We start from the raw sequence: 72,089 nt of genomic DNA on the forward strand, positions 1-72,089 counted from the left end.
TGTGCCTTAATTTCTCATCAGTGTGGTATCAGAGCTTTTAGTTAAGGGCTATTTTACTTGTTTGAATGATGGAGTTCAAATACAAAGATAAATATGGTATTGTTGAATGGATCTAATTATCATTTATGGAGTGGTAAGATGAAATACTTTTGTGAAGAAATTGCATTTACCAGTTTTTAGTTCCTTAAATCCGGATTATGTGTCTGATGAAGAATGAGAGTTTGAACATCAACAGGTATATGATTTTATTCGACAATATGTAGAAGATAATGTTTGTAATCATATTGCTAATGAGACACATGCAAAAACTTTGTGGGAGAAGATATAGTCCTTGTAAGCCTCTAAATCAGGAATAATAAATTGTTCTTGTCGAATAGTTTTATAAATTTGAAGTATAAGGAGGAGACTTCTATTTCAGATCATTTAAGTGAATTTCAAGGGATCCTTGATCAGATGTCAATAATGGGCATTAAATTTGATGATTAACTTTTGGGACTATTTCTATTACTATCTTTACCAGAGTCTTGGGAGACGTTTTATGTTTCTATTACAAGTTCTGCTTCTAGAGATGTTGTTTCTTTAGAAACGGATAAGGGTGGTATTCTTATTGATGAGAAGGAAGGCACATGGTTCTTCATCCCAATCCGAGGTACTTTTCACTGAAAAATAGGGGGAAAAGTCAGAAAAAGGAACCGAAGGGTGGTAGGGAGAATAGCATAAGCAAGTCCAAGCCACGATACAAGAATATGGAGTGTCATTATTGTCACAAAACAAGACACGTATAAAAGTATTGTAATCACTGGAAAAGGGATAACAAAGGCAAGAAAGGTAAGTCCAAACAAAGAGATCGTGATGATCATGTTGATGACCGTGTTACTACGACTACTAGTGATGATCTTGTTATTCGTTGTGATCATGAGTTTGTTAATCTTGTATCAGATGAGAGCATGTGAATAATTGACAGTGGTGCTACATTGCATGTTACACCAAGGAAGAATTTCTTCACATCTTATACTTCTGGTGATTTTGGAAAGTGGAAACTCAACAAAGGTAACTTGGTTGTGGCTAAAAGGGAGAAGCTTTCTAAATTGTATTGGACATAATCTTTGGTTGCTAGGGACAATGTGAATGCTATTGACATGGAAGCATCTTTGTGGCACCGAAGACTTAGTCATATTAGTTAAAAGGGGCTGAGTGTTTTGGCCAAAAAAGATGTTCTTTCTGGATTAAAGAATGCATATTTGGAGAAGTGTTCTCATTGCATGACTGGTAAAAAGACTAGAGTATCTTTCAAGAGACATCCTCCCTCAAGGAAGTCAAAGTTGCTTCAATTGGTACATTATGATGTTTGTGGTCCATTAAAGGTAAAATCCTTTAGTAGTGCACTTTATTTTGTTACCTTTATTGATGACTGTTCCAGGAAACTATGGGTTTATGCCTTGAAGAAAAAAGACCAAGTGTTGGAGAAGTTCAAAGAATTCCATGCTTTGGTAGAGAGGGAGACACGCGAGAAGCTGAAATGTGCTCGTTCTGATAATGGTGGTGAGTATTGTGGACCAATTAATGCTTATTGCAAGCATCACAATATTGCACATGAAAAGACTCCTCCTAAAACTCCTCAATTGAATGGTTTAGCAGAGAGGATGAATCAAACACTAATTGAGAGATTAAGGTGTATGCTCTCTGAAGTTAATCAGCCTAATCATTATTGGGGTGAGGCACTTTACACGGCGGTGCATGTTCTTAATCTCACTCATACTGTTGCTTTGAACAATGAAGTTCTAGAAAAAAATTGGTTTGGAAAGAATGTCAAGTATGATCATTTGAGAGTATTTGGTTGTAAGACTTTTGTGCATATTCCAAAGGATGAAAGATCCAAGTTGGATGTAAAGTCAAAATAATGTATCTTCATCGGTTATGGGCAAGATGAGTTTGGTTACAAGTTGTATGCTTATGTAGGGAAGAAGCTTATTCGAAGCCATAATATAGTGTTCATGGAAGAGTAAAATATTGAAGACATTGATAAGGTAAAGAATACACGCAAGAAAGATATCAGTTTGTCTAATATTGTATTAAAGGCAAAGAATATCATGTGTGTATGTTGAGAAAGAGTTTATATGGGTAGAAGCAAACTCCAAGGTAGTGGTACAAGAAATTTGAGTCTGTTATGTGTGATAAAGGATATCATAAGACTACTTCAAATCATTGTGTATTTGTTAAAAAGATTTCTAGTGATGACTTCATTATCCTGTTGTTATATATTGATGATATGCTTATTGACAGGTTAAAGAAGCAGTTGGGTGAGTCATTTGCCCAGAAAGACAAGGGAGCAACTAAACAGATTCTTGGCATTAGAATCATGCGTGACAGAAAGAGAAGAAACTTTGGATGTCACAAGAACATTATATCGAAAGAGTACTACAGAGATTCAAAATGAAAAACTCTAAGGAGGTAAGCACTCCTCTTGCTACTCATTTTAAGTTGAGTTCTAATCAAAGTCCTTCAAGTGAAAATGAAGCGTTTGATATGAAACGTGTTCCTTATGCGTCTGCTATGGGTAGTTTGATGTATGCAATGGTGTGTACAAGATCATATATAGAACATGTTGTTGGTACAATCAGTAGATTTTTTTTTCAAATCCACGTAGAGAGCATTGGAATGCTGTAAAATGGATTTTAAGGTATCTTTGCGGTACTACTTGTATGAGACTTTGTTTTGGAGGAGATAAGCCTACTCTAGTGAGATACTCTAACTTTGATATGACTGGAGACATTGATTCCAGATATTCCACTTCAGACTATATGATTAAATTTGTAGGTGGAGCTGTGGCTTGGCAGTCCAGATTGCAAAAGTGTGTGGCATTGTCTACTACTGAGGCTGAGTTCATTGCCATTACTGAAGCATGCAAAGAGTTACTTTGGTTGAATTTTTTTTTTGCAGGGGCTTGGTTTTGTTCAAGAAAAATATGTGTTATTTATTGATGGTTAAAGTGCTATTCATCTTGGTAAGAGTTTAACTTTTCATAATAGATCCAAACACATTGATGTGAGATATCATTGGATACGTGATGTTTTTGATGCTAAGTTGTTGGAGTTAGCTAAAGTTCATACAATTGATAATGGTTCTGTTATGATGACTAAAGTATTACCAAGAGGGAAGTTTGAAGCTTGTTGTGATATCGTCGGTTTGGTGATTTCCTACACATAGTTGTGAGGGGGAGATTTGTTAGGCTTGGGTTCCCTTCTATGTGGAGAAAAACCCAAATATGAATAGCCCATTTGTCTCATTTATTTAAGTGGAGAGTGTCAATTTAGGGTGAAGAGAGATAGAGAGAAAATAATGATTCAAAAGAGAGAAAAGAGGAGATAAACTCATTCCTGTTTTTTCTGCATCAGCCTCACTAAATCGACGATTCCTGATTCATTCACTATCGGATCAAGCTGAAATTTTATGGGCATGTTCGAGACTCATGTATCTAAGTTTTGACCGTTCAGAATTTGAAAACAAGGTCTGAGCTGAGAGATATGTGCCTCGCATTGGAGCTGTAGATTTAAGTTATTTTTCAGCTTTTTGATTCTTATTTGTAAGTTAGTTTTGCTTTGTGATTTGTGGTTGTTAGCACTTGTTTGTGAATCACTTTAAGACTCTCTTAAGACCTCAATTGATTATAATAGAGTTATTTCTTTGGTCTGGACGACTCGTGGTTTTTACTCTCAAATTGAGAGGGTTTTCATGTTAAAAATATCAGTATTTTTGTGTGCGTTTATTTGCTGTCTTTTATTTGTTGTTGATCCTCAAGGTTCTTAAAAGTGTAAAAAAATTTATATCTGCTGCTGCATATTTGTTATCGTGTCTTAATACTTTGGTGGAGTGACATTTGAACTAATAAATGGACTCTTACCTGCCGGTTCTCAATAGTACTAAAATATTGAATTAATGACAACTAAAATTAGAAATACAAAAAATTAGCCAGAACTCTAAGTGTGACACAATTTTTGTCCATAGTTTATCTTTTTCTCATAATAATATATGAAACATATAAGTGTGAGTAAGGCGCCACATTTGTTAAGAATAAGTTAAATGAAGAGATTTCTTGTATATTTAGAATGTGGTTTAAATTCGACTAGACTCATTAACGTAAAAGCCCTCCATCAACAAAATGCACGCTTGCATATTTTTGTATTACAACAGGTTGTATGGGGAAGAGGTGAGGAATTTTAGGATTATTATACTTAAAACAAGTAATAAATGATTTGCGTTTTTATTTATTTATATATTATTCTACGAATATCAATGAAATCTTAATATTGCATGATCCGAGAAGCCCATGATCCAAGAAATAAGAGTCAACGAAAAGTTCCGTATCATCGAGTTGAGATGAAAGATGAAGAGACATTCTTTCTTCTAAAAATGCTTAGTACTTAGCTCCCATGTGCATCTTTCTTGCTCAAGAGACAAACTTGTGTTTAGAGAAGCGCAACATTAGTATCATCTCAACTTCAAGGTTTTTTCATAAAAAAAAAACTCCACTTCAAGGTTGAGACAAGTGTTTAGCACATTTGTTTCGAACTAGCCTTATGCCCAAAGTCGGAGAGACTCAATTATGAGAAGATCCAATCTAAATGCACGAGCTAGATTGTTAAAGTTCGAGTGATTATACAGTTAAAAGATCAACACTCGATTATTGCTCTCAGATGATTGTCCATTGTCAAATTAAATCGAAGGGTCCTCCGCTTCTCACGCCGGATGACTTGGGGTAGATCTAATCGTCTTCCACATATAAAGCTCTTCATGCATCGAGACCCATATATTCTATTTATTCTCATATTCAGACTGCTTCTCATTCATTCACAGACTTGAACGTTGGAATCCTAACCTTTTAGATCCACCTCGATCTATCGCATCGGAAGCTCGCTTTACCGTACTCGAGTCTTATTTCACCCCGTCTTTAACTGTTTCAGATTCTTGAACAACACAGTGATGCCATTAATGGGAATCAACTTCTGATTCACACAAATTTCCATGATCAGAGCCTTGTGATTCAAAAAGTCATGAATCGTTACAACAATCTCGTTTGAAAGAAGGCGATGAAGTCTGATCCATTTGTGGAAGTCACAACAAGCTCATCGACCTTAAACCACCCTCTTACCTCGCCATATCTTTGATCAAAGGTGGATCATCTGGCCAGGGGAAATTAAACAAAAAACATTCAACCTAAGATCTTCAAAATCATCTGCGACAACTAGAAAGCAAGAAGAAGACAAACCTATCTTAGGGTTCTAGAACAACGAGAAGGTTGACGAGGTTTCTGATGCGATGCTCGCATTGGTTGTAACTGCCCCAACAACAAACCATTTATTATCAAGGATCCTTGTTGTTAAAAAAGTTCTTGTGATGTCATGTACACCAATGATTCACGAATCTAAGCTTACAAGATCGACATCTTGAACCATAAGAAGGTAGGAACCTTATGGTGTTCAACGAGTCCACTATTCTCCCTAGCAGAGACGTGGAATTTTCATTTTTTGTTTGAGAAGGGAAGGACGAAAGGACTATGAACATGTATTTCTTGGCGATTCATTGCAGAGCGCTTACAATTGTATCGCAATGAAATCTTTCCTCGCAACGTTAGATGCATTGGCTTTTACAGTCCCCATGAAGATGAAGTATTACAACAACTTCGGGGAAACATCCTTACCTCTTCATGGGAAACATCCTTACCTCTGTCCCTCTTCGATGATCTAGTGTTAGACGACGAGACCTTATCTAGAGAGAGGGGGGGGGGGGGTTGAATAGATCCCCTATTTAAAAATTTAAGTTTTAAAGGTTTTGAAAAGAGTGTAAACTTTGAGGAGCGGAAGTTTCGTGTTTAGATCGAAAGTCGTCTAAATCGAACAAGTTATTAGAACTCAGATACGTGCAAATGTGTATGGTATGACAATGCGACAATCAACATTAACAATTGACTTCTCAAATTAACCGTTCAAGCAGACACAAGCCAACCAATTTCCAATTAATTAAAACACAAAATAATAAAGTGTCAAATTATCGAACACTTGGTGTGCGATTGATTTTTCATAAATTTCTTTCAAGTTTGTCGATATTCATATCCTATTACTATCAAAGTGATTGCAAGACTATCAACAACTCAACAATGATAAAAAAATTTTCCAAAAACTTATTACTAACCAATTGCTCAATCAATGTGCTTAACAAGTTGATAATGGAAATTTTATTGCAAGATATATATATATATATATATATATATATATATATATATATATATATATATATATATATATATATATATATATATATATATATATATATATATATATGTATATATATATATATAAAGAGGACACGAGGAGTTGTTTAGGCACTTCATTGATCGTCCTTACTGCGGCTACACCTGCCCCCAATTCCAATTTGGAATTGAGATAAATTCTTACTATGCAAATATATTATTTTTACAAGAGAATTGAAGAAACTCAACCATACAAATCCTAAGTTTGTTGTTGATCCTTCCAATGTCTCTCCCCTTGATCTTGACTCGATCAAGTCGCCCAACAATACCAATATGATTCACCGTCTCGCGCTACCCCTTTGCAAGAAACCAGTGTTCTTTAAAGTTTTCACTCGGTCGAATCCAAATTGCGAATTATTGTCACCCAATAATACCAATTGATTCACTGTCTCACGCTACTCCTTTGCAAGACACTGAAGGATAGAAAAACACTTAGAAAGGGGGGGGGGGGTTTGAATAAGTGTAGCTTTAAAAACTTGACAGATAAAAATAAATTGCACAGTTATTTTTATCCTGGTTCGTTGTTAACTAAACTACTCCAGTCCACCCCCGCAGAGATGATTTACCTCAACTGAGGATTTAATCCACTAATCGCACGGATTACAATGGTTTTCCACTTAGTCAGCAACTAAGTCTTCCAGAGTCTTCTGATCACACACTGATCACTCCAGGAACAACTGCTTAGATACCCTCTAAGACTTCCTAGAGTATTCTGATCCACACGATCACTCTAGTTCCTTACAACTTAATGTAATCAATTCTAAGAGTATTACAAATGCTTCTTGAAAGCTATAATCACAAACTGTGATATTTCTCTTAATCGTTTAAGCTTAATCTCACTAATATATTACAACAACAATGTAGTGAGCTTTGATGAAGATGAAGATTCTGAGCTTTGAATTTGAACAGCGTTTCAGCAAGTTAATAGGCGTTGTTTTGTTCAGGATCGTTAACCTTGCTTCTCATCAGAACTTCATATTTATAGGCGTTGGAGAAGATGACCGTTGAGTGCATTTAATGCTTTGCGTCTTCCGTACAGCATCGCATTTAATGTTATACGCTTTTGTCAACTACCTCGAGCCTTGTTCACGCTGTGTCTACTGACATAGCCTTTAGTAGCTTTTAACGTTCCTTTTGTCAGTCAGCGTAGCTTGCCACTTGTACTTCCTTCTGATCTGATGTTTGTGAATACAACGTTTGAATATCATCAGAGTCAAACAGCTTGGTGCAAAGCATCTTCTGATCTTCTGACCTTGAAGTGCTTCTGAGCGTGATACCATCAGAACTTCAGTGCTTCTGTTCTCTTGTTCTTCTGATGCTTCCATAGACCCATGTTCTGATTCTGCTTCGACCATCTTCTGATGTCTTGCCAGACCATGTTCTGATGTTGCATGCTGAACCCTTTGAGACAAAGCTTCTGAGCGCTGAATTATGCGTACTCTTTATATATATTTCCTGAAAAGGAAATTGCATTGGATTAGAGTACCATATTATCTTAAGCAAAATTCATATTTGTTGTTATCATCAAAACTAAGATAATTGATCAGAACAAATCTTGTTCTAACAATCTCCCCCTTTTTGATGATGACAAAAACATATATAAATGATATGAATTTGCGATCAGAAAGAACAGACGGCAAAAGACAAATTGCACAGCTATAGCATAAGCATATGAATATGTCTCCCCCTGAGATTAACAATCTCCCCCTGAGATAAATAATCTCCCCCTGAAATAAATACTCGAAGAACTTTAATAAAAGACTTCCCTGATTATTTCGGTAGAGACGATCATATAAGCTTCTGTCTTCAGAGAATTCATAGCTTCTGACTTCTGCTTCCATAGGACAACTTCAGAACTAGAATTTCCTTAGATCCCTAGAACACTCACAGCTTCTGATTCCTGCTTCCATCTAGGACAGCTTCAGAACTTGAATTTCTTTGATCTTCTGAACATTCACAGCTTCTGACTTCTGCTTCCATCTAGGACAGCTTCAGAACTTGAATTTCTTTGATCTTCTGAACATTCACAGCTTCTGATTTCTGCTTCCATTTAGGACAGCTTCAGAACTTGAGTTTTCTGGATCTTTAGAACATTCACAGCTTTGAATTTCTGCTTCCCTCGGATAGCTTCAGAGCTTGAATTTCTACCAACATCACTTCATGCTAGATTTGTATCAGAACATTGTTGAATGTACCAGAGCATTATCAGAGCATCTCTACATCCTGAAATGTTACAGAACAAAAACTAAACTACAAAAGTCAGCATGAACGAGTCAGAACATAAAATGTATATTCGAACACATTATATGTATCAGAGCCATATAGGCTAAAATAATGTATCAGAGCAAATAGAATTTTGTCAGAACAAATAGACAAATATGGATCAAATTCTATTATCAGTGCTTCTGATTCATTCTTCTTTCTTGCTTCTGATCTCTGAAGCTTGACAGCACTCGGCTTGCTTCAGTTTCCATGGTTTTGCTTCTTGTGTTTGCTTTGAAGATTCTCTTCACTTCTCTATACCTGCAAAACACTTAAACCATATAGAACTTGCAGTTCTTGTTAGTGAATGTGTGGGAGCTTTACCCAGCAACTGATAGATTAATCAAATCATTTATCATTTATCTTCTCCCCCTTTTTGTCATAACATCAAAAAGAATATTTCAAAAGATTCAGATGAATAAAACGACAAATAAAATCACTGGAATGTAAAAACAAAGAAACTTTTCATTGATAATCAAAAGATATTACATGAATATGTTTAACAAGCAGATGCAACAAGGAAAGAAAAACTACTAAGACCAAATCCTAAGACCCTAGCTAAGACAAAGTCTGTGCCAGCATGCCATGAAGGAGTGAAACGCCTCATTGACTGCTTCTTGGGCTTCCAGGCGAGGGGTCAGGGAGACTTGGTTCTGATGCAGATCTTCCACAATCTTTATCAGAGACAACATTCTCAGCGGGTGAAGATGAAGAGATTTCTTCGGAATGGGTTGAGGGAGAGGAAGGGTTAGATGAAGAGGAAGTTGAGTCTAGAAGGAAACAAGATGAGGAAGAAGATGGAGATGATGGAGGGCTTTCACCAGGGGGTTGAAACACACGTCTAGAATAGTTTCCAGATAACATTGCTTCGAATGGATTCACCTTGAGAGGGTCATAGGTGATCTTTATCTTTTTGGGTTTGGAAGGAGATGTTTCAACAGCTTTTCTCTTGTTGTTGTGATCATTTTCATGATTTCCTGGGCTTGATGAAGAGTTCATGATGGATTTGCAGATAATGAACAGCTAGGGTTTGATATGAATGCAAAAAGATAGAGTGAATAGAGAAAATATGAGAGGGAAGGAGAAGTGTTTGAAGAGTATTTAAAAAAAATAAAATGAAACGAATGATGAATAGCATTTAATGTTACGTGACATGAGGAGAGATAATAAAGACAAATGAGGTGACTAGCACAGTTACCTATGGTCGGCGTCCCTTCAACTGCACGCGCGCTTATCCATGAATAGTAACGACAGGTTTACCATCCCGAGATAAAACGTTACAGCTGTTTTGCTTTAAAAGAGGTTCTGAATCAACTTAGATAATGAAACGTTAGTAATAACCGAATCATAATTTCTAAAAGATTTCAATCAGAACTTCTGATTAAAAAAAAATTCACATTCATTTCAGAAGATACTCATACATAAGAACTTCTCATCTTCTCATTCTGGGCATAAATCCATACTGATGTTCTTCAGAATGAACTTAAACCTATCTTCAGCCAGGGGTTTTGTAAAGATATCAGCCCATTGATGGTCTGTATCCACAAAGTTTAAAGATATAACACCCTTCTGAACATAGTCCCTTATGAAATGATGTTTAATCTCAATATGTTTAGCTTTTGAATGAAGAATAGGATTCTTAGATAAACATATAGCAGAAGTATTATCACAGAATATAGGAATGTTACTCTCATATATCTGATAATCTTCTAACTGACTCTTCATCCAGAGCATCTGTGTACTACAACCAGCAGCAGCGACATATTCTGCTTCTGTTGTTGATAGAGCAATAGTTGCTTGCTTCTTGCTATACCAAGAGATCAAGTGACTTCCAAGAAATTGGCAACTTCCTGAAGTACTTTTTCTTTCAATTCTGTCTCCAGCATAATCAGCATCGCAGAATCCTACTAAGTTGTATTCTTTAGATTTTCTGTAAACTAAACCAACATTAGTAGTACCTTTCAGATACCTTAGAATTCTCTTAATAGCAGTTAAATGAGATTCTCTAGGATCTGATTGGAATCTAGCACACAAACAAACACTGAACAGAATGTCAGGTCTAGAAGCAGTCAGATATAGAAGAGATCCAATCATACCTCTGTATAACTTCTGATCTACCTTCTTACTTACCTCATCCTTACCTAGGATGCATGTTGGATGCATAGGAGTTTTGGCTTCTTTGCAGTCTAGAAGATTAAACTTCTTCAGAAGTTCCTTCACATACTTGGTTTGGTGAACATACGTTCCTTCTGATGTTTGATTTATTTGTATTCCAAGGAAATACTTGAGTTCTCCCATCATGCTCATTTCAAACTCAGCCTGCATAGACTCAGCAAACTCCTTTCCAAGTGTAGCATTAGATGTTCCAAAAATAATATCATCTACATAAATTTGACAAATTAAAATATCCCTTTTAAAGGTTTTACAAAAGAGAGTAGTGTCCACTTTTCCTCTAGTGAAACCATTATCCAGAAGGAAAGAACTTAAGCGTTCATACCAAGCTCTGGGAGCCTGTTTCAATCCATACAATGATTTCTTAAGTTTAAAAACATGATTAGGAGACATAGAGTCTTCAAAACCAGGGGGTTGATGGACATAAACTTCTTCATCTATATAACCATTTAAGAAGGCACTCTTAACATCCATTTGATAGAGAGTGATGTTATGTTGAGTGGCAAATGAAATTAATAGACGAATAGATTCTAACCTGGCCACTGGTGCAAAGGTTTCTGTATAATCAATCCCTTCTTGCTGACTATAACCCTGTGCCACCAGTCTGGCTTTGTTCCTTACCACTTCACCTTTCTCACTGAGCTTGTTTCTGAAGACCCATTTTGTGCCGATTATATTGAATCCATCTGGTCTAGGAACAAGATCCCAAACATCATTCCTTGTAAACTGATTCAGTTCTTCTTGCATAGCAATTATCCAGTCTGGATCTTCTAGAGCATGATCAACAGAAGTTGGCTCGATCAAAGATACAAGACCTAATTGACAATCTGCATTGTTCTTAAGGAATGCTCTTGTTCTGATTGGATCATCCTTCTTTCCAAGAATGACATCTTCTGAATGACCAGAGATGAGTCTGGATGATCTTCTGATAGATGGTTCTTCAGAAATGCTTAGATCCTCCAGAGAAGCTGATACTTGATCTTCAGATTCTTTGCTTCTGAGAAGCTCTGCTTCTGATGCGTTGCTTCTTGGCTCAACAACTTCTGATATATCAATATCACAATCTGCAAAATTATCAAACTGCTTTGGTTTTTCAGAACCAAGCTTATCATCAAACCTGATATTGATTGATTCTTCTACAATCAATGTTTCAGTATTGTATACTCTGTAGCCTTTTGAGCGTTCAGAATATCCAAGAAGGAAACATTTTTGTGCTTTGGAATCAAACTTACCAAGATGATCTTTAGTGTTCAGAATGAAGCATACACATCCAAAAGGATGGGAATATGAAATGTTGGGCTTTCTATTCTTCCACAATTCATAAGGAGTCTTATTTAGAATAGGTCTGATAGAGATTCTATTCTGAATATAGCATGCAGTGTTTATTGCTTCTGCCCAGAAATGCTTAGCCATATTGGTTTCATTGATCATGGTTCTGGCCATTTCTTGCAGAGTCCTATTCTTTCGTTCTACAACCCCATTTTGCTGTGGAGTTCTAGGACAAGAGAAATCATGGGCAATACCATTTTCTTTGAAGAATTCTTCAAAGGATCTGTTCTCAAATTCACCACCATGATCACTTCTAACCTTTATGATTTTACACTCTTTTTCAGATTGAATCTGAATGCAGAAATCAAAGAACACTGAATGAGTCTCATCCTTGTGTTTCAAGAATTTTACCCAAGTCCAGCGGCTATAATCATCTACGATGACTAATCCATATTTCTTCCCTCTGACAGATGCTGTTTTGACTGGGCCAAACAGATCAATGTGCAAGAGTTCTAATGGCCTTGAGGTAGAAACAACATTCTTGGACTTGAATGCAGGTTTGGAGAACTTGCCCTTCTGACATGCTTCACAAAGAGCATCTGATTTGAATTTCAGATTAGGGAGTCCTCTGACCAGATTCAGTTTGTTAATCTGAGAAATCTTTCTCAAACTAGCATGACCTAATCTTCTGTGCCAGACCCACTGCTCTTCAGAAACAGACATAAGACAAGTCACCTTCTGACTCATAAGATCTTGCAGATCTGTCTTATAAATGTTGTTCTTCCTCTTGCCTGTAAATAGGATTGAGCCATCCTTCTGATTTACAGCCTTGCAAGACTCTTGATTAAAGATTATATCATAACCATTGTCACTCAATTGACTGATAGATAAGAGGTTATGTGTTAATCCTTCTACAAGAAGTACATTAGAAATGGAAGGAGAGTTACCAGACTTTATAGTTCCAGAGCCAATTATCTTGCCCTTCTGATCTCCTCCAAACTTGACTTCTCCTCCGGACTTAAGCACCAGGTCTTGGAACATAGACCTTCTTCCTGTCATGTGTCGTGAGCATCCAGAGTCCAGGTACCATGACATGTTGTGCTTTGTCCTTTTTGCAGTCAAGGATATCTGCAATAGGAATAATCTTATCCTTAGGTACCCACATTTTCTTGGGTCCTTTCTTGTTAGATTTTCTCAAGTTCTGATTGAACTTGGGTTTAACATTGTAAGCATTAGGAGGAACAGCATGATAATTTTTAATGTGAGTTTCATGATATTTCCTAGGTTGTGTCACATGCTTTTTGGTGTGTGTTATGTGAAAACTTTGAGCATGTGAAGTGTGCCTAATATCATGGGAGTGGCCATACTTGAACTGATCATACAATGGCTTGTATGTGAATTTCATTTCATCAACAGGTTCAAGTTTGTATGGGGTTTCACCCTCAAAACCAATGCCGACTCTTTTGTTTCCAGACACAGCATATATCATAGAAGCTAGCTGACTTCTGCCAATACTTCTAGATAAGAACTTCCTGAAACTTAAATCATATTCTTTCAGAATATGGTTTAGACTAGGAGTGGATTGTTCTGAATCAGAAGGAGATCCAACATTATTGGATAATTTTAAAAGTTTTTCTTTTAATTCAGAATTCTCCAACTCAAGCTTCTTTGTTTCAAATTCAAATAGCTTTTTCAGCTTTTTGTATTTGAGACTAATCTGAGACTTGAGTTCCAGAAGTTCAGTTAGACCGGAAACTAACTCATCTCTAGTAAGTTCAGAAAATACCTCTTCAGAATCTGATTCTGATGTAGATTCTGATCCGTCATCTTCTGTCGCCATCAGCGCACAGTTGGCCTGCTCATCTTCAGAGTCTGAATCATCTTCTGACTCATCCCAGGTTGCCATAAGACCTTTCTTCTTATGAAACTTCTTCTTGGGATTTTCCTTCTGAAGATTTGGACATTCATTCTTGAAGTGTCCAGGCTCATTGCATTCATAGCACATGACCTTCTTCTTGTCAAATCTTCTGTCATCAGAAGATTCTCCACGTTCAAATTTCTTTGAACTTCTGAAGCCTCTGAACTTCCTTTGCTTGGTCTTCCAGAGTTGATTTAGCCTTCTGGAGATCAAAGACAATTCATCTTCTTCTTCAGATTCTGATTCTTCAGGATCTTCTTCTCTAGCCTGAAAAGCGTTAGTGCATTTCTTGATATTGGATTTTAATGCAATAGACTTACCTTTCTTTTGAGGCTCATTTGCGTCCAGCTCTATTTCATGACTTCTCAAGGCACTGATAAGCTCTTCCAGAGAAACTTCATTCAGATTCTTTGCAATCTTGAATGCAGTCACCATAGGACCCCATCTTCTGGGTAAGCTTCTGATGATCTTCTTTACGTGATCAGCCTTGGTGTATCCCTTGTCAAGAACTCTCAATCCAGCAGTAAGAGTTTGAAATCTTGAAAACATCTTTTCAATGTCTTCATCATCCTCCATCTTGAAGGCTTCATACTTCTGGATTAAAGCTAGAGCTTTAGTCTCCTTGACTTGAGCATTTCCTTCATGAGTCATTTTCAAGGACTCATATATGTCATAGGCCGTTTCCCTGTTAGATATCTTCTCATACTCAGCATGAGAGATAGCATTCAGCAAAACAGTTCTGCATTTATGATGATTCCTGAAAAGCTTTTTCTGATCATCATCCATTTCTTGCCTTGTCAGCTTTACGCCTCTGGCATTTACTGGATGTTTGTAACCATCCATCAGAAGATCCCATAGATCACCATCTAGACCAAGAAAGTAACTTTCCAGTTTATCTTTCCAGTATTCAAAGTTTTCACCATCAAATACCGGCGGTCTAGTATAACCATTGTTACCGTTGTATTGCTCAGCAGAGCCAGATGTAGATGCAGGTGTAGACTTTTCACTTTCATCAACCATCTTTTACTGAAGCGTTTTTCTCTTCCTGAATCTTTTCTAAACACGGTTAAGTGCTTGCACCTTAGAACCGGCGCTCTGATGCCAATTGAAGGATAGAAAAACACTTAGAAAGGGGGGGTTTGAATAAGTGTAGCTTTAAAAACTTGACAGATAAAAATAAATTGCACAGTTATTTTTATCCTGGTTCGTTGTTAACTAAACTACTCCAGTCCACCCCCGCAGAGATGATTTACCTCAACTGAGGATTTAATCCACTAATCGCACGGATTACAATGGTTTTCCACTTAGTCAGCAACTAAGTCTTCCAGAGTCTTCTGATCACACACTGATCACTCCAGGAACAACTGCTTAGATACCCTCTAAGACTTCCTAGAGTATTCTGATCCACACGATCACTCTAGTTCCTTACAACTTAATGTAATCAATTCTAAGAGTATTACAAATGCTTCTTGAAAGCTATAATCACAAACTGTGATATTTCTCTTAATCGTTTAAGCTTAATCTCACTAATATATTACAACAGCAATGTAGTGAGCTTTGATGAAGATGAAGATTCTGAGCTTTGAATTTGAACAGCGTTTCAGCAAGTTAATAGGCGTTGTTTTGTTCAGGATCGTTAACCTTGCTTCTCATCAGAACTTCATATTTATAGGCGTTGGAGAAGATGACCGTTGAGTGCATTTAATGCTTTGCGTGTTCCGTACAGCATCGCATTTAATGTTATACGCTTTTGTCAACTACCTCGAGCCTTGTTCACGCTGTGTCTACTGACGTAGCCTTTAGTAGCTTTTAACGTTCCTTTTGTCAGTCAGCGTAGCTTGCCACTTGTACTTCCTTCTGATCTGATGTTTGTGAATACAACGTTTGAATATCATCAGAGTCAAACAGCTTGGTGCAAAGCATCTTCTGATCTTCTGACCTTGAAGTGCTTCTGAGCGTGATACCATCAGAACTTCAGTGCTTCTGTTCTCTTGTTCTTCTGATGCTTCCATAGACCCATGTTCTGATTCTGCTTCGACCATCTTCTGATGTCTTGCCAGACCATGTTCTGATGTTGCATGCTGAACCCTTTGAGACAAAGCTTCTGAGCGCTGAATTATGCGTACTCTTTATATATATTTCCTGAAAAGGAAATTGCATTGGATTAGAGTACCATATTATCTTAAGCAAAATTCATATTTGTTGTTATCATCAAAACTAAGATAATTGATCAGAACAAATCTTGTTCTAACAGACACCACCCTTCTTCAAAGCTTTCACTCGATCAAACCCAATTCATGAATCCTGTCCAAAACCTTCAGTTCACCAAGATCATAAAGGAAAAATCCAACTCGATTTTCTTATTAACATAACCCCCAAATCCACAATGATCTTGGAGGACAAACACTCAGTTTTTTCGGATGAAATCCCATTGATTCTCAACCCAACCTTAGGTTGCAACCAACCTAAATTGAACGTTATCAACCGAGTCTAGATGGAACCCAAATATTGAATAATTATTTGTACTTTATTTGTGTGTATGCATAGGTGCAAGGTTGCAGATGAATAGCAATCAAATATGTGTTTATAGTTTCATCAAGTTGAAAAGGATCCATGTATGATATATATGTGTGAGACTTGGAGGCAAAAGAAAGACCTAGAGTTCAACAGAAAATTGATTTTTAAAATTGGCTTCAGTACGTGTTGACACATGTAAGTTATGTGTCGACGCATGATGGTAGACATTGATGCATGTGTCGACCTGTAGCATGTCATGAGTCAACTCATGCAATTGCACAAGTTGACCAATATAAGGTTTTTGAGTTGACACAAAGAAACAAAGAGTTTTTGCTTTAAAATGATAGCACATGAGTCGACACAAAACATGTATGTGTCAACACATAGAGTGATTTATGCAGCATGTGTCAACACATATAGAGGGATGAGCTGACACATACAAACAGAGGCTACAAGCTTTAAAACAACAGTACATGTGCCAACACGAAACACGTATGTGTCGACACATGCAAGTAATTTTCGTTCACTTAAAAATAAATAATTTATTAGCTGGAATAGACAAGCAAATCAAATTTATGATTAGATGAATTATCGTTTAGTTGAAGGGAGATTATGCGATTATGAAAGCAGACGTATACAAATGAGTTGAATCTTTCTTCTACTAAGCTACATAAGAGCAAGAGAAATGTTAAGAGTCAATCAAAACCAAGTAAACCTAGATAATTTGACATTTTGCTCATGTTACTTATTTGTAATATCAATAACTGATATTCCTATTAATATGGAACCGCATTATAAAGGAATATCACATATGTGAATTAAAGAAACCTAAAATATAATAAAAGAGGAAAGAATAAGTCGAATGTGGGGCGTCACGTACATCTAGTACTGAAAAAAGTAAAGCAATACAAATATAATTAAATCGAGCAAAATTTAATTCTTCACACCACACCATTGTTGTTAGTATGACTAAATTTTCCTATAAATACCACACTTATAAAGTTCTTTTAGCAAATATAATCAATCAAACAAATTTTTTACTCAATTTTTATTTATTTTTACCCATTTTGCTTTAATTTTATATCTATATTTTCTAGTTTTTCGCTTAAACACTTGAAAAATTCATACATGTCACTAATTAAAAGAGTGAGTATCTAGCTACTAAGTAGTGAAGAAGCAATAGATGATGATAGTAATTGATTAGTGACAATTGTGAGGTTGGGATGCTACCCTTTTGAAGGAATGTGTTGATATCTATAATCTGTCTTTTGTTGAAAGGAACCTGAAATTGTACTTTCGATGGCTTTGCTTCCCAAATCACCCTCATCTAAACCAATAATATCATGCCACGTGAACACCGACACCCTATATCAGCCTACGGTTAAGTGGCACACTACCTGGCTTATTTACCTTATGCATGTTCATGTGCATGAATACATATACATTTCCAAGATCATACATCTCATGTGCACACCAACACTCAATAATGTGCTTTGAGAACTCAAACTTCACCGATACTACATTAGTTATTACCATTAAATAAATAGGTAAAGCCACCTCATTTGGTATATATGGCAAAAATAGTATTCCTTCCATCCTAAAATAATAATAATTTTTTTATATTTTAGATTAATGAAATTTTATTTTTAATCTTTCAATTATATTTTCTAATAATTCTTATTGATATTTTATTTTTTTTCTTAGTTAACATTAATTTGAATACATCAATAATTAATCAATACTCCCTCCGTTCCTTTTTAAGTGTCATTTTAGCAAAAAGCTCGCCAACCAAGATAGTGGATTATTAGAGTTACTTTTCCTATCATACCCTTATTTATTTTTCTCTTTCTAAATAAATTCAGTCATACATTCTCTTTTTCCAATAACTAATTGAAAAATGTGAGGTAGAGTTATTGAGAAAATAAGGGTATAATTGACAAATTATAACATTAAATTATAAAACGACACTTAAATAGGAACAAAAAAATTCTTCTAAAACGACACTTAAAAAGGAACGGAGGGAGTAATTAATAAGAATAATTTGGTAAAGTCACTCTTCTCTCCATTTATTTATTACGGTTTCTTAAGCCGTATGAAAGTGTCAATTATAAAACTTATTTTGGGACAGACAAAGTAATTTAAGAGTGTAAGTTTAAATCTACAACATCTCATATAAGAGTAGTAAAACGAGTTCGGTCTGTTGATTATGTATGTTTTATTCACACATTTTTACAGAACAGACCAAAATTTTAAACCCGCAATATATAATATATCCACTCCACTTAATTTTTTTGGTTTTTTTCGCGTGCAGACATTAACAAATTTTTTAAATAATTTTTTAGACTTTAAAGATGCAGTTCCAACATACCCATCCGCCTTAATTTTTTGCGAGACGAACTATAATTTTAAGTCTACGCTCTCAACAATATGCGTTTTGTGCCGCCCACTTCATTTTCTTGAAAACTACAGAACTAAATGAGACCGACATAAACATGCTGGTTTGTCATCCTTAATAAATAAATTTTTTGTATTTAATCTATTAGACAAAAAATAGTGATACCAACATTTTACTTTTTACTCTTTTTAAAACTCTATTATTAGCTTAAATTCATGTATGTCCTATAAACTTATACAGCTCACATAAATTAGTACTAGTTATAGTGAGTATCACATATATATAACTCAACTATGTAGTATAGTCACTTTCTCTAAACACCCTCCTCTCTCTTTCTCTCACTCCCCAAACACAAACAAGTAAATACAAAGAGAGGTATAAAGCAATATATACAACACTTTTCTATATCACACTGATGCAGACATGGAGAGTGGTTGGAAAGCTACAACTGAGATATCACCAAACTGTCCAAGATGTGGTTCCTCCAACACAAAATTCTGCTACTACAACAACTACAGCTTAACTCAACCAAGATACTTTTGCAAAGGATGCAGAAGATATTGGACAAAAGGTGGATCCCTCAGAAACGTCCCTGTTGGTGGTGGCTGCAGAAAAAACAGAAGAGGTAACAACAACAATAACAAAACCTTGTTAAAACAACATTCTCATGATCCTGTTTTAAGGACTAATAATGTTTCATCTTCTACTTCCTCTACATTGGTTGCTGAATATCATAAACCCAATATTGATCTTGCTTTAGTTTACGCAAATTTCCTTAATCAAAAGCCTGGTTCTCAAAAAATCAGTTTCGACCCTTCTTTAGAGAATTCGAGGTTGTTATCGAATGTTGAAGTTGGTTCTAGTAGTTTGAATTTGTCGGAACTAGAACATGGTTTCAAAGGGTGTTTGAATCTTCAAGAACAGTTACTAGTACCATCCACGTCCACAGTGGTAACACATTTTGGTGAGTTCGAACTCGAATCTATGCAGACGCTTCGAAAAGATAGAGTTCATGATGATGGTAGTGTGAACTTTGAGCTACCACCTTTGCCTGGTGAAGAGGATTCATCATCACATGATGATCATGTGATGTGGTCCAATTCTGAAATGATGATGAACCTTCCATTTCAAGTCACTCAACCTCCACCACCACCATCACCACTTGGTCTTGATCAAATTCATCATGCAGATTTGTTAGTTGGTAATTGGAGCCCTTTTGATTTTCCTAGGGATGCTTCTTTTTCTAGACCTTGTTAAAAAAATATTCTCATTTCTTATCGTATCGTGCGATGATGAAAAAAAGTTTAGGTGAGTTGGGTCTGAATCATGTTAAACATGGACGGAAAAAACCCTAAGACATAATGGATGTCGAACAAAGTTCTAAAATGATACGAGAATTTGAACCCTGATATTCTTACGAGTTGAGATGAATCCGTACCAACCGAACTAATCTACCTTTTTCTCGATTTTCTTATTGTTTTTATACTCATTGTATGGTGTATAGAATATGGTTTTTATTACTACAAAATAATTGGAAGTTGTAAACAAATACAGTCTTTGAGAGTTTATAGTTACAAATTATATATTGATAAACATACTATAGCGACACATAGAGTGTTTGAGTTTGGGTTAATTTTCTATTAGCTTATTAGGTTAAGGTTATGTTGCTTTCCATTTGCAAAAGTGGTTGATGTAATAGCTTTTTTGGTTCTACTATCTTATACTTATATTGTATTTTTCTTTTTATGTGTTTGATTAATGGAATAGCTTTTGATTACAGAAAGAAGTGCATGTGGTTATTCTTCATCTAACTTCAAACAATTTCCTGGCCTCAGTTCAATTTTTTTGCCATACTCATATTTTTTTTATGTATCAATCAACCGAATGAATTATGAAAAGGAGAGATCACTCAAAAAGAAAAACAAAAAACTGTAGATGATCTAAATACTTAAAATCAAATATTATACGATAATACTTGCATGTATATATATTAATATTTTTAATAACGATCAATAAGAAGTGAAAAAATTTTAAATTTAATTTATTTTTTAACTAGAATTATGGAGGGATTGTGATAATAAAAGAGAGAAAAAAATTTTATTTTTATTTTTTAATTTATAAAAAAATTGCAATTGATTGTTTATAAAATTAAGTGTTACGTTTATATATATCTAAATATTTTTCATATTAACCAATTGTTAGTTGGTACAGTGGTGATTGATGCTGAAACCACTCGTCCCCGAACCGGTTTAATGAATAATACTTTGGGGATGGAACCACTCGCCCCCGAGCCGGACTAAACCGGTGGTATAAAGCCAAAAAATATATTCATTCGAATGTTAAACATTTCTATTTAAAATGAATAATATTTTGTAATCATAGTAATGCAGACTTAAAATCGATTAGAAAAAGTATAGAAGATTACTTAAAGTAATAATTTTTTTTATATAAAAACTAATATATGTAATTTTTCCAAACAATTAATGACAATTTTTTATTAATTTAAAAATAAAATAAAATTTTCTCTATATTTCATTATCACCCCTATCCATTATTGCAATTAAATTATTTAGTGTCTTAATTGATGATCATTACAAATTATAATCCACCCATTGAGTCTGAGATATGATTTCTAAATTTTTTGAATGAAACAACAATGACTGTAACCTATTCAACTGCACATGACCCAACCATATTTCTTTTATAACATGTTTGATGAGTTCTTCTTTTAGACAATCTCATTTTTTTTGTTGTCATTTTTTATAAAATCATTGAATCAATGAGTTCTATATTTAAAACTATCCTCCAATATGTCCCTTTGATTACTTGAACCTTGAATTTCATGGACTCACTAATGCGTTGTCCACTAAAGTAGTTAGTTATATTGAAGATGAAATTTAAATAACCAAGAAATTTGATATCATGCTAATCAATGCTATTTACATATTAACCAGGTCACTCTCAACAAATGACCCTATGAATTAATATTCCAACTCATGCATGAAATAACCGATAGGAAACATTAACCCAAATTGTTGCAACTAGACAACTAGTCTCTATTTCTCCTAGATTCACATGCATACAATTATTTATTATTAATGTTCACAAAATACATTTGACTTCAATGTTAAATGAAAGGTAGGAGATATAACACGAAGAAATTCATAACCACACAATTTCTAACGAGAGCTGGCCTTTAACTTGAGCAATAACTGTTTTTTAATATTTGAAGGAAAATTCAAAGTTTGAATATTTATTTATTTATTGACAAATTTTTTAAACTAGAGACTTGAAAAGTGAGCAACTACCTGCAAAAAACTGTGTGCAACACATGATCCAATAAAACCCCACGATTGACTTGGAGTTGATAAAAAAGAAATACTACTAGTATATTTTTGAAAATATTATTAAACAAATAGTTTAGCTTACTCCCATATGTGAAAAAAAATTAAAATAACAATGTTTAAAAAAAATTAAAATAAAACAATAATTTGGGAAAATTTACACAAATAACCAAATTTGGTAGGGCACCCATGTGCATGAGCCATCTGGGATGGCGCCTACCTTTAATTTTTCAGGTGTATGCGGCATCTGGGATGGCGCCAATGTTGTCCCTAAATTAAGGTTGCTATCTCAGATGGCGCCTTAGTGTAATTGTTTTTTTGTTTTAACAAATATTGATTCAACGATTGGAAAAAAAATAGAAACAAACAATTTCATTAATTTAAACTGACAGATACATTGGAAAACAACAAAAACAACAAATGATAAAGGGAAAATTAAAATACGATTAGTGTCTCTCATCACCGTAACGACCGTCGGTTCCGCATCTAGGTGCTATCCGAACACGTGGAACATGTGTAACGCCGCGAGCCCCACCTTTCCCCTTTGTGGTTCTTGTTGTGTCTGTATGGATGGCCTTGGAATTGTGTTGTCAATAAGGTCGGTGTCAAGGAAATCGTCAAGGCCACCATAACATCTCAGAAGCCGACTGTCGTAAAGTCGGTTACCCATTTCCTCATAGCTTTGAAATGGTGGTGGGGGAGGAGGTGGAGTTATGATTTCTGGTTGGTAGCACTCGGCGGAACTTGCTCTGCCTTAATAAAAGGCAAATATTTTGGTTGGTGTTGCGTAGCCATATGAGTTACGGTAGTGAGAGGCTTGTGATATTAGTGGGTCGCGGCGATCACATTCATCATGTGGACCCAAGTCGGGAATTAGTTGGATTCTTGAGGAATCAGCCTCGTTGTGTTGGCTGAATGATCTAGAGGAGCCTGCCTCTTGGTAATGGGTGGGTCGTCTATGATTTTAGCGAGGTGGTTGCCTGCGTGATTGAAATAGTGGTTGGGACTGAGTTTGATATGGGTTGTGTTCTTGGTATTGGTCTTGCTGTTGGTAAAGTGGTTGAGACTGAGTTTGGAATGGGTTGTACTTTTGGTAGTTATGTTGTTGGGAGTTGTACTGGTATTGAGTTTGTTCTGGGTACTGTTGTTGTTGTCGTTGGTGTTGTTGTTGTGGGTATTGTTGTTGTTGAGATTGTTGTTGTTGTGGGTATTGTTGTTGTTGTGGGATGATGTAGTTTTGTTGGCCGTGTCTATTAAGTAGTAAGGGTCAGCCACAAATAAATCAGGGGTGGTAACAGATCTGTACTAACTCATATATTGTCTTGATGGTTTCATTTCAGTATCACTAACACGGAAGTCGAGGACATGTTGCCTATAATTTTTCCACATTCAGCGCCATTCTGGAGCGAATTCCTTCCAGGTTCGGACATTCCATTAATGATTTTAATTCATTTATATAAATTACAAATAAATATAATTAAATTTATATATGAGAATGATAATCATGTAACCGTATAATATTATGAGAATAAAATAAAAAAATTAAAAGAAAAAAGAGTAACAAGTAGTAAAGCAGATATTAAAAAATTATGTTAAAATTGTAAAGTGACTATAGTGTATTAAAAGCAAAGCATTAAACATGATAACTTTTATTATATTATATTTGATTTCGAAATTGATCATGAGATTAGACAAAATAGATAGTAAAAAACAAGATAAAAATATAAATTTGTACTCTTCAGTAAATTAAGATAAATGTGATTGTGGACCCTGCTTATACTCTGTGTCAGCTTTACATTGTCGAGTCGGCTTCTCATTTGTTTCTCACTTATGATTTAGTTATCAGTATTTGATATATGATTTTTAGATGATTGGGGTGACAAATAATACTTCATAGGGATCTTAGCTTTCTCTTTAATAGTTTTCTTGATTTAGGTTGTAGAGCGAAGTCAATGGAGTTTTCTATGATTTGGCTTGCTGTGATTTGTACTATTTGAAGGGTCCGTAATGAGACTATTTTTTCTAGTATTTCAATAATCATGAAACAAGTGGAGAAAAAAATATTTTTTTAGTTTGAAAAAGGTTTTTGGATAGTTCACTAAAAATCTCTCGCACCTTCACAAAATAGCTCTAAAACCATATCATTCTAATTAATCAATAGCTGACCGAGATGTAAGGCCAGATTGGACGTGTGTATGTTTCCTTCTTTCTTCCCAAGTAGCTTTTGATTCGATGGTGGGGATCCAACTACCTTGAGCTCTAAATTTATTTTTATTGGGGTGTAGTTCTTATAGGGCAGTTGTTCTAGAGTCCGACTTGTGGTAGTTTATTAGTTTTTCACTTTGTAGTTTTTTCCTCTTGTTTTTATTCGATTTTGTTGTTGTAATTTTTTGCCTATCTTATGTTATATGCCTACTCATTTGTATATTGTATGTACTATTTCGTTCTTTTATTTATATTATTATTTACCTTTCAAAAATACAAATATTATTTAAAAATAAAATAAAAATAAATTTTAATTACAAAAATATCATCTCTCATCCTATCTTTTTCTCGTTTCTCTCTTCATCTCCTCCCTCACTTTTATCTCTCCCAAATCTCCTTCTCTACTATTTATGTCTTATGTCTTTTGTGAGAATTGGATTGAACTCTAGTGTGTCGAAGGGTAGCTTCTGGTTCAACAGAGATTTTGTCGAAGACCTACATACTGTAGTCGAAGTGTGTTATAGTATGTGGGTGTTGAAATGCTAGGGGTATTAGTATTTCGAATTGAGCATGTTTGTTATGTTCAATTGTTTAAGTTAACTTGTACCCTAAGTTGACTTGTAATGGGTATTTGTGAAAAAGTCCATTAGTTAGTATGTTAGGTTTTATTATAAATAGCATACTAGTCTCTCATCATTGCATACTGCAAATCCTAATTTAAGGTAAGAGGGTTATTTGTTATTCTTGTAACTTGTAATCTTGTTTTAAAGAGAAAGGAAAGAATAGCAATTATAACCAATCCTTGTTGTTCTTCTTGTTTATCATCTTTTCTACCCTTGTGTGTTTCTTGATAACAAAGAAACAATTTATCCTTTGTTCATCAAGACATCCTTTTCACAACAAATTGGTGCGGTGAGCATGGAAAAGATGCCTTCAACAAAGGATGAGATTGAAAATTTCATCGAGTGAATGATTTCGGTCTGTGGCGCGTGAAGATGAAAGCCCTACTGGTTAAGGAGGGTTATTTGGAAGCGTTGAAGGGAGCGACAAATATGGACGCTGCGTTAACAGAAAGAGAGAAGACGACTATGATGGAGAAAGCACACATCGCAATTTTATTGAGCCTTGGTGATAAGGTTCTCCGGCAGGTATCAAAGGAGACGACGACATCAGGGTTATGGGTGAAACTTGAAAGTTTGTACATGACCAAATTGCTGGTAAATCGACTCTACCTGAAGCTAGCTTTGTATTCATTCAAGATGATTGAAGACAAAGTGTTGGATGAGCAGTTAGATATGTTCAACAAGCTGATTCTTGATCTTGAAAATATTGATGTGAAGATCGATGATGAAGATCAAGCGCTGTTACTATTATGCGCTTTGCCTCGATCACATGCTCACTTCAAAGAAATTCTCTTGTATGGAAGGGAGTCCCTGACCTTTGAAGAAGTTCAACCAGCCCTGTATTCTAAAGACTTGAACGAACTAAAGGAGCATAAACCTTCGACTGTTGGTGAAGGTTTGAACGTTAAAGAAAAATTCTTGCGAAAGGATGGTAAGTTCGACAAGAAGAAGGGAAAAAGTCAGCAGAAGTCTTACAGTGGCGAAGCATCTGGCATTCGATGCTATCATTGTAAGAAGGAGGGTCACATAAGAAAGGTGTGCCCTGAACGCCTGAAAGATCATGGAGGTAAGGATAATGGCAATGGAGCCATTGTTCAAGATAATTTTGAATCATGTGATGCTCTTGTGCTTTCAAGTGGTGACTCGAGTAAGGAGTGGGTTATGGATTTAGGCTACACTTGGCACATGACTCCAAACAAAGACTTGTTCGAGGAACTATGTGATCAAGATGGTGGATCTGTATTGCTGGGAAACAATAAAGCTTGCAAGATTGCAGGTGTTGGATCTGTGAGATTCAAGCTCCATGATGAGTCAATAAGGTTGTTGAATGAAGTTGGGTATGTTCCTGATTTAAAGAGAAATTTGATTTCTCTTAGTGAATTTGACAAGAAAGGATATGTTTTCCAAGGAGAGAAAAGTATCCTAAGAGTCATGAAGGGGTCAAAGGAAGTCTTGAGAGGCGTGAAGAAACAAGGCTTGTATACCCTTGAGGCTGAAGTTTTAAGTGGTTTGACAAATGTTGCATCCACAAAACCTTTGTTGAAGACGGAAATTTGGCACATGAGATTGGACCATGTCAGTGAAAGGGGTCTGGTCGAATTAGGGAAACAAAATCTGCTTGGTGGAGACAAAGTCGAAAAAATGAAGTTTTGTGAACCCTATGTACTTGGAAAATCTTGCAGAGAGAAGTTCAACAAAGGCAAACAAAGAACACATGGATCCCTTGATTATATCCAAGCTGATCATTGGGGGCCTGCAAGGTGTCCATCACATTCAGGAGTGAGGTATTTTCTATCCATAGTAGATGATTATTCTAGAAAATTATGGGTATTCTCCAGAAGACTAAGGATGAAACTTTTGAGAATGTCAAATATTGGAAGACTCTGATCGAAAATCAGACTGGCAGAAAGGTCAAGAGGTTGAGAACTGATAATAGCCTTGAGTTTTGCAATGAGGCATTCGATAATTTTTGTGTTGCCTCTGGTATTGCAAGGCATAGAACTACTGTAGGTACTCCACAGTAAAATGGTTTGGCTTAAAGGTTTAATCAAACTATTTTGGAGAGAGTTAGATGCATGTTGACTAGTGCTAGGTTAAAGAAGGTGTTCTGGGTTGAGGCTGTTTCGATAGCAACATATCTGATAAACAGATCTCCATCGACAACGTTAGATATGAAGAAACTTGAAGAAGTTTGGTCGGGACATCCAACTGATCTTGACATACTTAGAGTATTTGGCTGCGTAGTCTATGCTCACATTAGGCAAGACAAGGTCGAACCTAGAGCTCTGGAAGGCATGTTCATGGGACATGCTAAAGGATTCAAAGCTTATAGGCTATGGTGCCTAGAGCCAGGTCACAGAAGGAGTATCACCAGTCGAGATGGAGTTTTCAATAAAGCTATAATGGCCTTTAAGAAAATTGATGATGTTAATCGAAGTGCAGAAAAATTTGACGAAGAGCTGGAACAGGTAGAGATTCATATTGAGGTGGAGCAAGTTGATGCTGAATTGCATATTCCAGATGAAGTTGAAGAAGAAGTAGAAGATGCTAAGGAAGTTGAGGAAACTGTCAATGACTACCTGTTGGCAAGAGATAGGTCGAGAAGAGTCATCAAGCCACCTCAGAGACTTGGGTATGCAAAACTTATAGCTTATGCCTTAATCTCTGCAAGTGAGGTTCTAGACGAAGAACCTAGAGACTATAAGGAAGTTATGAGGAGTCGAAATAAGACTGAATAGATGAAGGCCATGAATGATGAAATGAAATCTCTTCATGATAATCACACCTGAGAACTGATCAAGAAACCTGCTAGAGCAAGGTTAGTCAGCTGTACATGGATTTTCAAAGTTAAGGAAGGAATCGAAGGAGTGGCGTCGAAAAGATATAAGGCAAGGTTGGTCACAAGGGGTTTCACTCAGAAAGAAGGTGTCGACTTCAATGATGTGTTTTCTCCTGTTGTGAAGCATATGTACATTCGAATGTTGCTTGCCACAGTGGCACAGTTTGATCTTGAACAGGAACAAATGAATGTGAAGACTGCGTTCTTGTATGGTGATCTAGATGAAACAATCCTGATGAGGAAACTTGAAGGGTATGTCAAAAAGGGGAAGGAAGATTATGTGTGCAAGCTAAAGATATCTTTATATGGACAAAAAAAAATCTCCTTGATAGTGGAATAGGAGATTCGACAAGTTCATGGCACGCATAAGTTTCATTAGAAGTCAGTTCGACCATTGCGTTTACTTCAGATTTCTACCTGGTAATTCATTTGTTATTTTGTTGCTTTATGTGGATGATATTCTCATAGCAAGCAACAATGTTGAAGATGTAAAGAGGGTGAAGGCTGAACTCAATAAGGAGTTCGATATGAAGGACCTGGGAGCTGCATCAAGGATTCTTGGAATTGACATTCGAAGAGATAGAAAGCAGTCGAAATTATGCTTATCTCAAGAGGCATACCTACGGAAGATTCTCGACAAGTTTGGTATGTCGAATTCAAAGCCTGTTGTGACTCTAACAAACCTTCTATTTAAGATGAGTATTGATCAGTGTTGCAGTATTGATGTCGAAAGATCTTATATGAATAGAATTCCATATGCTAATATAGTAGGATCTTTGATGTTTGCTATGGTCTCTACTAGACCCTACATAGCATATGCAGTAAGTCTTGTAAGCCGGTACATGGCGAATCCTGGAAAGGCTCACTGGCAAGCATTGAAGTGGATTTTAAGGTACATAAATGGGTCTCTGAACAGGGTCCTAATTTATGATGGAGCCTTGGGTGAAAATAGTAAAGCTGTAATTGAAGGATATGTCGACTCTGATTATGCAAGTTGTATGGATTCTAGAAATTCTATTTCTGGATATGTTTTCACTATGTTTGGCACAACAATTAGTTGGAAAGCAACACTTCAGAAAGTTATTGCTCTATCAACCACTGAAGCGGAGTATATTGCCCTAACTGAAGCTGTGAAAGAAGCATTGTGGCTTGATGATTTTGCGAAGGAGATGAAACTTCAAGGTCGAGGTATCACTGTTAAATGCGATAGTCAAAGTGCCATCATATCATGAGCGAACTAAGCACATCGATGTGAGGTTGCATTTTGTCAGAGGAGTAATCAAGCGTGGAGAAGTCCAAGTGCTGAAGGTTTCGATAGATCACAGTGCTGCTGATACGATCACCAAGACATTGCTGAGTTGCAAGTTTTTCCACTGTATGCAGTTGATAAAGCTGCACGAAGAAAGCTAGTTTGTCCTTTGATGTTATAGAGTTTGTTCCAATGTGGAGATTTGTGAGAATTGGATCAAACTCTAGTGTGTCGAAGGGTAGCTTCTGGTTTGACAGAGATTGTGTCGAAGACCTACATAGTGTAGTCGAAGTGTGTTATAGTATGTGGTTGTTGAAATGCTAGGGTTGTTATTATTTCGAATTGGGCCTGTTTATTATGTCCAACTGTTTAAGTTAACTTGTACCCTAAGTTGGCTTGTAATGGGTATTTTTGAAAAAGCCCATTAGTTAGTATGTTAGGTTTTATCATAAATAGCATACTAGTCTCTTATCATTGCATACTGCAAATCCTAATTTAGGGTGAGGGGGTTATTTGTTATTCTTGTAACTTGTAATCTTGTTTTAAAGAGAAAGGAAAGAGTAGCAGTTATAACCAATCCTTGTTGTTCTTCTTGTTTATCATCTTTTCTACCCTTGTGTGTTTCTTGATAACAAAGAAACAATTTATCCTTTCTTCATCAAGGCATCCTTTTCTCAACATCTTTCTTATTGAAATGTTTTATTTATTATTATGTTTCAAGATATCCTTCTTTACTCTTTATCTCATACATCTCACTCGTTGAAATATTTTATTTATTATTATATTCCAATATTATTATCAGTTTTGTCTTAAATTTTTGGATGCCTCTGTGTAGAAAGCTGGAATTAGTCACAATTAAATTGTGAGAAATTTTATAAGTGTATTATTTAACCACAAATTAACCCTGACATATGTGTTAATCTTAACAATGGAGTGCTTATTTGTCTATAAGTCTATTTGTCTATTTGTCTATTTAGTTTCTGCAAATAAATTATGCCTATTTGTCTATTTAGTTTCTGCACTAGAGTGTCATTATAATTTTAATAAATTTATTTAGCATACCTTGTACAAATTAATTAATTAATCAATTCTAGCATCTCTCCTCTATTTACTCTATATCTCTACTCTCCCATATCTCATCTATCTATCTATCTATCTATCTATCTATCTATCTATCTATCTATCTATCTATCTATCTATCTATCTATCTATCTATCTATCTATCTATCTATCTATCTATCTATCTATCTCTCTCTCTCTCTCTCTCTCTCTCTCTCTCTCTCTCTCTCTCTCTCTCTCTCTCTCTCTCTCTCTCTCTCTCTCTCTCTCTCTCTCTCTCTCTCTCTCTCCTATAAATAATCTATTTCATGATAAAGTTTTCACCTCAACCAATGAAAATTTGAAGTCAAATGACCTAAAACACATCATTTTTTAAAAGTTTAATCTTATCCTTCGATTTTGTACAAAATCGACAGGAAATGTAGCTCAAAATTTGAGATCCGATTCCCAACTCGTGTAAATTTATGCTTTATTTAGAATCAAAATTTCGCCTTTATTTTATAAATTATCTTATCCCTGAGTTTTGTAGAAAACCAACATGAAATGTTGATTTATATTTTATTTAATTAAATTAAATGTACTTTTTATCAAGGGCTATAATTGAAGTTCTTGTGTAATACTACATGTTTGCAAAAGGTTTGAACTCAAAAGCTTCATGGATCAAGAGATATTGGTTGCTAAAGTTGAGACTTTAAAGTTGTGCAATGGTCAAAGGACTTAGAAAATCTTCAAAGTGTTTCAACATGATTAAGTGCATGACTTTCAAGATGAATTGTGTATTGCTAAAGCATCCATTTTCAACATGCGGGGTCTGCTTTTGAATAGGGCATTTGAGACTATATTATGGTGGAAAGTTTGAGCCAAAAATCTATTGATAAAAGGGAGAAAAGTAGAGTGGAAGTCATGACATCAAGTTGATAGAATTGGCCAAGTAACTTAGATTTTTTCTAAGTGTTTAGGTCTGTTCAGGGGCCTAACTTTGAGGGCAGATTCAAGAATATTCCAAGCATCATTTCAACTTGTGTCCAACATGAAAGTTTTTCATTTTCCCACAATCTATCATTTGTCACCAGGATTCCTTCGTTTGGATCATCATGCATCAAGTTACATTAATACAAAGAGGCACATATGGGCACAGGATCATCAACATTTCAACATCACCATTCATGTTCAATTTGTGCTATGATATTTTGTTTGCTTATGCATCATCACCATACCATTGCATCCATGATTCAAATCACTCATCTTTTGCCCAAAGTGAACCAACCTATATTATACCATTCATGCACCTATTAATAATTGGCCAAAAATACCATAAAGCATCTTTTGAAAACTTGGTGACTAAGTTTGCATCATACCATTATGCCAGCTCACGCCTATTGCTTACCACACCTTTTCCTCATGTGAAAAAAAATGCTAAAATACCTCCCTCAATGTTGCAGCTAAAGGCTTGAGCTCCATGTACATTCTTCCATTTTTTTTCTAGCTTTAAAAGTTATTAGCTAGCTGTAACAAACTTTGAGCCACATAATTACCTCTAACTGCTTCTAGCATCAATACATAAACATCCATCAAGCCATAACTTAATTCAGTTACTCATTTCTCCATTTCCGAATTCATAAACTCTCTCTCATTCTCACAAAAACCAGAAATGCGATTTCTACCATTCTATCACATTCTCTTATCTTCTTTGATTAAATATTCATCTCCATGATGTACATGAACTTCTGAATACCTCCATTTTTATCTGGATGCACCAAAATGCTCAGTGCAACTTCATCATCTTCTCAAATGTTTTGGACTTGGTTGGAGATTTAGAAGAAGATTCAAGACCAACTAAGCTTCTATATGCACTCAGCAAGGTTCATGCAAGCTCTCTGCATCTTTTGGTGAGCTCTTTATGCATTTTCAAGAGGCAACAAACCTTCTCCGTTAGGTAATCGTCAGAGCTCCATTTTATCTCATTATACACATCATTCTAGGTTCTTAATGTTGCTAGAGAATGTTAGGACATGAACCGAAGTCCTAATGTTATCAATAGGCTCTGGTTATGCATTATCCATGGTGAATTCTTGAGTTCTTGTTCAGTTAGGGTTTATGTCCGTGGTTCATTTCATGTTGTTCGAGCAATGATCAATGAAAATGAAGTTCATATTTAAGTTTAGGAGGGGAACTCGAGTGGGAGAGCGGTGATATTTCTTATTTCTAAAAATTTCTCCGCCGTGCCAGCTCTGGAACGACGACTTTGCTCGCCTGAGAAGAAAGAATGTAACGCCCCGATAATTTAATTAATTATTTAATTAAATTATTTCAAATTAATTGGTGAAGTTGTGAATTGTTGGAATATGTGTATATAAGTTATTATGTTGATGTTGGTTGATTAGTTGATTAATATTGGTAATAATATTAATATAATTATTAGATTATTCTATATGGGCTTATTAAGTGGTTGGTGGTAGTAAAAGGAGGGTATGGATACTAAGCCCAATAAGAGAATGAAATTATATGTTTAATTGGAATGAAGGAATTGGGAAAAAGAATTAAAAAGTGGCATTTGTGAAAGAAGGAAGAAACAAGAGAAGAGTTTTGGAGAGGAGAGGAGAAAGCTAGGGCATAAAGAGGAGAACTCCATTGGAGAAGAAGAAGCTGTTGAAGAAAATTGCTAAGGTAAGGGTGGGGTTCTTACTCTCTAATGGTTGGCATGATGATGGGTATGGTAGAGATTAGGCTTCATGATTGAATATCCATGTCTGTGTGAGAATTTCAATTTTGATGTTGTTGATGAATGTTGAAATTGATGAATGGTTTTTTGAACGTTTTATGAAATTGTTAGAGGTTCCTGTGAGTGGGTGATGTTGTGATTTGTGGATTTTCTCTATTCTTTCAATTTCGTAGTTTTGGGAATGTTAGGGTTCATGCTAAATTCCATGAATTTGTGCTATTAACAATGTTGTAGTGTAGATTGTTGATAATAGATGCACGATGCTGGTTATATATGTTATTTATTGTTGTACGAAATTGTGATGAAAGTTGCTTTGTTGATGGTTTGGTTGTGATAAAAGCTGTATTATATTGATAAATTGTGAAGTTGTAGTAATTGTTGTATGAAGTGGTGAAATTATGTATGATCTATATCTCCTATTTTATTTATCATGCATTCCTTTATATTGTAAGATATCTCACCCCTTCTGCTGATATTTCTCCTACCATGGGAAATGGGCATGTACTCAAGAATAGTTGTGGAAGTTCGACGTAATTTTATGAAGTCTTTATGTTGCTCTATGGTAAGTCAAGAGGGTCTGGCTCTGATACGTAGCACTAGGGGGATAGTTGTTATTATGTTATAACTGTTGTATTCTAAGTTGACATTTATTTTAGTTGAAGGAAGTATTAACTGGAATTTTGTTAAGTACTTCGTTGTTTAAAAGTTGTTTCAGTTGTATAAAAGATGTTTCTAAGTTGATTCAAAATTATAAGTAGAAGTTGGATTCAATTGAATAAAGTTGTGTTTCCGAATATTATGTATCATTGTTAAATAAATTACAGGTTGTTTGTTGTTATAAGTGGAAATGTGACATCGCATTGTTTGTTGAAAGTTTTTATAATACTCTGATTTTCGCTTATAATTATCAGGTAGATTTGGGGTGTTACAAAGAATCTAGGGTTTAGTTGGCTCATGTTTTCAAATTTGAATGAATTACGTTGGTGACATGTGATTGGTCCATGCATGATAATACTTGCCATGTCATTTTCCTCATTTTATTAACTGGCTTTAAATCAGATAAATGGATTAATATTAGAATTGGGCATAACACGCTTCCTATCCACACCCCACTTTTTTGAGCCCATTAGCGCATTTTAACTGAGCTTAGTTCATTTTTACTCCATTGCACCTTATCTCAGCATTAGTTCAATTTCTATTTTCTTTTCATTTTTTTCAAACTTTTACATGATAAAAAATTGTAAATATTCATTTTAAATACTTTGATATTTCATCTTATTTTATATATTTTTTATTTTATTTTTCCCATATTATTTTATTTAATTAGAGTCATTTTTGTCAAATGTATGCTTTGTTGTTGATGCTTTCTTGTGAGCTTTGTGTGATGCCTTGGTTAAAACCTCTTTGAGCCAAATATTTTACCATGTTTAGACACATATATTCTTAGGTATTTCATGTGGTCTTGATGCATTTTTTAGATGAATTCGAGGTCATGCTTAGGTGGTTTTATTGAGCCTCGATTCCTTGCATATTTGATGATTGTGCTTTGAGTTTGTGTAATGATTTGAGATGCACTTGTGCAATCTTTCTTGAATCCTACCTAGGGACTTTCCCATGATTTGTTGCATTATTATTTTGACATTTTGATAAATGCCATGCTATGTTTTAGGTGAATCATTTCGTTGTGCCTAAGTGATGATTGTACTTTGTGTTTGAGCTACATTTTTAAATGCATTTGTGGAATAATTTTGGGGACTTTTCTTGACCTATAATTTGAGCTTTTTCCATGTTTAAATAACCCATAGTTTTGAGGCTCTAAAATATTTTTTGTCATGCTTGTGATGAATCCTTTTGAGGTATAAATTGTTGATGAATGCTCAATGTTTTGACCTAATTCTTAAGCATGTTTCAATTGAAACTTCTTCTTGACTTTGAGCCATGTTTGGATTGAACTTCTTTGTCAAGTTTCTGCCACCTACTATTTCATTCATATTACAATTTGAAACTTCTTTGTATGCCAAATCTTGACCACATATTAATAATTGAATACTTGGTTAATTGTCCATTCATTGTGATTGATTGTTTAGGTCTTATAAGTCTAAAGTCCAATCCTTAGTAGCAGGAACCTTAGGAGTTTGAATAATGCTTAGTTGGTTACTAATGTTGTAGTAAAATCAAGTGTAAGTATTGTGTTTATCGTATCCACAAAGATTGAGGCGATATCAAAACCGTTCAACAATTTCTATATTTCTAAGCAAAAGTTTCAAGATGTATGATTTAAGTTACGAAAAGTAAAAAGTACACAAACTAAAGATAAGTTTCAAGGAATAGACTTGTTGGGAATTGGTTTTCATTCACCGATTCAATATGCAAATCTCAGATCAGTTCTACACAATTTAGGCATGTTTCATTATCATCACGTATTGCTCACAAACTAAGTTTATGTCTAAACATTTGATAAGAATTCTACCTTATGGTTTAATCGAAGATTTCTCGGCCTATTAAATAATACGGTAGCATTAAGGTTCAATACTTAAAGTGAATATTAAATCTAAATCTATGTCTATAATTTAGAGTTTAATAGATGTTATCTTAGACGATAAAACGAAGATAACATCAATAATGATTCAAACATAAATTGCATATAACGCCATTATCAAAGTAAATACATTTTGTTTTGGTGAACTTTGACCAATCTCAAAGAGAGAGGGATTTAGCTACTCATGGTAGCATGATGAACAATGGAAGAATTAAGTTGGAGCGACATCAACGACGATTTCCCAACTCTTGATGTGTATCCACCTCTTTCTTCCTAAAACCTCCTTTATTACTACCTCTATTATATTACAAAGTGTATTACAATGATCAAAACTGGATATCCCAACTGAATTGAGTTATGCTATATTTATAGCAGTTCTGGCCGTCTGTGTTCGCTACGCGAACTTTACTTTGCTAGGCGAAGTATGTGTTTCTTGTCCATTATGTCTGCCTTTTAAACCGCCTTTATGAAGCCGCCAAAGTTTACTACGCGATGTGAGGTTCGCTTAGCGAACTACCTTTCTTCAGCCTTAAGTATTTTAAATATCTTTCAAACCCCCAAAGTTCTCTACGCGAAGTATAGTTCGTTAAGCGAACTTTCCTATGCTGTTCTTCGCTGCAAGCGAACTGGGTGATTTTTCCTCTATCTTGGGTTCGCTAAGAGAAATATGGCTCGCTTATTGAATCGGGCTCTCGCTGTACCTTCGCTTAGCGAATTGTCTGTTTGTATGAATTTAAACTTTCTTGCCATGACTTTGTTGGAGGTTCGCTAAGCAAACTTTTCAATGCAACTTTTGCTTAGCAACGTGCCTGTTTTCTTGTTTTTCTTTAAGGGCCAAAACCTACACAAAAGATAACAAAGCAAAATAAACTTGCACAATAATAATTTTATTCAATAATTGGGGAACTTGCAATTTAAGTAAGATAAATGCTATGTTATAATAGGACATTTTACATGAATTAAGCATTTATCAGTTACCTCTTGACCTATTCCTCTCATGTTTTAAAAATTTCTTGTGCATTAATTTTTGATACCATGTTAATGATTAGATATATGATTGTTTCATTCCTTTGGTGTGATAGTTTTGGTATATCTTGAACCATAATGCATGACCTTTAGAAGTATGAACCTTAGGGGTTTGAATGATGCTAAGGTGTTTACCTTTTGACCTATTCATATTGTGTTTGAAACTTTCTTTTTTGATTAAGTTGATAACATGGTAGTAGATGCATGATTGATTTACTCATTTGTTGAGATTGTTTGGTTGGTCTTGAGCCAAAGTGCCTAATTCTTAGGAGTATGAATCTTAGGGGATTTATTTGTGCTTTGGTGTTTGTCCTTTGCTATTAATACTATGCTTTGACACTTGAAGTGTGGCTTCAGAAGTTTAAATTAGAAGCATGCTTTAGGGTTGTTACTTTGATGATTGAACTTTTAGTTGTTTGTTAATCTTGTGCACATGATGCCATGAGATCCTTTGAGCTAAATGATGAGAGTTTTCCAGGATGATAACCTTTAAGCTTTGACATGTTGTTTGATACTTTGAATTAGATGTTCAACTTAAGTTTGTTTCTTCTTTTGAAAGTATGTCAATCTTATTTGATGTTTGTTTGGTGCCTTGTATTTACAATTTACAATCACCTTTGTTAGGGTAGTATAGAATCTAATACATTTTTAGAGTACAACTTGAAATTGTTTGAATTACTTATTTATGAATAATTGTTGATCATTGTTTCATGTCTAAACACTTGGATGCTTTGCTTTTGCACTTGCAATCACACCTTTGTTAGGGTAGAATAGAACCTAATGTATGCTTAGGATTACAACTTGAAGTTTTTAAATTCATTTCCATTTGAAGACATGTTGATTGGTGAATCTTGTCTAATTGTTTTAATGCCTTGCTTTATCAAGGGGTGTGACCCTATCTTTCCATGTTGGTTGTTCTTTAGAGAATTTGATTGTGATGTGAAATCATCTTTTACCTCATGACTTGTATGCCTTGACTTGAGTTCTTTGAGATGTATTATTTGTTAACCTTAGGGTTTAAAAATGAGATTCTTCTTGACATGTTTAACACTTTCCTTAAGGACTTGTATTATTGATTTTTGATGTTAATCTCGATGCCATGTTTTGATCACATGCTTTTAAGATTAGGTGATTACCTAGAAGCTTAGGATTGTTGTTTTGTTTTCCTAATACTTTTTTAAGTGTTTAGGTTTGTCTTGAGTCTGTTTAGGCTTAATTTGTGGTTGTATGAGTCTTACTTAGTTAAGTTTGATTTGTCTTGAGTCTAAGTTAAGAACTTAAGATGGTTGTTGGTGGTTACGTATAAATTATACTTGTTCCTTAGTCTAGGTTCTTGATAGGCTTAAGGTTAGATTGTTTGAGTCATACTTGGTTAAGTTGACTTATCTTGAGTCTTGGTTAAGTACTCAAAGTTGTGGGTGGGTAGTTACCTCTAGGTTGACATTTTTGCTTGTTCTTAAGGCTTGTTTAAGTACTTGAGATTTATTTGTGGTTGTTACCTTATGCTTTTGAAATTTTTATTTCTATGCTTGTGTGTGATAGCATACTCCCTTATGAAGTCTTGATTCATCTTAATCCTTTGATTGAGATTGTATTGAGCTAGACTTTAGGATTGATATCCAAGCATTACCACATAGTTAGGATTTCCCTTGTATCCTTAACCTTAGGGTCATCTTGCATGATAACTTTAGGATAAATATTCTTTTAAGACTCAACCTTAAGTACACTTTGCATGATAACAAGTAGGACCCAAGTCCCCCCTTAGACTTTTGTTCTTTCTTTTTCCATTATTTAAGACTAAAACTCTTTTGTGATAAAAAATCCAAAAACACATAAAAATTCTTAAACACTTTTATAACTAAAGGAGGAAATGTTCAAGTATCTTTTTCCTCAGGAAACAACTTGAGATAGTTCTCCTACCAAAAAGCACTCAACAAATGCAAACTCTTTTTGCCTTAGGGGTCTTTTCCTTTTGAAAAACCTTTTCATAAAAGGATATCCTAGTGAGCTCAATAATAAAAAACCTTTTGTTTTTTCCCTTAATAATTAATGCATGTATTTCCTTAAAAAGTAAGCATTAGATACACACACTATTTGATTAGAACAACAAGAGTGGATCCCATGGAGTACCATGGACGTGAGGGTCACTAATACCTTCCCCTTGCGTAATCGACTCCCAGATCCAAGTTTGGTTGCGAGACCATCTCCTTTCCCTGTTTGAGGATTTCTTGATATTTTCCTTTCCCTGTTGGGATAAATAAAATTCAGTGGCGACTGTGTTTATTTTTCTCGGTAGCGACAAATACCCTTTGTTCATAACCTTTTATCCTGCAACAGGAGTTTGAAACCTTGAGAACATGTTCTCAATTGTTTCATCGTCTTCCATCTTGAAGGATTTATACTTTTGAATTAGGGCAAGAGCCCCGGTCTCCTTTACTTGAGCGTTATCCTCATGAGTCATTCTCAAATAATCAAATATAGAGTTAGTAGAGTCTCTATTTGTTATCTTTTCATACTCAATATAAGAAATTGCATTCAACTGAATGGTTCTAGCTTTATAATGATTCGTATACTCTTTCCTTTGTTGATTGTTCATTCTTGTTCTTTCAATAATGTTCTCACTTGCATCAACAGGATGTTCATAGCCATCAACTACCATATCCCAAAGATCAACATCATAACCAAGAAAGAAACTTTCTATCCTGTCCTTCTAGTAATCATATCTTTCTCCATCAAATATTATAAGTTTGACGTTGTAATGATCTCTTTCATTGATAACTGGTGCAGGCGGTGGTGGAATGGCCATAGTGCTTCACAGAAATTTTTTGGATCTTTATCTGACACAGTTAAGTGTTTTTATAAACAAATAATACCAGAACTAGAGCTTTGATGCCAATTGAAGGTGGGTGAAACACAAGAAATGGAGGTTTGAATTAGGTTTCAAGGAACACTATAAAATTCTTCCCAAGTCAAAAACAAAGAACACAAGAACAAAAATAAAATACACAATTATTTTTATCCTGGTTCACTGTTAATGAAGTTAATCCAATCTACCTGCCAAGGTGATTTTACATTCTCAACAAAGACTTAATCCACTATAACTGAACTGATTACAGAACCCCAAGAAAGACCAACTGTCAGTGTTGCAAACCACAAAGACTACCCGTCAATGTGTTCTTAAGAAATCTGACGATAACCTAGTCTCTCAAGCAACTATCAACTTACAAGTAGAATACAAAAAGTTGTGTTTACAAAGATGCTTCTTGAAAGAAGATTACACAAATTTGGATACAATCAAATAACACAAAAGTGTTAAGCAAGTATATGTACAAAAGCTCACTTGCTGCAAGTTAACGAACAAAAGTTCACTTGCTTTACAAAATTATACAAAGAATAATCATAGATAATTGTGCAGTGTTTTAGCGTAAGTTTTGTAGTGTCGATTATCTTATTCTTCAATCTTCCAAGTCTTCCTTTTATAGCCAACAAGAAGTCCTTTGAATATTAGAATTGGAATACTCAATTCCGGTTATTTTGTCCATAACGGCCAGTGAAAAAATGGTGGACAACACAGTACCATAGTACAAGTCTTGCGCCACCCTATCCAGGTAATGGAAGCATTTGTACCTCATACTATTTCCTCACATAAACGAATTTTGATCTTATTTTCTAATCTTTAGACGCTTCTGATAGTTGTTGATGAAGCATGCTTAGAAGGACCAAAACTTGAATCTTTAGAGCCTAAATCTTCAGAGTCTTCAGAACTTGTTCATCCAGAGCCTTGTCTTCATAGTCTTCAGCACTTGGTCTTCAGAATATCTGTCTTCAGAATCTTCAGAACTTATTCTTTTAAAACCTTGTCATCAGAATCTTCATAACTTGGGACAACACAATCTCGGAGCTAAAGAAGTCTTTTGAAGCTCTTCCACAAGAATCACGATCAAAAGCTCTATCACTAACATTCATCAGAATCGTTGTTACCGAAGCATTATAGAACTTGATTGAGTCTTTGTAAACACCACTGGTTTCTTCCACAGTCAGAATATGTTGAGTTCGAAACCTGATGACGTCACACGCCTTTTCTTCAGAGTCAGAACCTGTTAGCAAAAGCTACACACTAGACAGAAACCGTTAGAATACTCAATTGTTCTCTAAGATATCATGTAATGTTATCATCAAAACATAAGGCGAGATGCATAACCAAAACTTGTTCTTACAACCCTCACAACTATCTTCCACAATTCCTTTTTGTTGGTGATGTATTTGATTCACTCAAAAGGCTGGGCAATTTTAAGAGAGACGGTTGAAGATGGAAATGAGAATGGTAGAAGAATGAAAAGCATAAAGAAATATGAAGAACAAAATGGGATTCGAGAAAAAACAGGTATAACATAATAATGCATTCTCAAAAGCAGTATAACATTTGCAAAGTGAATAATGCGGAAGAGAGTGTTAAAATGACTGCATTTTGGTTGCAGTGAAAACAAAAAGGACAGAAGACAGTTGAACCATGATTGAAAAATAAGTCAACATAGTTGGAGTTGGAAAAATATATCGTAGTAAAATTTTTTTTTTTAACATCAAATACTCCATTTTGAACACATGGCAATTCATAAGATGGAGGCAGAAAAGGTGTTTTCAAAACACCTTTCTTTGTTTTACATTTAGAATATTTCTTTTTGTTTATATTAATTTTCAATTTAGAATACTGATTAGTTTTTTTCACAAACATATTTTAATTTGTTGTATGTCAACTTACATAACTATCATGCTACCTACTATTGAAAAAAAGGCTTATTAAATAAAATGGTTATATTATAAAATTATTATACTTAATAAGTGTGCATCATTTTAAACAATCCTTATAGGTAAAGATATTTAATTAATTTATATATTTATATGAAATGGACGACTGTATCAAAGGGTGGCATTGCCATGTGCAAGCTGTGGCTTTTCATATACAAGTTTCTTTATAAAATATTTTAGCAATGTGAAGTATTTGAAAATTTCGTGAGGGTTATCGGTTTGAAAGAACCTTTCATTCCTGATTTGACACAATCTTCTTTAATTAATTTATGCCATTTTGTTTGAAGCGCTGCATTTAAATAATTCCAAACTAGATAATCTTTTATCCACTCAGGAGTTCTCACGTGCATCTTTAAAAATGTTTTTATTTTTAGAGGTGTATTTTCGATAGTATTTTTTTTTAATGTTGTTTAAACGGTTATGTAGATGTATCTATAGAACAATTCAACGTTAAATAAAAAAAAATGTGTTTTTGTGGATACACTTCTAAAAATAGAAAAAAAATAAAATTTCACTAACTACCTAAGAGTTGGATTGAGATATTCTCTATATTTATCTATCTACATTTAAAAGTACACGTATCAAGATTTTGTTGAGTAAATGCTTATAGTAATGAGGTACATAAATAATTAATACTTTGTTTACTAAACGAATAAATATTCGTAGAAGCATTGTAGAGATGCTCTGGAAAATAAGTAAGAAAAAAGACTCATAAAATTGTATAATGTAATTTTATAGTAGAAGATTTTTCCCAAGATAACTAAATAAAAAGATAAAAAAAATGTATCATTTTTATTCGAGAGTCCAAAGCCATGTATTGTTATAGGCATCTCGGAACAAAGAACAAGATATACAATACTCTTAAATAAAAGATGTGATTGAGTTGAGCTCTCTTCACTCGAGCATTGCCTCGACACTTCAAATTCATGGAGTCCGAGAGCTTTTTAGATGTCTCCTTCTGCGTGATCGTCTTCAGAATTGACTTGTCAAGCGACTGAAACAAGTAATTCTTAGCCTTCAAATCCTTTTAGCTTCATCTCCTCCAAGTTCTTTATTTGCTCTGTCGTCATCCCATCTCTACTCTTCGGCTCTGTGTAGTCTGATTCAACAGCATCCCAATACTCCTTGGATCAAAGGAGATTCTCCATGACCATGCTCCAATGATCATAGTCGCCGTCGAACTTCGGAATGGAGGCTGCTGCAAAATTTTCTTCCGAACCCATCTCTTAGGTCACTGCTCTTGATACCAGAATGTTAGATGTAACATGAACATAGTAGAAGCAAATAGAAGTTCTGGAAATGACTGTTTATTCCTTGTGAAATGCAGTAAAATAAATAGAGAATAAAACAACATGAGGACTTTGAGGTCTTAGCAATGAAGCAAGGTGAATCGATCACTGATTATTTTGGCCGAGCAATGACGGTTGCAAACGACATGAGGAATCATGGAGAAGATGTGGATGATGTCAAGATCGTTGAGAAGATTTTGAGAACCCTCACTGAGAAATGGAACTATATTGTTTGTTCCATTGAGGAAGCCAAGGACATAGATCAACTATCTGTGGATGCCTTGCAAAGTTCTCTGCTCGTTCATGAGCAAAAATTCAAAGTAAGTGGAGAAAAGGAACATGATTTGAAGGTAACTTATGAAGAGAGCTATGGTGGAAGAGGGCAAGGAAGTGCTACTTTTCGAGGAGGTCGGGGACACATCAAAGGCAGGGGCAGCCAACCGAGGAGTAAGGAAACAATAGAGTGTTACAAATGTCATAAGCTTGGACACTTCCAGTACGAGTGCCAAGAAAATTATGCTGGTTTGGAGGAATCATAAGAGATGGTGCTAATGGCGTATGCCGACACGCTTGGAGGCGATCGAGATGTTATGTGGTATATTGATTCTGGGTGCAGCAATCACATGTGTGGTGACTCTTCACTTTTTTGTGAGTTAGAAGAAGGGTTCAACAAGGTGGTTAGATTGGGAAATTATTCAAGCATGAATGTTTCTGGAAAAGGAAGTGTTTGATTGACAATAAAAGGAGTAAACCACCTTGTACGGGATTTCTATTATGTTCCCGGTTTGAAGAATGATCTTATTAGTGTTGGGCAGCTATAGTAAAGGGGTTTTGTTGTACTAATGCAGTCAAATGAGTGTCAAATTTATCACCGCACAAAGGGTTTGGTATTCCAAACCAACAAGGCAGCAAATTGAATGTTTGTGTTATTTTCGAGCACTTAATCAATCAAAAGTGAAAGCAAAGAAGAGTGTTTCCAAGAAACAACCGACGACACCAAAGACGTGGCTCACCTCTGGCACCGAAGATTTGGTCATCTCAGCTACAAAGGGTTGAAGACTTTGAACACAAAAAGCATGGTGAGAGGCTTGCCAAGTTTCCCGGAGGGTGAAGTTGTGTGCACAAATTGCTTGAAAGGGAAACAACATCGAGATGTAATCCCAAGGAGAAGTACATGGAGAGCGTTGGAAAAATTGAAGTTGGTTCATGCTGATATTTGTGGTCCGATTTCTCCGTTTTTAGAGGGAAACAAGAGGTATTTCATTTGCATCAATTATAATTACAGTAGGAAGGCTTGGGTGTATTTTCTCGCTTGTAAGTCAGATGCATTCTGTCATACCCCAAAATTTGCCCAACATATTTATTCATATTTCAGTCCATCTGATTTTCAAATGCTCAAAGATACACAAGAAGGAAGCATGCAGTCTCTCTCCTGAACAACAACCTCCAAATTAGGGTTTCTGATTTAATCAAGGAATTTTAACTTCTGATACCTCAAGTGGGTTCCATGATCTCTCATACGATTCAAAGTACCCTCATACCCAGTTTCAAGCCTTGAATCAAAAGATTGCCCACTCAATGGTCCAAACGATCAATAGTCGACTGGTTGACCTAAAAGTGAAACTATGGTCAAAGTACAGTCAAAACTCCTGGTTTTTTGTCAACATCCTCATATTGAAGTATCATTCACCATTTGATCAAGAATTGATTATGGTTCATCAAGGAAAGATCAGAAATCAACGAATCCAAAAGTTTCTAATTTAGGGTTTTAACCTAAAAGTCAACCCAACTTTGACTGACCATATCTCTTTCATACTTTATCAAAAATTCCCCAACCAAAGCCTATTCTCAAGGAAATTTCATTCTCTACAACTTTGATGTTGGGCTCAAGGTCAAGAAATGCTTCCGCATAAGAGATATGAGCCAATACATTACAGGTCCTTCTAAGAGATCGTAAAAAGCAGTTTTTTGTCAGGAGCAGTATCATCAAGATAAAATCTCCAAATGCAAAATATGTTCCAAAGTGGCTTGTAGAAGACATCTTGGGCTTTCTAAAAAGTCCTAGAATATCTCCATATGGTAAAAATTGAATGAGTTATGACTTGTTGAAGTTGACCAATTTTGAAGAAATCGCATAAAGTCAACATTGAGCAAAAAGGATTTTCTTCTGAATGGGCCTATCTTTTTGTGTTAGGAACTTGTTTCTAACATGGTCCACGACCAATAAACCCTTCCATGCATTATACTTTTATTTATTTCATTTATTTTTGATTTTTATCCATTAAAAATCAAACTTAATTAAATAAATAATGAAGATATTCAAGGGATTCTCAAATATTATTTTTCCAATCAAATCATGAATATTATATATAATTTGAATCATTGAAATTCATTGGCTTGATGATAGGAAAGATATGGTGCAAAAATAGAAAATTGGAACTTAATTCAAATCAAATTTTAATCTTTGCAAGGGCATGATTTCTTTCCATTATTTTTAACCTAAATCATCCCTCTATATATACATAACAATCCTAGACAGCAAGGGGACGAAAATTGGGAGAAAGCATTAGGGTTTCAAGGCTCCAAAAATTCAAGAATAAGTGAAACTTTGCATCTCTCATTCCAAGCATTCTCAGGCCCTGTTAATCATTCAATCATCTTCACAAGGTAAGTTTGAGTAAGTAAACATGATCCTTTGACTCTTATAACGTATGAATATGCACGCCATGATCATCATATTTTTTTTCAATTCTTGAATCTCATAATTCATTTTATGTTGTATTTTAATATGGAACGGTTATATATTTGTGATCATGATGTTACATAGAAGCTACAGGAGCTTTTAGAACGAAGCTTGGGGGCTTAGTGTATGATGTGCCATTGTTGGGGCATGATTCGCGTTCCTCCCGTATCTGCGTTTTCAGGAAGTTTCAGAGAAAAAGGGCGCCACCATTGAATCCATGAGGTTCGGTTTAGGGGATCTAGGTGCTTTTCACGTTTTACTAACGTTGTTTTTTTGAGCTTTAATATGTCCAGGTTCAGCTACGACCATTCGTAGCGTTTTCGCAGCAAAGAGGAAGCAAAAACTGTAGCTAAAACCAAGATCCAAACGTTGAAGATGATGAACAGTAGTGGGCCACACGCAATGCTCACTCATTGGCTGGTCAATATTTCAGCTCCCTCTCTTCCTTCTTCCAATTGGCGGGTCAACAGAAGCCCACCCTCTCTCCTATTATGATTGGCCGGTCGCAGAAAACTGGGGCCCACACTTGACTGAGTTTTAAAGTTTTTCATTTTATATATTGGCGTTTTCTATTTAAAAATTGTGATACATGTTTCTAACAACAAAAACGTGTGGTACAGATGGCTGAGGGATTGCATAGCATTCATTGAGACGTGGGTTTGAACCATGACCACGTCTATTATTTTTAACCATTATTTGGTATAACTTGTTCTCAGATCCGGTACACACATTCAGTATACGCTCACGTAAGAGCCTTGCCTCATAACCGTTAGATCTCCCTAGTGGCATATCCAACGCCTAAGAGACTGCTGTTCCACCATGGTCCTTCAAGACTCATTCACACAGGATCTGAGGTTATCTCTAGATCCTCCGATTACGCGCCTCGCCCGACCAAAAAAGCTAAGTTTCTAATCCTTTGCTTGTTTAATAATATTAATATTTTTTATTTTTTGCCTTATAAAATTAGGGTTTTGCCTCACTAGTTAATGAATATGTCCTACACTCACCACTTTTATTTATTTTCCGTTTAATTCTCAGATGTTCAGAGTCAATCAAGGGTTCGAGGAAGATCAAGGCACTCAAGGATGTTCATACTAATTATTGATCCCTCTTATTTTTCCGCCTTTTAATTTCTCCCATCCCCGCAGGTGTTTATTGTAATAGCGTAGGAAATTTTATTTCTGATTTTATTTTATTTTAACTGCGTGGTTAGTAATCTTAGGGAGTGGAAGCCTTTAACAGAATTAGGATAACTAATTACAAGATTAAATATTCGAACTGAACCACGTGATTGTGCCACACACACACCTTTAGGGTAATCCCTCTTGTTGCCTGTTGCCTATTAATTGCTGCCTTAATTTTGTTGCCTCTAAATATACTAAATAGTCAAAGTCCCTCGATTCCGAGGATACCTAAAGCAATGTTGCCTTCAAAATTATTGAAACTCCCTCGAGGTTGCCTCATAAGGAATGATTGTCCCAATTGCTAAGGTATCCTCGCATGATGCCTTAAATGACTATTATATCTTTCCCTTAGACTACCTGCCTACTTTATGGTAAGGGACAGTCTTGTGGCGAACGATAATTTCTCGATGACCCTTCAACATCCAATTGAAAGACTTCCTGCCCTCTCATGGTATGGATAGATCCTTTCGCCCGAAAAGCTAAAAGAACGTTTTTTCAAACTTAGGGTAGTTGCTACTAATTGCTTGCTCTAAAAATCAAATTACTTTTCACACCCTACTTTTCAAACATTTCAAAACAAACAAGTGAGCCAAGAAATTAAGAGCCCATGGATAACCATTGGATGCAAAGGGTGACTTACACCTTCCCTTTGTATAACTTACCACCCGAACTCAAAATCTTTCAAAAAGGTCTTTCATGTTCTTTTAGCCTTTCTTATTGGATAAAATAAAAGTCGGTGGCGACTCTTGCTTACCGCGACATTTCGATAAAAAAGTCAGTTCACCGTATTACACATTCACTACCTTTAAGTTGTTTAAATCTCTTGTTGAAAAAGAAACAGACCTGTCCATTAAATGTTTAAGAACAGATCGTGGAGGTGAATTCACATTAGAGGAGTTCAAGGAATATTGTAAAATGAATGGAATCAAGAGGCAATTAACTGCTACATATACACCGCAGCATAATGGAGTCACCGAGCAAAAAAATAGAACTGTGATGAATATGGTGAGGAGCTTATTGGTTGAGAAAAATGTTCCAAAAAATTCTGGGCAGAGGCGGTAAATTGACACTCTATGTTCTCAAAAGATGTCCAACATCATTGATGAAGGAAACGGCGCCAGAGGAAGCTTGATGTGGGGTGATACCTTCAGTTACGCACTTCAGAGTCTTTGGTTGTATAGCATATGCTCACGTACCGGATGCTCGGAGAACAAAGCTTGAAGATAAGAGTCGTTGTTAAGCTTTTTTGATGTAAGTGCAGAATCAAAGGCATATCGACTATATGATCCTACCTCTAAGAGGATTATTATCAGCCGCGATGTTGTCTTTGAAGAAGATGGGAAGTGGAATTGGGAGAAGAAATCTGAAGAAGATAACACGTTTGATTTGGAATGGAAAGATGGCAACAGTGAAGAGGTGGAGGATTCCGACGATGGTAGTGAAGACGAAAACGTAGCTTCTCTGGTGAGGAACGAATCTAGTGATGGCAATGAAGGAGATGAAGCGGCTCCTCTGATAACACCCCGAGTTAGAAGAGCACCATCATATTTGAGTGATTTTGTCTCTGGTGAGGGTCTTTCAGATGAAGGGGAAGAGGTACAAACTCACTTACCCTTGTTTGCTAGTGTCATACCCCAAAATTTATCCGATATAATTCACATCTTTTAATTTATTAAGGGTGTTAAAAATTAAGAGTCATAGGGTTTAATATATCTATTATTAAACTCGATCTCTTATAAAATTCCCTTAAAATGGTATTGGGGTGTGAATAGCAAACATGGAAACCCAATTTGTTTTGGGCCCATTGTTCCTCATCGTTTAATCCTTTTTTAACAAATAATTACTAACTATTAGTGTTAGTATTATTAATATATTATTGCTAATTATTGTGATTGTTAATATTAATAATTAATTAGTGTCAATAACTAATATTAGAAGTATTATTGTTAATATAAGGTTTATTATGTTTATTTATTATTAGTATTTTAATTATTATCATTAGGCTATTAAAATAAATAAAAAAAAGGGAAAAAGAAGTCTTGTTGTGATAAAACATCCCAAATGGCCAAACAAAAACGTGAAACAAGGGAGGAAAATAGAAAGACCCAAAAAGAGCAAGTTCGGATGCCATGGAAATCAAATCTTAAATATTCAATTGAAAAAAGATCTTCTATTTTATTTATCATGCATTCCTTTATATTGTAAGATATCTCACCCCTTCTGCTGATATTTCTCCTACCATGGGAAATGGGCATGTACTCAAGAATAGTTGTGGAAGTTCGACGTAATTTTATGAAGTCTTTATGTTGCTCTATGGTAAGTCAAGAGGGTCTGACTCTGATACGTAGCACTAGGGGGATAGTTGTTATTATGTTATAACTGTTGTATTCTAAGTTGACATTTATTTTAATTGAAGGAAGTATTAACTGGAATTTTGTTAAGTACTTCGTTGTTTAAAAGTTGTTTCAGTTGTATAAAAGATGTTTCTAAGTTGATTCAAAATTATAAGTAGAAGTTGGATTCAATTGAATAAAGTTGTGTTTTCGAATATTATGTATCATTGTTAAATAAATTACAGGTTGTTTGTTGTTATAAGTGGAAATGTGACATCCCATTGTTTGTTGAAAGTTTTTATAATACTCTGATTTTCGCTTATAATTATCAGGTAGATTTGGGGTTTTACAAAGAATCTAGGGTTTAGTTGGCTCATGTTTTCAAATTTGAATGAATTACGTTGGTGACATGTGATTGGTCCATGCATGATAATACTTGCCATGTCATTTTCCTCATTTTATTAACTGGCTTTAAATCAGATAAATGGATTAATATTAGAATTGGGCCTAACACGCTTCCTATCCACACCCCACTTTTTTGAACCCATTAGCGCATTTTAACTGAGCTTAGTTCATTTTTACTCCATTGCACCTTATCTCAGCATTAGTTCAATTTCTATTTTCTTTTCATTTTTTTCAAACTTTTACATGATAAAAAATTGTAAAAATTCATTTTAAATACTTTGATATTTCATCTTATTTTCTATATTTTTTATTTTATTTTTCCCATATTATTTTATTTAATTAGAGTCATTTTTGTCAAATGTATGCTTTGTTGTTGATGCTTTCTTGTGAGCTTTGTGTGATGCCTTGGTTAAAACCTCTTTGAGCCAAATATTTTACCATGTTTAGACACATATATTCTTAGGTATTTCATGTGGTCTTGATGCATTTTTTAGATGAATTCGAGGTCATGCTTAGGTGGTTTTATTGAGCCTCGATTCCTTGCCTATTTGATGATTGTGCTTTGAGTTTGTGTAATGATTTGAGATGCACTTGTGCAATCTTTCTTGAATCCTACCTAGGGACTTTCCCATGATTTGTTGCATTATTATTTTGACATTTTGATAAATGCCATGCTATGTTTTAGGTGAATCATTTCGTTGTGCCTAAGTGATGATTGTACTTTGTGTTTGAGCTACATTTTTAAATGCATTTGTGCAATAATTTTGGGGACTTTTCTTGACCTATAATTTGAGCTTTTTCCATGTTTAAATAACCCATAATTTTGAGGCTCTAAAATATTTTTTGTCATGCTTGTGATGAATCCTTTTGAGGTATAAATTGTTGATGAATGATCAATGTTTTGACCTAATTCTTAAGCATGTTTCAATTGAAACTTCTTCTTGACTTTGAGCCATGTTTGGATTGAACTTCTTTGTCAAGTTTCTGCCACCTACTATTTCATTCATATTACAATTTGAAACTTCTTTGTATGCCAAATCTTGACCACATATTAATAATTGAATACTTGGTTAATTGTCCATTCATTGTGATTGATTGTTTAGGTCTTATAAGTCTAAAGTCCAATCCTTAGTAGCAGGAACCTTAGGAGTTTGAATAATGCTTAGTTGGTTATTGATGTTGTAGTAAAATCAAGTGTAAGTATTGTGTTTATCGTATCCACAGAGATTGAGGCGATATCAAAACCGTTCAACAATTTCTATATTTCTAAGCAAAAGTTTCAAGATGTATGATTTAAGTTACGAAAAGTAAAAAGCACACAAACTAAAGATAAGTTTCAAGGAATAGACTTGTTGGGAATTGGTTTTCATTCACCGATTCAATATGCAAATCTCAGATCAGTTCTACACAATTTAGGCATGTTTCATTATCATCACGTATTGCTCACAAACTAAGTTTATGTCTAAACATTTGATAAGAATTCTACCTTATGGTTTAATCGAAGATTTCTCGGCCTATTAAATAATACGGTAGCATTAAGGTTCAATACTTAAAGTGAATATTAAATCTAAATCTATGTCTATAATTTAGAGTTTAATAGATGTTATCTTAGACGATAAAACGAAGATAACATCAATAATGATTCAAACATAAATTGCATATAACGCCATTATCAAAGTAAATACATTTTGTTTTGGTGAACTTTGACCAATCCCAAAGAGAGAGGGATTTAGCTACTCATGGTAGCATGATGAACAATGGAAGAATTAAGTTGGAACGACATCAACGACGATTTCCCAACTCTTGATGTGTATCCACCTCTTTCTTCCTAAAACCTCCTTTATTACTACCTCTATTATATTACAAAGTGTATTACAATGATCAAAACTGGATATCCCAACTGAATTGAGTTATGCTATATTTATAGCAGTTCTGGCCGTCTGTGTTCGCTACGCGAACTTTACTTTGCTAGGCGAAGTATGTGTTTCTTGTCCATTATGTCTGCCTTTTAAACCGCCTTTATGAAGCCGCCAAAGTTTACTACGCGATGTGAGCTTCGCTTAGCGAACTACCTTTCTTCAGCCTTAAGTATTTTAAATATCTTTCAAACCCCCAAAGTTCTCTACGCGAAGTATAGTTCGTTAAGCGAACTTTCCTGTGCTGTTCTTCGCTGCAAGCGAACTGGGTGATTTTTCCTCTATCTTGGGTTCGCTAAGAGAAATATGGCTCGCTTATTGAATCGGGCTCTCGCTGTACCTTCGCTTAGCGAATTGTCTGTTTGTATGAATTTAAACTTTCTTGCCATGACTTTGTTGGAGGTTCGCTAAGCAAACTTTTCAATGCAACTTTTGCTTAGCAACGTGCCTGTTTTCTTGTTTTTCTTTAAGGGCCAAAACCTACACAAAAGATAACAAAGCAAAATAAACTTGCACAATAATAATTTTATTCAATAATTGGGGAACTTGCAATTTAAGTAAAATAAATGCTATGTTATAATAGGACATTTTACATGAATTAAGCATTTATCAGTTACCTCTTGACCTATTCCTCTCATGTTTTAAAAATTTCTTGTGCATTAATTTTTGATACCATGTTAATGATTAGATATATGATTGTTTCATTCCTTTGGTGTGATAGTTTTGGTATATCTTGAACCATAATGCATGACCTTTAAGAGTATGAACCGTAGGGGTTTGAATGATGCTAAGGTGTTTACCTTTTGACCTATTCATATTGTGTTTGAAACTTTCTTTTATGATTAAGTTGATAACATGGTAGTAGATGCATGATTGCTTTACTCATTTGTTGAGATTGTTTGGTTGGTCTTGAGCCAAAGTGCCTAATTCTTAGGAGTATGAATCTTAGGGGATTTATTTGTGCTTTGGTGTTTGTCCTTTGCTATTAATACTATGCTTTGACACTTGAAGTGTGGCTTCAGAAGTTTAAATTAGAAGCATGCTTTAGGGTTGTTACTTTGATGATTGAACTTTTAGTTGTCTGTTAATCTTGTGCACATGATGCCATGAGATCCTTTGAGCTAAATGATGAGAATTTTCCAGGATGATAACCTTTAAGCTTTGACATGTTGTTTGATACTTTGAATTAGATGTTCAACTTAAGTTTGTTTCTTCTTTTGAAAGTATGTCAATCTTATTTGATGTTTGTTTGGTGCCTTGTATTTACAATTTACAATCACCTTTGTTAGGGTAGTATAGAATCTAATACATGTTTAGAGTACAACTTGAAATTGTTTGAATTACTTATTTATGAATAATTGTTGATCATTGTTTCATGTCTAAACACTTGGATGCTTTGCTTTTGCACTTGCAATCACACCTTTGTTAGGGTAGAATAGAACCTAATGTATGCTTAGGATTACAACTTGAAGTTTTTAAATTCATTTCCATTTGAAGACATGTTGATTGGTGAATCTTGTCTAATTGTTTTAATGCCTTGCTTTATCAAGGGGTGTGACCCTATCTTTCCATGTTGGTTGTTCTTTAGAGAATTTGATTGTGATGTGAAATCATCTTTTACCTCATGACTTGTATGCCTTGACTTGAGTTCTTTGAGATGTATTATTTGTTAACCTTAGGGTTTAAAAATGAGATTCTTCTTGACATGTTTAACACTTTCCTTAGGGACTTGTATTATTGATTTTTGATGTTAATCTCGATGCCATGTTTTGATCACATGCTTTTAAGATTAGGTGATTACCTAGAAGCTTAGGATTGTTGTTTTGTTTTCCTAATACTTTTTTAAGTGTTTAGGTTTTTCTTGAGTCTGTTTAGGCTTAATTTGTGGTTGTATGAGTCTTACTTAGTTAAGTTTGATTTGTCTTGAGTCTAAGTTAAGAACTTAAGATGGTTGTTGGTGGTTACGTATAAATTATACTTGTTCCTTAGTCTAGGTTCTTGATAGGCTTAAGGTTAGATTGTTTGAGTCATACTTGGTTAAGTTGACTTATCTTGAGTCTTGGTTAAGTACTCAAAGTTGTGGGTGGGTAGTTACCTCTAGGTTGACATTTTTGCTTGTTCTTAAGGCTTGTTTAAGTACTTGAGATTTATTTGTGGTTGTTACCTTATGCTTTTGAAATTTTTATTTCTATGCTTGTGTGTGATAGCATACTCCCTTATGAAGTCTTGATTCATCTTAATCCTTTGATTGAGATTGTATTGAGCTAGACTTTAGGATTGATATCCAAGCATTACCACATAGTTAGGATTTCCCTTGTATCCTTAACCTTAGGGTCATCTTGCATGATAACTTTAGGATAAATATTCTTTTAAGACTCAACCTTAAGTACACTTTGCATGATAACAAGTAGGACCCAAGTCCCCCCTTATACTTTTGTTCTTTCTTTTTCCATTCTTTAAGACTAAAACTCTTTTGTGATCAAAAATCCAAAAACACATAAAAATTCTTAAACACTTTTATAACTAAAGGAGGAAATGTTCAAGTATCTTTTTCCTCAGGAAACAACTTGAGATAGTTCTCCTACCAAAAAGCACTCAACAAATGCAAACTCTTTTTGCCTTAGGGGTCTTTTCCTTTTGAAAAACCTTTTCATAAAAGGATATCCTAGTGAGCTCAATAATAAAAAACCTTTTGTTTTTTCCCTTAATAATTAATGCATGTATTTCCTTAAAAAGTAAGCATTAGATACACACACTATTTGATTAGAACAACAAGACTGGATCCCATGGAGTACCATGGACGTGAGGGTTACTAATACCTTCCCCTTGCGTAATCGACTCCCAGATACAAGTTTGGTTGCGAGACCATCCCCTTTCCCTGTTTGAGGATTTCTTGATATTTTCCTTTCCCTGTTGGGATAAATAAAATTCAGTGGCGACTGTGTTTATTTTTCTCGGTAGCGACAAATACCCTTTGTTCATAACCTTTTATCCTGCAACAGGAGTTTGAAGCCTTGAGAACATGTTCTCAATTGTTTCATCGTCTTCCATCTTGAAGGATTTATACTTTTGAATTAGGGCAAGAGCCCTGGTCTCCTTTACTTGAGCGTTATCCTCATGAGTCATTCTCAAATAATCAAATATAGATTTAGTAGAGTCTCTATTTGTTATCTTTTCATACTCAATATAAGAAATTGAATTCAACTGAATGGTTCTAGCTTTATAATGATTCGTATACTCTTTCCTTTGTTGATTGTTCATTCTTGTTCTTTCAATAATGTTCTCACTTGCATCAACAGGATGTTCATAGCCATCAACTACCATATCCCAAAGATCAACATCATAACCAAGAAAGAAACTTTCTATCCTGTCCTTCTAGTAATCATATCTTTCTCCATCAAATATTATAAGTTTGACGTTGTAATGATCTCTTTCATTGATAACTGGTGCAGGCGGTGGTGGAATGGCCATAGTGCTTCACAGAAATTTTTTGGATCTTTATCTGACACGGTTAAGTGTTTTTATAAACAAATAATACCAGAACTAGAGCTTTGATGCCAATTGAAGGTGGGTGAAACACAAGAAATGGGGGTTTGAATTAGGTTTCAAGGAACACTATAAAATTCTTCCCAAGTCAAAAACAAAGAACACAAGAACAAAAATAAAATACACAATTATTTTTATCTTGGTTCACTGTTAATGAAGTTAATCCAATCTACCTGCCAAGGTGATTTTACATTCTCAACAAAGACTTAATCCACTATAACTGAACTGATTACAGAACCCCAAGAAAGACCAACTGTCAGTGTTGCAAACCACAAAGACTACCCGTCAATGTGTTCTTAAGAAATCTGACGATAACCTAGTCTCTCAAGCAACTATCAACTTACAAGTAGAATACAAAAAGTTGTGTTTACAAAGATGCTTCTTGAAAGAAGATTACACAAATTTGGATACAATAAAATAACACAAAAGTGTTAAGCAAGTATATGTACAAAAGCTCACTTGCTGCAAGTTAACGAACAAAAGTTCACTTGCTTTACAAAATTATACAAAGAATAATCATAGATAATTGTGCAGTGTTTTAGCGTAAGTTTTGTAGTGTCGATTATCTTATTCTTCAATCTTCCAAGTCTTCCTTTTATAGCCAACAAGAAGTCCTTTGAATATTAGAATTGGAATACTCAATTCCGGTTATTTTGTCCATAACGACCAGTGAAAAAATGGTGGACAACACAGTACCATAGTACAAGTCTTGCGCCACCCTATCCAGGTAATGGAAGCATTTGTACCTCATACTATTTCCTCACATAAACGAATTTTGATCTTATTTTCTAATCTTTAGAGGCTTCTGATAGTTGTTGATGAAGCATGCTTAGAAGGACCAAAACTTGAATCTTTAGAGCCTAAATCTTCAGAGTCTTCAGAACTTGTTCATCTAGAGCCTTGTCTTCATAGTCTTCAGCACTTGGTCTTCAGAATATCTGTCTTCAGAATCTTCAAAACTTATTCTTTTAAAACCTTGTCATCAGAATCTTCATAACTTGGGACAACACAATCTCGGAGCTAAAGAAGTCTCTTGAAGCTCTTCCACAAGAATCACGATCAAAAGCTCTATCACTAACATTCATCAGAATCGTTGTTGAAGGATAGAAAAACACTTAGAAAGGGGGGGTTTGAATAAGTGTAGCTTTAAAAATTAGACAGATAAAAATAAATTGCACAGTTATTTTTATCCTGGTTCGTTGTTAACTAAACTACTCCAGTCCACCCCCGCAGAGATGATTTACCTCAACTGAGGATTTAATCCACTAATCGCACGGATTACAATGGTTTTCCACTTAGTCCGCAACTAAGTCTTCTAGAGTATCCTGATCACAACCTGATCACTCCAGGAACAACTGCTTAGACACAAGCTAAGACTTTCTTAGAGTATCCTGACCACCACGTGATCACTCTAATTACAACTGCTTAGACACAAGCTAAGACTTCCTAGAGTATTCTGATCAACACGATCACTCTAGTTACTTACAACTTAATGTAATCTTTCTAAGAGTATTACAATGCTTCTTAAAAGCTATAATCACAAACTGTGATATTTCTCTTAACGTTTAAGCTTAACCTCACTAATATATTACAACAGCAATGTAGTGGGCTTTGATGAAGATGAAGTTTCTGAGCTTTGATTTGAACAGAGTTTCAGCAAGTTAATAAGAGTTGTTTCGTTCCAGAGTCGTTAACCTTGCTTCACATCAGAACTTCATATATATAGGCGTTTGAGAAGATGACCGTTGAATCCATTTAATGCTTTGCGTGTTCCGTACAGCTTTGCATTTAATGTTATACGCTTTTGTCAACTACCTCGAGCCTTGTTCACGCTGTGTCTACTGACGTTGCCTTTAATAGCTTCTAACGTTCCTTTTGTCAGTCAGCGTAGCCTGCCACTTGTACTTCCTTCTGATCTGATGTTTGTAAATACAACGTTTGATTATCATCAGAGTCAAACAGCTTGGTGCAAAGCATCTTCTGATCTTCTGACCTTGAAGTGCTTCTGAGCGTGATACCATCAGAACTTCAGTGCTTCTGATCTCATGTTCTTCTGATGCTTCCATAGACCCATGTTCTGATTCTGCTTCGACCATCTTCTGATGTCTTGCCAGATCATGTTCTGATGTTGCATGCTGAACCTTCTGAGTCAAAGCTTCTGAGCGCTGATTTATGCATACTCTTTATATATTTCCTGAAAAGGAAATTGCATTGAATTAGAGTACCATATTATCTTAAGCAAAATTCATATTATTGTTATCATCAAAACTAAGATAATTGATCAGAACAAATCTTGTTCTAACAGTTGTTACCGAAGCATTATAGAACTTGATTGAGTCTTTGTAAACACCACTGGTTTCTTCCACAGTCAGAATATGTTGAGTTCGAAACCTGATGACGTCACACGCCTTTTCTTCAGAGTCAGAACCTGTTAGCAAAAGCTACACACTAGACAGAAACCGTTAGAATACTCAATTGTTCTCTAAGATATCATGTAATGTTATCATCAAAACATAAGGCGAGATGCATAACCAAAACTTGTTCTTACAACCCTCACAACTATCTTCCACAATTCCTTTTTGTTGGTGATGTATTTGATTCACTCAAAAGGCTGGGCAATTTTAAGAGAAACGGTTGAAGATGGAAATGAGAATGGTAAAAGAATGAAAAGCATAAAGAAATATGAAGAACAAAATGGGATTCTAGAAAAAAAAGGTATAACATAATAATGCATTCTCAAAAGAAGTATAACATTTGCAAAGTGAATAATGCGGAAGAGAGTGTTAAAATGACTGCATTTTGGTTGCAGTGAAAACAAAAAGGACAGAAGACAGTTGAACCATGATTGAAAAATAAGTCAACATAGTTGGAGTTGGAAAAATATATCGTAGTAAATTTTTTTTTTTAACATCAAATACTCCATTTTGAACACATGGCAATTCATAAGATGGAGGCAGAAAAGGTGTTTTCAAAACACCTTTCTTTGTTTTACATTTAGAATATTTCTTTTTGTTTATATTAATTTTCAGTTTAGAATACTGATTAGTTTTTTTCACAAACATATTTTAATTTGTTGTATGTCAACTTACATAACTATCATGCTACCTACTATTGAAAAAAAGGCTTATTAAATAAAATGGTTATATTATAAAATTATTATACTTAATAAGTGTGCATCATTTTAAACAATCCTTATAGGTAAAGATATTTAATTAATTTATATATTTATATGAAATGGACGACTGTATCAAAGGGTGGCATTGCCATGTGCAAGCTGTGGCTTTTCATATACAAGTTTCTTTATAAAATATTTGAGCAATGTGAAGTATTTGAAAATTTCGTGAGGGTTATCGGTTTGAAAGAACCTTTCATTCCTGATTTGACACAATCTTCTTTAATTAATTTATGCCATTTTGTTTGAAGCGCTGCATTTAAATAATTCCAAACTAGATAATCTTTTATCCACTCAGGAGTTCTCACGTGCATCTTTAAAAATGTTTTTATTTTTAGAGGTGTATTTTCGATAGTATTTTTTTTTAATGTTGTTTAAACGGTTTTGTAGATGTATCTATAGAACAATTCAACGTTAAATAAAAAAAATGTGTTTTTGTGGATACACTTCTAAAAATAGAAAAAAAATAAAATTTCACTAACTACCTAAGAGTTGGATTGAGATATTCTCTATATTTATCTATCTACATTTAAAAGTACACGTATCAAGATTTTGTTGAGTAAATGCTTATAGTAATGAGGTACATAAATAATTAATACTTTGTTTACTAAACGAATAAATATTCGTAGAAGCATTGTAGAGATGCTCTGGAAAATAAGTAAGAAAAAAGACTCATAAAATTGTATAATGTAATTTTATAGTAGAAGATTTTTCCCAAGATAACTAAATAAAAAGATAAAAAAAAATGTATCATTTTTATTCGAGAGTCCAAAGCCATGTATTGTTATAGGCATCTCGGAACAAAGAACAAGATATACAATACTCTTAAATAAAAGATGTGATTGAGTTGAGCTCTCTTCACTCGAGCATTGCCTCGACACTTCAAATTCATGGAGTCCGAGAGCTTTTTAGATGTCTCCTTCTGCGTGATCGTCTTCAGAATTGACTTGTCAAGCGACTGAAACAAGTAATTCTTAGCCTTCAAATCCTTTTAGCTTCATCTCCTCCAAGTTCTTTATTTGCTCTGTCGTCATCCCATCTCTACTCTTCGGCTCTGTGTAGTCTGATTCAACAGCATCCCAATACTCCTTGGATCAAAGGAGATTCTCCATGACCATGCTCCAATGATCATAGTCGCCGTCGAACTTCGGAATGGAGGCTGCTGCAAAATTTTCTTCCGAACCCATCTCTTAGGTCACTGCTCTTGATACCAGAATGTTAGATGTAACATGAACATAGTAGAAGCAAATAGAAGTTCTGGAAATGACTGTTTATTCCTTGTGAAATGCAGTAAAATAAATAGAGAATAAAACAACATGAGGACTTTGAGGTCATAGCTTCAGAACTTTGATTATTTCGGTAGAGACGATCACATAAGCTTTTGTCTTCAGAGAATTCATAGCTTCTGACTTCTGCTTCCATTGGACAGCTTCAGAACTTGAATTTCTTTAGATCCCTAGAACACTCACAGCTTCTGATTCCTGCTTCCATTCAGGACAGCTTCAGAACTTGAATTTCTTTGATCTTCAGAACATTCCCAGCTTCTGATTCCTGCTTCCATCTAGGACAGCTTCAGAACTTGAATTTCTTTGATCTTCAGAACATTCACAACTTCTGATTCCTGCTTCCATCTAGGACAGCTTCAGAACTTGAGTTTTCTGGATCTTTAGAACATTCACAGCTTCTGATTTCTGCTTCCCTCGGATAGCTTCAGAGCTTTGAATTTCTACTAACATCACTTCATGCTAGATTTGTATCAGAACATTGTTGAATGTACCAGAGCATCATCAGAGCATCTCTACATCCTGAAATGTTACAGAACAAAAAACTAAAAGACAAAAGTCAGCATGAACGAGTCAGAACATAAAATGTATCAGAGCAAATAGAATTTTGTCACAGCAAATAGACAAATTTTGGATCAAATTCTATTATCGGTGCTTCTGATTCTGAAGCTTGACAGCACTCAGCTTGCTTCAGTTTCCATAAGCTTATTCTTTTTACAGAATAACGCTTCTTATGGTTTTGCTTCTTGTGTTTGCTTTGAAGATTTTCTTCACTTCTTTATACCTGCAAAACACTTAAACCATATAGAACTTGCAGTTCTTGTTAGTGAATGTGTGGGAGCTTTACCCAGCAACTGATAGATTAATCAAATCATTTATCATTTATCTTCTCCCCCTTTTTGTCATAACATCAAAAAGAATATTCAAAAGATTCAGATGTATAAAACGACAAATAAAATCACTGGAATGTAAAAAAACAAAGAAACTTTTCATTGATAATCAAAAGATATTACAAAAGTTCTTATGTTTATCAAGATGAGAAACATTCCTAGCAAATACATAAAAAGTCATCCCAAGAGGAAATGACTACAAAAATTAAAAACAAAACCCTAGCAAGACACAATCTGTGTCAACCCATCAAGAATCCCTGTGGTCTTCTTGTCTTTTCAGACTAGAACCTCCACTGTAGGAGAGATCCAAGAGACCAGGGAGGAAGTGAGGGACAGTTCACAGACAGGGAGCTAATGTTGCAAACGGGCTCCAGTGACTTAAGAAGGTCTTCTTCCTTTGGATAAATGTTGATAACAGCATTGAAGAAGAGATCTGTCTTGAAAGAGACTTGGAGAGCCATCCCAAGATATGCTTCACATCCGGTAACTGAGTAACCCTTCCATCCGTTCTTATAGAGTTGAAAGGATTCATGAAGAACGCTAGGTTTGAACTAGGAATTTTTTTTTAAAAAAACTTTGTTTGAGCAAGAAAGGAAATAGACGAGAGAGAGAAAAACTTGATGAGGAATGCAAAGGAACGGAGGATTTAAAATAGGAAAAAAATGAAAGAGTGCAATAGAGAAAAAGATAAGAGGAAAGGAGAAGCGTTTTAAAAAAAATGATGAATAGCATTTAATGTTACGTGACATGAGGAGAGATAATAAAGACAAATGAGGTGACTTGCACAGTTACCTATGGTCGGCGTCCCTTCAACTGCACGCGCGCTTATCCATGAACAGTAAAGACAGGTTTACTATCCCGAGATAAAACGTTACAGCTGTTTTGCTTTTAAAGAGGTTCTGAATCAACTTAGACAATGAAACGTTAGTAATAACTGAATCATAATTTCTAATTGATTTCAATCAGAACTTCTGATTAACAAATAATCCACTTTCATTTCAGAAGATACTCATACATAAGAACTTCTCATCTTCTCATTCTGGGCATAAATCCATACTGATGTTCTTCAGAATGAACTTAAACCTATCTTCAGCCAGGGGTTTTGTAAATATATCAGCCCATTGATGGTCTGTATCCACAAAGTTTAAAGATAGAACACCCTTCTGAACATAGTCCCTTATGAAATGATGTTTAATCTCAATATGTTTAGCTTTTGAATGAAGAATAGGATTCTTAGATAAACATATAGCAGAAGTATTATCACAGAATATAGGAATGTTACTCTCATATATCTGATAATCTTCTAGCTGACTCTTCATCCAGAGCATCTGTGTACTACAACCAGCAGCAGCGACATATTCTGCTTCTGTTGTTGATAGAGCAATAGTTGCTTGTTTCTTGCTATACCAGGAGATCAAATGACTTCCAAGAAATTGACAACTTCCTGAAGTACTCTTTCTTTCAATTCTGTCTCCAGCATAGTCAGCATCGCAAAATCCTACTAAGTTGTATTCTTTAGATTTTCTGTAAACTAAGCCAACATTAGTAGTACCTTTCAGATACCTTAGAATTCTCTTAACAGCAGTTAAATGAGATTCTCTAGGATCTGATTGGAATCTAGCACACAAACAAACACTGAAAAGAATGTCAGGTCTAGAAGCAGTCAAATATAGAAGAGATCCAATCATACCTCTGTATAACTTCTGATCTACCTTCTTACTTACCTCATCCTTACCTAGGATGCATGTTGGATGCATAGGAGTTTTGGCTTCTTTGCAGTCTAGAAGATTAAACTTCTTCAGAAGTTCCTTCACATACTTGGTTTGGTGAACATACGTTCCTTCTGATGTTTGATTTATTTGTATTCCAAGGAAGTACTTGAGTTCTCCCATCATGCTCATTTCAAACTCAGCCTGCATAGACTCAGCAAACTCCTTTCCAAGTGTAGCATTAGATGTTCCAAAAATAATATCATCTACATATATTTGACAAATTAAAATATCCCTTTTAAAGGTTTTACAAAAGAGAGTAGTGTCCACTTTTCCTCTAGTGAAACCATTATCCAGAAGGAAAGAACTTAAGCGTTCATACCAAGCTCTGGGAGCTTGTTTCAATCCATACAATGATTTCTTTAGTTTAAAAACATGATTAGGAGACATAGAGTCTTCAAAACCAGGAGGTTGATGGACATAAACTTCTTCATCTATATAACCATTTAAGAAGGCACTCTTAACATCCATCTGATAGAGAGTGATGTTATATTGAGTGGCAAATGAAATTAATAGACGAATAGATTCTAACCTGGCCACTGGTGCAAAGGTTTCTGTATAGTCAATCCCTTCTTGCTGACTGTAACCCTGAGCCACCAGTCTGGCTTTGTTTCTTACCACTTCACCTTTCTCACTGAGCTTGTTTCTGAAGACCCATTTTGTACCGATTATATTGAATCCATCTGGTCTAGGAACAAGATCCCAAACATCATTCCTTGTAAACTGATTCAGTTCTTCTTGCATAGCAATTATCCAGTCTGGATCTTCTAGAGCATGATCAACAGAAGTTGGCTCGATCAAAGATACAAGACCTAATTGACAGTCTGCATTGTTCTTAAGGAATGCTCTTGTTCTGATTGGATCATCCTTCTTTCCAAGAATGACATCTTCTGAATGACCAGAAATGAGTCTGGATGATCTTCTGACAGATGGTTCTTCAGAAATGCTTAGATTCTCCAGAGAAGCTGATACTTGATCTTCAGATTCTTTGCTTCTGAGAAGCTCTGCTTCTGATGCGTTACTTCTTGGCTCAACAACTTCTGATACATCAATATCACAATCTGCAAAATTATCAGACTGCTTTGGTTTTTCAGAACCAAGCTTATCATCAAACCTGATATTGATTGATTCTTCTACAACCAATGTTTCAGTATTGTATACTCTGTAACCTTTTGAGCGTTCAGAATATCCAAGAAGGAAACATTTTTGTGCTTTGGGATCAAATTTACCAAGATGATCTTTAGTGTTCAGAATAAAACATACACATCCAAAAGGATGGAAATATGAAATGTTGGGCTTTCTGTTCTTCCACAACTCATAAGGAGTCTTATTTAGAATAGGTCTGATAGAGATTCTATTCTGAATATAGCATGCAGTGTTTATTGCTTCTGCCCAGAAATGCTTAGCCATATTGGTTTCATTGATCATGGTTCTGGCCATTTCTTGCAGAGTCCTATTCTTTCGTTCTACAACTCCATTTTGCTGTGGAGTTCTAGGACAAGAGAAATCATGGGCAATACCATTTTCTTTGAAGAACTTTTCAAAGAATCTGTTCTCAAATTCACCACCATGATCACTTCTGACCTTTATGATTTTACACTCTTTCTCAGATTGAATCTGAGTGCAGAATTCAAAGAACACTGAGTGAGACTCATCCTTGTGTTTCAAGAACTTTACCCATGTCCAGCGGCTATAATCATCAATGATGACTAATCCATATTTCTTCCCTCTGACAGATGCTGTTTTTACTGGGCCAAACAGATCAATGTGCAAGAGTTCTAATGGCCTTGAGGTAGAAACAACATTCTTGGACTTGAATGCAGGTTTGGAAAACTTGCCTTTCTGACATGCTTCACAAAGAGCGTCTGATTTGAATTTCAGATTAGGGAGTCCTCTGACAAGATCCAGTTTGTTAATCTGAGAAATCTTTCTCAAACTAGCATGACCTAATCTTCTGTGCCAGACCCACTGTTCTTCAGAAACAGACATAAGACAAGTCACCTTCTGACTCATAAGATCTTGCAGATCTGTCTTATAAATGTTGTTCTTCCTCTTGCCGGTAAATAGGATTGAGCCATCCTTCTGATTTACAGCCTTGCAAGACTTTTGATTAAAGATTATATCATAACCATTGTCACTCAATTGACTGATAGATAAGAGGTTATGTGTTAACCCTTCTACAAGAAGTACATTTGAAATGGAAGGAGAGTTACCAGACTTTATAGTTCCAGAGCCAATTATCTTGCCCTTCTGATCTCCTCCAAACTTGACCTCTCCTCCAGACTTAAGCACCAGGTCTTGGAACATAGACCTTCTTCCTGTCATGTGTCGTGAGCATCCAGAGTCCAGGTACCATGACATGTTGTGCTTTGTCCTTTTTGCAGCCAAGGATATCTGCAATAGGAATAATCTTATCCTTAGGTACCCACATTTTCTTGGGTCCTTTCTTGTTAGTTTTTCTCAAGTTCTGATTGAACTTGGGTTTGACATTGTAAGCAATAGGAGGAACAGCATGATAGTTCTTAATGTGAGTTTCATGATATTTCCTAGGTTGTGTCACATGCTTCTTAGTGTGTGTAACATGAAAGCTTTGTGCATGTGATGTGTGCCTAATATCATGGGAGTGGCCAAATTTAAATTGGTTATACAGAGGCTTGTATGATATTTTCATATCATCCACAGATTCAAGCTTGTATGGGATTTCACCCTCATAACCAATGCCTACTCTATTATTTCCAGACACAACATATATCATAGAAGCAAGTTGACTTCTGCCTATGCTTCTAGATAAAAAATTTTCTGAAGCTCAAGTCATATTCTTTCAGAATATGATTCATGCTAGGAATGGCTTTTTCTGTTTCAGAAGGAGATCCATTGTTTTTGGATAAATTTAAAACTTTTTCCTTCAGTTCAGAATTTTCCAATTCCAGCTTCTTAGTTTCAAATTCAAATTGCTTCTTCAGCTTTTTGTATTTGATACTAAGATGAGCTTTGAGTTCCAGAAGTTCTGTTAGACTGGAAACTAACTCTTTTCTAGATAGTTCAGAAAATACCTCTTCAGAATCTGATTCTGATGTAGATTCTGATCCGTCATCTTCTGTCGCCATCAGCGCACAGTTAGCCTGCTCATCTTCAGAGTCTGAATCATCTTCTGACTCATCCCAGGTTGCCATAAGACCTTTCTTCTTATGAAACTTCTTCTTGGGATTTTCTTTCTGAAGTTTCGGACACTCATTCTTGTAATGTCCAGGCTCATTGCACTCATAGCAGACAGCCTTCTTCTTGTCAGATCTTCTGTCATCAGAAGATTCTCCACGTTCAAATTTCTTTGAACTTCTGACACCTCTGAACTTCCTTTGCTTGTTCTTCCAGAGTTGATTTAGCCTTCTGGAGATCAAGGACAGTTCATCTTCTTCTTCAGATTCTGATTCTTCAGAATCTTCTTCTCTTGCCTGAAAAGCGTTAGTGCATTTTTTAACATTAGATTTTAATGCAATAGACTTACCTTTCTTCTGAGGCTCGTTTGCGTCCAGCTCAATTTCATGGCTTCTCAAGGCACTAATAAGCTCTTCCAAAGAGACTTCATTCAGATTCTTGGCAATCTTGAATGCAGTCACCATTGGGCCCCATCTTCTGGGCAAACTTCTGATGATCTTCTTTACATGATCAGCCTTGGTGTAGCCTTTGTCGAGAACTCTTAATCCAGCAGTCAAAGTTTGAAATCTTGAAAACATCTTTTCAATGTCTTCATCATCCTCCATCTTGAAGGCTTCATACTTCTGGATTAATGCAAGAGCTTTGGTCTCCTTGACTTGAGCATTTCCTTCATGAGTCATTTTCAAGGACTCATATATGTCATAGGCCGTTTCCCTGTTAGATATCTTCTCATACTCAGCATGAGAGATAGCATTCAGCAAAACAGTTCTGCATTTATGATGATTCCTGAAAATCTTCTTCTGATCATCGCTCATTTCTTGCCTTGTCAGCTTTACGCCTCTGGCATTTACCGGATGTTTGTAACCATCCATCAGAAGATCCCATAGATCACCATCTAGACCAAGAAAGTAACTTTCCAGTTTATCTTTCCAGTATTCAAAGTTTTCTCCGTCAAATACTGGTGGTCTAGTATAACCATTGTTTCCATTGTGTTGCTCAGCAGAGCCAGATGTAGATGGAGTTGGATTTGCTTGAGATTCACCAGCCATCTTTTAATGAAGCGTTTTTCTCTTCCTGAATCTTTTCTAAACACGGTTAAGTGCTTGCACCTTAGAACCGGCGCTCTGATACCAATTGAAGGATAGAAAAACACTTAGAAAGGGGGGTTTGAATAAGTGTAGCTTTAAAAACTAGACAGATAAAAATAAATTGCACAGTTATTTTTATCCTGGTTCGTTGTTAACTAAACTACTCCAGTCCACCCCCGCAGAGATGATTTACCTCAACTGAGGATTTAATCCACTAATCGCACGGATTACAATGGTTTTCCACTTAGTCCGCAACTAAGTCTTCTAGAGTATCCTGATCACAACCTGATCACTCCAGGAACAACTGCTTAGACACAAGCTAAGACTTTCTTAGAGTATCCTGACCACCACGTGATCACTCTAATTACAACTGCTTAGACACAAGCTAAGACTTCCTAGAGTATTCTGATCAACACGATCACTCTAGTTACTTACAACTTAATGTAATCTTTCTAAGAGTATTACAATGCTTCTTAAAAGCTATAATCACAAACTGTGATATTTCTCTTAACGTTTAAGCTTAACCTCACTAATATATTACAACAGCAATGTAGTGGGCTTTGATGAAGATGAAGTTTCTGAGCTTTGATTTGAACAGAGTTTCAGCAAGTTAATAAGAGTTGTTTCGTTCCAGAGTCGTTAACCTTGCTTCACATAAGAACTTCATATATATAGGCGTTTGAGAAGATGACCGTTGAATCCATTTAATGCTTTGCGTGTTCCGTACAGCTTTGCATTTAATGTTATACGCTTTTGTCAACTACCTCGAGCCTTGTTCACGCTGTGTCTACTGACGTTGCCTTTAATAGCTTCTAACGTTCCTTTTGTCAGTCAGCGTAGCCTGCCACTTGTACTTCCTTCTGATCTGATGTTTGTAAATACAACGTTTGATTATCATCAGAGTCAAACAGCTTGGTGCAAAGCATCTTCTGATCTTCTGACCTTGAAGTGCTTCTGAGCGTGATACCATCAGAACTTCAGTGCTTCTGATCTCATGTTCTTCTGATGCTTCCATAGACCCATGTTCTGATTCTGCTTCGACCATCTTCTGATGTCTTGCCAGACCATGTTCTGATGTTGCTGGCTGAACCTTCTGAGTCAAAGTTTCTGAGCGCTGATTTATGCATACTCTTTATATATTTCCTGAAAAGGAAATTGCATTGGATTAGAGTACCATATTATCTTAAGCAAAATTCATATTATTGTTATCATCAAAACTAAGATAATTGATCAGAACAAATCTTGTTCTAACAGTTGTTACCGAAGGATTATAGAACTTGATTGAGTCTTTGTAAACACCACTGGTTTCTTCCATAGTCAGAATATGTTGAGTTCGAAACCTGATGACGTCACACGCCTTTTCTTCGGAGTCAGAACCTGTTAGCAAAAGCTACACACTAGACAGAAACCGTTAGAATACTCAATTGTTCTCTAAGATATCATGTAATGTTATCATCAAAACATAAGGCGAGATGCATAACCAAAACTTGTTCTTACAACCCTCACAACTATCTTCCACAATTCCTTTTTGTTGGTGATGTATTTGATTCACTCAAAAGGCTGGGCAATTTTAAGAGAAACGGTTGAAGATGGAAATGAGAATGGTAAAAGAATGAAAAGCATAAAGAAATATGAAGAACAAAATGGGATTCTAGAAAAAAAAGGTATAACATAATAATGCATTCTCAAAAGCAGTATAACATTTGCAAAGTGAATAATGCGAAAGAGAGTGTTAAAATGACTGCATTTTGGTTGCAGTGAAAACAAAAAGGACAGAAGACAGTTGAACCATGATTGAAAAATAAGTCAACATAGTTGGAGTTGGAAAAATATATCGTAGTAAATTTTTTTTTTTAACATCAAATACTCCATTTTGAACACATGGCAATTCATAAGATGGAGGCAGAAAAGGTGTTTTCAAAACACCTTTCTTTGTTTTACATTTAGAATATTTCTTTTTGTTTATATTAATTTTAAGTTTAGAATACTGATTAGTTTTTTTCACAAACATATTTTAATTTGTTGTATGTCAACTTACATAACTATCATGCTACCTACTATTGAAAAAAAAGGCTTATTAAATAAAATGGTTATATTATAAAATTATTATACTTAATAAGTGTGCATCATTTTAAACAATCCTTATAGGTAAAGATATTTAATTAATTTATATATTTATATGAAATGGACGACTGTATCAAAGGGTGGCATTGCCATGTGCAAGCTGTGGCTTTTCATATACAAGTTTCTTTATAAAATATTTTAGCAATGTGAAGTATTTGAAAATTTCGTGAGGGTTATCGGTTTGAAAGAACCTTTCATTCCTGATTTGACACAATCTTCTTTAATTAATTTATGCCATTTTGTTTGAAGCGCTGCATTTAAATAATTCCAAACTAGATAATCTTTTATCCACTCAGGAGTTCTCACGTGCATCTTTAAAAATGTTTTTATTTTTAGAGGTGTATTTTCGATAGTATTTTTTTTTAATGTTGTTTAAACGGTTTTGTAGATGTATCTATAGAACAATTCAACGTTAAATAAAAAAAATGTGTTTTTGTGGATACACTTCTAAAAATAGAAAAAAAATAAAATTTCACTAACTACCTAAGAGTTGGATTGAGATATTCTCTATATTTATCTATCTACATTTAAAAGTACACGTATCAAGATTTTGTTGAGTAAATGCTTATAGTAATGAGGTACATAAATAATTAATACTTTGTTTACTAAACGAATAAATATTCGTAGAAGCATTGTAGAGATGCTCTGGAAAATAAGTAAGAAAAAAGACTCATAAAATTGTATAATGTAATTTTATAGTAGAAGATTTTTCCCAAGATAACTAAATAAAAAGATAAAAAAAATGTATCATTTTTATTCGAGAGTCCAAAGCCATGTATTGTTATAGGCATCTCGGAACAAAGAACAAGATATACAATACTCTTAAATAAAAGATGTGATTGAGTTGAGCTCTCTTCACTCGAGCATTGCCTCGACACTTCAAATTCATGGAGTCCGAGAGCTTTTTAGATGTCTCCTTCTGCGTGATCGTCTTCAGAATTGACTTGTCAAGCGACTGAAACAAGTAATTCTTAGCCTTCAAATCCTTTTAGCTTCATCTCCTCCAAGTTCTTTATTTGCTCTGTCGTCATCCCATCTCTACTCTTCGGCTCTGTGTAGTCTGATTCAACAGCATCCCAATACTCCTTGGATCAAAGGAGATTCTCCATGACCATGCTCCAATGATCATAGTCGCCGTCGAACTTCGGAATGGAGGCTGCTGCAAAATTTTCTTCCGAACCCATCTCTTAGGTCACTGCTCTTGATACCAGAATGTTAGATGTAACATGAACATAGTAGAAGCAAATAGAAGTTCTGGAAATGACTGTTTATTCCTTGTGAAATGCAGTAAAATAAATAGAGAATAAAACAACATGAGGACTTTGAGGTCTTAGCAATGAAGCAAGGTGAATCGATCACTGATTATTTTGGCCGAGCAATGACGGTTGCAAACGACACGAGGAATCATGGAGAAGATGTGGATGATGTCAAGATCGTTGAGAAGATTTTGAGAACCCTCACTGAGAAATGGAACTATATTGTTTGTTCCATTGAGGAAGCCAAGGACATAGATCAACTATCTGTGGATGCCTTGCAAAGTTCTCTGCTCGTTCATGAGCAAAAATTCAAAGTAAGTGGAGAAAAGGAACATGATTTGAAGGTAACTTATGAAGAGAGCTATGGTGGAAGAGGGCAAGGAAGTGCTACTTTTCGAGGAGGTCGGGGACACATCAAAGGCAGGGGCAGCCAACCGAGGAGTAAGGAAACAATAGAGTGTTACAAATGTCATAAGCTTGGACACTTCCAGTACGAGTGCCAAGAAAATTATGCTGGTTTGGAGGAATCATAAGAGATGGTGCTAATGGCGTATGCCGACACGCTTGGAGGCGATCGAGATGTTATGTGGTATATTGGTTCTGGGTGCAGCAATCACATGTGTGGTGACTCTTCACTTTTTTGTGAGTTAGAAGAAGGGTTCAACAAGGTGGTTAGATTGGGAAATTATGCAAGCATGAATGTTTCTGGAAAAGGAAGTGTTTGATTGACAATAAAAGGAGTAAACCACCTTGTACGGGATGTCTATTATGTTCCCGGTTTGAAGAATAATCTTATTAGTGTTGGGCAGCTATAGTAAAGGGGTTTTGTTGTACTAATGCAGTCAAATGAGTGTCAAATTTATCACCGCACAAAGGGTTTGGTATTCCAAACCAACAAGGCAGCAAATTGAATGTTTGTATTATTTTCGAGCACTTAATCAATCAAAAGTGAAAGCAAAGAAGAGTGTTTCCAAGAAACAACCGACGACACCAAAGACGTGGCTCACCTCTGGCACCGAAGATTTGGTCATCTCAGCTACAAAGGGTTGAAGACTTTGCAAACAAAAAGCATGGTGAGAGGCTTGCCAAGTTTCCCGGAGGGTGAAGTTGTGTGCACAAATTGCTTGAAAGGGAAACAACATCGAGATGTAATCCCAAGGAGAAGTACATGGAGAGCGTTGGAAAAATTGAAGTTGGTTCATGCTGATATTTGTGGTCCGATTTCTCCGTTTTTAGAGGGAAACAAGAGGTATTTCATTTGCATCATTTATAATTACAGTAGGAAGGCTTGGGTGTATTTTCTCGCTTGTAAGTCAGATGCATTCTGTCATACCCCAAAATTTGCCCAACATATTTATTCATATTTCAGTCCATCTGATTTTCAAATGCTCAAAGATACATAAGAAGGAAGCATGCAGTCTCTCTCCTGAACAACAACCTCCAAATTAGGGTTTCTGATTTAATCAAGGAATTTGAACTTCTGATACCTCAAGTGGGTTCCATGATCTCTCATACGATTCAAAGTACCCTCATACCCAGTTTCAAGCCTTGAATCAAAAGATTGCCCACTCAATGGTCCAAACGATCAATAGTCGACTAGTTGACCTAAAAGTGAAACTATGGTCAAAGTACAGTCAAAACTCCTGGTTTTTTGTCAACATCCTCATATTGAAGTATCATTCACCATTTGATCAAGAATTGATTATGGTTCATCAAGGAAAGATCAGAAATCAACGAATCCAAAAGTTTCTAATTTAGGGTTTTAACCTAAAAGTCAACCCAACTTTGACTGACCATATCTCTTTCATACTTTATCAAAAATTCCCCAACCAAAGCCTATTCTCAAGGAAATTTCATTCTCTACAACTTTGATGTTGGGCTCAAGGTCAAGAAATGCTTCCGCATAAGAGATATGAGCCAATACATTACAGGTCCTTCTAAGAGATCGTAAAAAGCAGTTTTTTGTCAGGAGCAGTATCATCAAGATAAAATCTCCAAATGCAAAATATGTTCCAAAGTGGCTTGTAGAAGACATCTTGGGCTTTCTAAAAAGTCCTAGAATATCTCCATATGGTAAAAATTGAATGAGTTATGACTTGTTGAAGTTGACCAATTTTGAAGAAATCGCATAAAGTCAACATTGAGCAAAAAGGATTTTCTTCTGAATGGGCCTATCTTTTTGTGTTAGGAACTTGTTTCTAACATGGTCCACGACCAATAAACCCTTCCATGCATTATACTTTTATTTATTTCATTTATTTTTGATTTTTATCCATTAAAAATCAAACTTAATTAAATAAATAATGAAGATATTCAAGGGATTCTCAAATATTATTTTTCCAATCAAATCATGAATATTATATATAATTTGAATCATTGAAATTCATTGGCTTGATGATAGGAAAGATATGGTGCAAAAATAGAAAATTGGAACTTAATTCAAATCAAATTTTAATCTTTCCAAGGGCATGATTTCTTTCCATTATTTTTAACCTAAATCATCCCTCTATATATACATAACAATCCTAGACAGCAAGGGGACGAAAATTGGGAGAAAGCATTAGGGTTTCAAGGCTCCAAAAATTCAAGAATAAGTGAAACTTTGCATCTCTCATTCCAAGCATTCTCAGGCCCTGTTAATCATTCAATCATCTTCACAAGGTAAGTTTGAGTAAGTAAAGAT

At 35.2% G+C, this 72,089-nt stretch overlaps 3 protein-coding genes across 3 annotated transcripts; all 3 read left to right on the top strand.

Moving 5' to 3' along the window:
• The first annotated feature begins 19,141 nt into the window (after positions 1 to 19,141).
• Positions 19,142 to 20,437, top strand: LOC131638481 (dof zinc finger protein DOF3.5-like). Its single transcript, XM_058909039.1, has one exon. The coding sequence runs from the start codon at positions 19,264 to 19,266 to the stop codon at positions 20,095 to 20,097; it is 834 nt and encodes a 277-aa protein (XP_058765022.1). The 5' UTR covers positions 19,142 to 19,263; the 3' UTR covers positions 20,098 to 20,437.
• A 22,190-nt stretch (positions 20,438 to 42,627) lies between these two features.
• LOC131638477 (uncharacterized) lies at positions 42,628 to 43,080 on the top strand. The gene has a single exon (XM_058909035.1). It carries the CDS (start codon positions 42,628 to 42,630, stop codon positions 43,078 to 43,080), a length of 453 nt encoding a protein of 150 aa, XP_058765018.1.
• A 26,406-nt stretch (positions 43,081 to 69,486) lies between these two features.
• On the top strand, positions 69,487 to 69,939 carry LOC131638479 (uncharacterized). Its single transcript, XM_058909036.1, has one exon. It carries the CDS (start codon positions 69,487 to 69,489, stop codon positions 69,937 to 69,939), a length of 453 nt encoding a protein of 150 aa, XP_058765019.1.
• Positions 69,940 to 72,089: the final 2,150 nt, after the last annotated feature.

Source organism: Vicia villosa, unplaced genomic scaffold (genome assembly GCF_029867415.1).
Source record: "Vicia villosa cultivar HV-30 ecotype Madison, WI unplaced genomic scaffold, Vvil1.0 ctg.002321F_1_1, whole genome shotgun sequence".
Classification (NCBI taxonomy): domain Eukaryota; kingdom Viridiplantae; phylum Streptophyta; class Magnoliopsida; order Fabales; family Fabaceae; genus Vicia; species Vicia villosa.

Bases quoted from the DNA above. Each gene is read 5' to 3' on its own strand.
- LOC131638477 (XM_058909035.1), top strand. From the start codon at position 42,628: ATGAAGCAAGGTGAATCGATCACTGATTATTTTGGCCGAGCAATGACG.
- LOC131638479 (XM_058909036.1), top strand. From the start codon at position 69,487: ATGAAGCAAGGTGAATCGATCACTGATTATTTTGGCCGAGCAATGACG.
- LOC131638481 (XM_058909039.1), top strand. From the start codon at position 19,264: ATGGAGAGTGGTTGGAAAGCTACAACTGAGATATCACCAAACTGTCCA.